The sequence below is a fragment of the Ranitomeya imitator genome, chromosome 5 (genome assembly GCF_032444005.1).
Source record: "Ranitomeya imitator isolate aRanImi1 chromosome 5, aRanImi1.pri, whole genome shotgun sequence".
NCBI classification, from domain to species: domain Eukaryota; kingdom Metazoa; phylum Chordata; class Amphibia; order Anura; family Dendrobatidae; genus Ranitomeya; species Ranitomeya imitator.
The window spans coordinates 235,925,799-235,997,887 of NC_091286.1; the positions used below are offsets into that span (position 1 = coordinate 235,925,799).

The following is a 72,089-nucleotide window of genomic DNA, read 5'->3' on the forward strand; positions in this document are numbered from 1 at the left end:
AAAGACTTACCACAAGTCTTACAATTGCCGACAGATCTATTTTTCTTGCACTTTTCTTTGATCTGGCAAAATTTTGTTTGAACCATCACTTCTGAACATGTAGAAACTTGGGACGTGGAACCCTTTTCCCTATCTGTGACATAAGGACCACTCAACTCTCTCACAAGCGTTTGCAAAAATGCCTTGCGTGACATTTTTTGGTGGGTAATCTCCTTGAATATTATACATGCATTTATACCCGCAAAGTCTAAGGCATTTTCAAATGCATGAACAGGCCATCTCCTTGTGGATGTTCGTGTGGTATATTTTCGTGCCATCTGATCCACTACATCTACTCCATATTTTGTTTCATTGTAAAACTTTACCTTTTCTGGAGTTTTTTTAGCGGAATCAGACGCAACAACAACATCTGGATGGACGGAACTCAAAATGACAACATTTTTGTTGGGCTTTCCTTGATATACTGTAAGTGTAAAATTGTCTTCATTTCTAAACACTTTACTGTTGTGCAATTCCTCTTTCATGGATTTTATTTCTTTAGGCACTTCTCGCCTTATCTTATTCAGTGTTCCCACAATGGTTGTTCCTTTCCTTTTTAGCTGTTTAGCTAATTTTAATGAAGTAAAATAATTATCGGTTGTAACATTGCGACCTTTTTTCAAAAACGGGTCCAATAACTTCATTACCACATGGTCAGCTAAACTGTCCTCAGCACGGCGTGTGTCATCTTTGCCTAGATAAGGGAAGCCATTTGCCAGATATTTGCTCTCCTTATCAACAGCTAGCCAATATTTGTGGCCATATTTATCTCGTTTGGAAGGCATGTACTGCGTGAATGGACACCTAGTTTTGCTTGGGAAAAGTTGCTCATCCACCGTTATGTATGGGCCAGGTTTGTAACACGCAATACAATTTTCAATAAACCTGTCCCACACAGTAGAAAATAGAGCAAACTTGTCCATTTGCAGTCTCTCCGATCGAGTAGATTTCTCATCAAATCTGAGAAACCTCATAATTTCAACAAAGCGGTCCCTAGACATTGTCGCTTTGCAAAACGGTATTCCCCAGTCATTACACCAAAGACTGCTAATCGAGTGACGGTTCGTGCCAGATATTCCACGAGCATAGAATATCACAATGAATGCATCTAGCTCCTCATCAGATAGAGTAAACTGTAAATTATTGTTCCTGCATGCTTCTGCAAGCGTACAGTTCTTTATATGTAGAACCTGATTCCCATAGGGAAAAATGATGTACTCGTCCATAAAATTACCATAAATCTTTATTTAATACATTAAAATACAAAACAAAAGACATAAACCAGGTGCGTGTCAGTTGACAATAAGAAAACAATAATAAACACCAAGGGCCCCACCCCCACCGGTACCCCACCATAGAGGCGCTAAACTATTGCACCATTTACCAGAGTAATATTGTAATAAACAATGTTCCTATATTTATTATACATCACACAACTATGGTCCGCTGCACACAATCCCTCTAGCAGAACCCGTATAGATTACTCATGTAACCCCTAGTACCGGCCTAAAGTATATATATCTATACCGGCGCAAAGCACACGGTCATGCTGGAATCCCTGGAGAGAATCTCCCTTCAGAGAATAGGGTCCGGTACCAAACATAAAGGATGCCAACCTAACAGGTCTCTCAACCGGGAAAAATTATCTACTACTTACATAGTTGTAAGGTGCACAGCAGGTGGGGAACCAGGGGGGGTGAGTGCCCGCCCCAACGCGCGTTTCGGTCCCGTCCTTCGTCAGGGGGCACTCACCTCCCCGGGTCCCGTGCCTTAAATAGCCCCACACATCCTATCGCTACCAATTCCTGCGCCACAGCGCTATGCCGGATGTACGTCACTACCGGAAGTGACGCGCGCGTCTCCATAGTCATCGCGACGCCACAGAGCATCGGCGTCACACAGCACCGCGCATGCGCGGTACCGCATAGAGACACCGAGTGCCCCGGGGAGCCGTCGGAGACCATGGGACCGCGCGTCAGGCAGAGAAGTATAGCAAATCACTGGCCACCAATATCTATATAATCCCATACACTCATATACGGCCCAGATCATAATACTTGTATCACTTCATCAACCTCCCCTTGCCTTATACATAATGCCGCATGCAACACATCATAATCCATAGCAGATATATAACAGTAAAAATTAGGGAATAATAATAATAAACATATATTTGTGTTATCAAGACTGTTTTTCTTGCCGCTTGACAGATGTGGATATTTTTAGAGAAGGCAGGTACTGAACGTCCATCCATCACTAAGATCTTAAAGGAACAGCGTATTAGAACATATCCAGGGAAACTACACAGAACCGGAAAAATAAAATAAAATTAATTAATAAAGTTCTTTATATGTGTCAATATATATGAATCAAAAAATAAACGCCATGCGCTCAAAGGACTATCGATAATGATATTTCTTCTGGCGTATCCTGTAGGGCCAGGTGCTTCTCGAAGAATATTTTGGCTGTCACGCCTACCAGGCAAGTGTTGATCAATTTCAACAGGTTTCCATTGAATACCATCCGCTGAAACTAGTATTCCTTCAGATTCGCCTTCTCTGGTGTTTGTTGTTGCATTACCTTCGCCGCCATCGTTATCTGTTGTTCTTTCATTTCTGGGACGTTTTGCTGATTTTTTCTGTCCACGACCAGGAGGATGGTCACGAGGCAACATAACTGCATGAGCCCGATCCCCAGTTGATGTGCTTGGAATATCTGGAAAAAAGTTGATGAATATTTAGAATTTTTGTTTTGTAAGGGTCCGTGCACACTGGCTGGATTAGTGGCGGAATATCCGCCCGGATATTCTCACCACAATCCGGCCCGTACCTGCCCGCTCAGGTACAGAGCGGAGTTTCATACCTGAAGCTCCGCTCCGAACCCCGGGCTGGAGCCGCTGTCTGGGACGGAGCCGTGCTCGCGCGTAAGCAAGCGCTGCTCTGTCCCTGACAGTGTCTCCAGCCCGGGGTTCGGAGCGGAGCTTCAGGCATGAGCGGGCAGGTACGGCCTGTATTGCGGCAAGAATATCCAGATGGCTATTCAGCCAGAATTCTGCTAGTGTGCACAGGCCCTAACTCAGTGTGTGGAAGAACAAATAAATACACATAACTACTTACCTTCTGGATTTGTTCCTTCTGAGTCTTCAGATTCACTTGATATGTTCTGAGGAATGAAATCTTCATCACTGTCAGAATCAAATACATGTTCCTGCAATTCGGATTCCGATTCATCCTCCGGTATGGATTGCAAAGTAGCCAGAATATCCTGAGGCTTTATCAAACGTCTTCTTTCCATATTCCTCACAAATTCCATAATTCTGCTGAAAAATAGAAATGAAATGAAAACTAAAAGAAATAATAACTGTTCTGTCACCTTCAAAAGTAGGTGGGCTGAATCAGTTGACAGACAGCTAAACTATTTCATAACAATTCATACCTGTATGAGTCTTCAGAGCTCGTATGTCTACGTCTGTTCTCTTTGTCTCTTCAGCTGAACTGAAAGTAAAGTTACTATCCAGAATACTGTCTCCTGCTAGGACCTTAGAAAAACACCACCCTTCATTAGCATAAGATAAGAGCCTAGAGTAAACAAGCTATTTTGTTCAGCATTACACAGTAATACAAGCAGGTAAAACACAAGGAAAATGTGAAAAGTTGACATGTAAATTGAACTACATCTATATGAACATCAGGGTAAATAAAACAGAGTGAAAAAATTATGCACAAAACTTTATAGCAACATTTAGTGACAAAAGGACCTCAAAATATAGTAGGGAGTCAAAATGACTCACTTCAGTAGTTCTTGGTAAATTTTGAAAAAAACGCGCAAATTTTTTACCAAAATTATTTATTCTCACAAAATCTTTTTTCACATCATATTTGAGGAAAAGTCACCGAGTTTCAAGCCGGAATTCTGAAAAATGTAGTCACAGAAGAGAAATAAAAAACGAAAGGAGTCAAAATGACTCCATCAGTAGTTCTAGTGTTAAAGACAAAAGAAAAATCTCCATATTTCAAAAATTTTAATGCAACTGTCTACGTCACAAAGTGTGCGTGTGTGTGCAAAAATAGAAAATGTTTTTGCTCACTTCCATGTTGTAGTAGTCAAATATTAGATCTTTATCTGCTACTCAACTATAGTGGCCTGTTTCAGATGCTTTTTGTGAAAGGCCCAGGGGTGTTCTTTTATTCTTTAAATCTTTTTTTTTTTTTTTTTTAAAGGACGCAATTTAAGCAAACCAAATCTATAAAAAACACAAAAATAACATCACATCTTTTTTAATAGCCCAATTTAACAAGCATGCAAACCACAACAATACTGGTAGCTTTTGAATGTCAAGCATGTATCTATGTAGTGAAATGGTTATGTAGTGAAATAGTATTTTAAAGCTATGTATGTTTTGTTAAGAAAATGAGAATTTAAACAAACAAACAAAAATATTTTTAAAAAGTTTATTTTTTGCATTACTGTTTTATCAAGCATAAGTACCACAAAACTACTGCTGTCATTTGTGGCAAATTTCTATGCGTGGAATTACCAACCAATCCAGATTTTGTTCTGTTTTTGTGATGGGGTTTGGGGTGTTAATAGTGTTAAAAAAAATTGAAAACAATATACACAAGTTTTATTTTTTGCATACCTGTTTTAGTATCCTAATTTTTCTTTTTGCTGTTATGTTATTCTGTTTAGATAGAGGGAATTAATGTGTCTACGGAAAAAATCTGCATTCAAATTATTACACTTAATTCAGACATTCAGATCACGTGCATATGTTCAATATTTGGTCAGTATTTTACCTCATTATTTGTAAGCCAAAACCAGAAGCAGCTGAAAAATACAGAAATGGTGACGTGTTTCTATTATACTTTTCCTCTGATTGTTCCACTCCTGGTTTTGGCTTACACATACTGATGTAAAATACTGACCAATTACTGATAGTGTGAACTTGGCCTTAGGTTTGCCGTTTTTTTGACACATCTGTTTAAATTGTCAAATTAAGGATACATACCATTACATACCATACCAATATTACAGGCAGGTTAGTGTTGCATTCGCTTATTTAGCCATTAAGTGAACCCGGCCTATCATTTCTGGTTGATTTAATTTTTTTATAGGGTTTGCTGTGTAAAAAAAGTTTGTAAACGTAAACGCGTGTCCAAAAGTATGTTGAACCAAAACTGCCAATGAACGTTGTAGAATCAGAGAAAGGCCGGAGTCACATATGTCAATATGGCCGAGTGTTATGTGATAAAACATCGCACATTACTCGGTCAAGTGTTACTCTATGGGCCAACTCATATCTGCGATTATTTTCTCATGCCGCATGATGCGATTGGCAGCAAAACTCCGCTCACTCGAACTCATATAAGTCTATGGTTTCAAGTGACACAACGCACAGCAGATATCATCCGAGTGCGGTGTGATATACGCCGACGTCGGCGACACAGGAGATGGAGAAATTAACCCCTTCATGACCCAGCCTATTTTGACCTTAAAGACCTTGCCGTTTTTTGCAATTCTGACCAGTGTCCCTTTATGAGGTAATAACTCAGGAACGCTTCAACGGATCCTAGCGGTTCTGAGATTGTTTTTTCGTGACATATTGGGCTTCATGTTAGTGGTAAATTTAGGTCAATAAATTATGCGTTTATTTGTGATAAAAACGGAAATTTGGCGAAAATTTCGCAATTTTCACATTTTGAATTTTTATTCTGTTAAACCAGAGAGATATGTGACACAAAGTAGTTAATAAATAACATTTCCCACATGTTTACTTTACATCAGCACAATTTTGGAAACAAAATTTTTTTTTGTTAGGAAGTTATAAGGGTTAAAATTTGACCAGCGATTTCTCATTTTTACAACGAAATTTACAAATCCATTTTTTTTAGGGACCACCTCACATTTGAAGTCAGTTTGAGGGGTCTATATGGCTGAAAATACCCAAAAGTGACACCATTCTAAAAACTGCACCCCTCAAGGTACTCAAAACCACATTCAAGAAGTTTATTAACCCTTCAGGTGCTTCACAGCAGCAGAAGCAACATGGAAGGAAAAAATGAACATTTAACTTTTTAGTCACAAAAATTATCTTTTAGCAACAATTTTTTTATTTTCCCAATGGTAAAAGGAGAAACTGAACCACGAAAGTTGTTGTCCAATTTGTCCTGAGTATGCTGATACCTCATATGTGGGGGTAAACCACTGTTTGGGCGCACGCAGGGCTTGGAAGAGAAGGAGCGCCATTTGACTTTTTAAATCAAAAATTGGCTCCACTCTTTAGCGGACACCATGTCACGTTTGGAGAGCCCCCGTGTGCCTAAAAATTAGAGCTCCCCCACAAGTGACCCCATTTTGGAAACTAGACGCCCCAAGGAACTTATCTAGATGCATAGTGAACACTTTGAACCCCCAGGTGCTTCACAAATTGATCCGTAAAAATGAAAAAGTACTTTTTTTTCACAAAAAAATTCTTTTAGCCTCAATTTTTTCATTTTCACATGGGCAACAGGATAAAATGGATCCTAAAATGTGTTGGGCAATTTCTCCTGAGTACACCAATACCTCACATGTGGGGGTAAACCACTGTTTGGGCACATGGTAAGGCTCGGAAGGGAAGGAGCGCCATTTGACTTTTTGAATGAAAAATTATTTCCATCGTTAGGGGACACCATGTCGCGTTTGGATAGCTCCTGTGTGCCTAAACATTGGCGCTCCCCCACAAGTGACCCCATTTTGGAAACTAGACCCCCCAAGGAACTTATTTAGATGCCTAGTGAGCACTTTAAACCCTCAGGTGCTTCACAAATTGATCTGTAAAAATGAAAAAGTACTTTTTTTTCACAAAAAAATTCTTTTCGCCTTAATTTTTTCATTTTCACATGGGCAGTAGGATAAAATGGATCATAAAATTTGTTGGGCAATTTCTCCCGAGTACGCCGATACCTCATATGTGGGGGTAAACCACTGTTTGGGCACTCGGCAGGGCTCGGAAGGGAAGGCGCGCCATTTGAGTTTTTGAATGGAAAATTAGCTCCAATTGTTAGCGGACACCATGTCGCGTTTGGAGAGCCCCTGTGTGCCTAAACATTGGAGCTCCCCCACAAATGACCCCATTTTGGAAACTAGACCCCCCAAGGAACTTATCTAGATGCATATTGAGCACTTTAAACCCCCAGGTGCTTCACAGAAGTTTATAACGCAGAGCTATGAAAACAAAAAATAATTTTTCTTTCCTCAAAAATGATTTTTTAGCCTGGAATTTCCTATTTTGCCAAGGATAATAGGAGAAATTGGACCCCAAATATTGTTGTCCAGATTGTCCTGAGTACGCTGATACCCCATATGTGGGGGTAAACCACTGTTTGGGCGCACGGCAGGGCTCGGAAGGGATGGCACGCCATTTGGCTTTTTAAATGGAAAATTAGCTCCAATCATTAGTGGACACCATGTCACGTTTGGAGAGCCCCTGTGTGCCTAAACATTGGAGATCCCCCAGAAATGACACCATTTTGGAAACTAGACCCCCAAAGGAACTAATCTAGATGTGTGGTGAGGACTTTGAACCCCCAAGTGCTTCACAGAAGTTTATAACGCAGAGCCATGAAAATAAAATAAAAAAATTATTTTCTCAAAAATGATCTTTTAGCCTGCAATTTTTTATTTTCCCAAGGGTAACAGGAGAAATTTGACCCCAAAAGTTGTTGTCCAGTTTCTCCTGAGTACGCTGATACCCCATATGTGGGGGTAAATCACTGTTTGGGCACATGCCGGGGCTCGGAAGTGAAGTAGTGACGTTTTGAAATGCAGACTTTGATGGAATGCTCTGTGGGCGTCACGTTGCGTTTGCAGAGCCCCTGATGTGGCTTAACAGTAGAAGCCCCCCACAAGTGACCCCATTTTGGAAACTAGACCCCCAAAGGAACTTATCTAGATGTGTGGTGAGCACTTTGAACCCCCAAGTGCTTCATAGAAGTTTATAATGCAGAGCCGTGAAAATAACCGTGAAAATAATAAATACGTTTTCTTTCCTCAAAAATAATTATTTAGCCCAGAATTTTTTATTTTCCCAAGGGTTACAGAAGAAATTGGACCCCAAAAGTTGTTGTCCAGTTTCTCCTGAGTACGCTGATATCCCATATGTGGGGGTAAACCACTGTTTGGGCACATGCCGAGGCTCGGAAGTGAAGTAGTGACGTTTTGAAATGCAGACTTTGATGGAATGCTCTGTGGGCGTCACGTTCCGTTTGCAGAGCCCCAGATGTGGCTTAACAGTAGAAACCCCCCACAAGTGACCCCATTTTGGAAACTAGACCCCGAAAGGAACTTATCTAGATGTGTGGTGAGCACTTTGAACCGCCAAGCGCTTCATAGAAGTTTATAATGCAGAGCCGTGAAAATAATAAATACGTTTTCTTTCCTCAAAAATAATTATTTAGCCCAGAATTTTTTAATTTTCCCAAGGGTAACAGGAGAAATTTGACCCCAATATTTGTTGTCCAGTTTCTCCTGAGTACGGTGATACCCCATATGTGGGAGTAAACTACTGTTTGGGCACATGCCGGGGCTTGGAATTGAAGTAGTGACGTTTTGAAATGCAGACTTTGATGGAATGCTCTGCGGGCGTCACGTTGCGTTTGCAGAGCCCCTGATGTGCCTAAACAGTAGAAACCCCCCACAAGTGACCCCATTTTGGAAACTAGACCCCGAAAGGAACTTATCTAGATGTGTGGTGAGCACTTTGAACCCCCAAGTGCTTCATAGAAGTTTATAATGCAGAGCCGTGAAAATAATAAATACGTTTTCTTTCCTCAAAAATAATTATTTAGCCCAGAATTTTTTATTTTCCCAAGGGTTACAGGAGAAATTGGACCCCAAAAGTTGTTGTCCAGTTTCTCCTGAGTACGCTGATACCCCATGAGTGGGGGTAAACCACTGTTTGGGCACACGTCGGGGCTCAGAAGGGAAGTAGTGACTTTTGAAATGCAGACTTTGATGGAATGGTCTGCGGGTGTCACGTTGCGTTTGCAGAGCCCCTGGTGTGCCTAAACAGTAGAAACCCCCACAAGTGACCCCATTTTAGAAACTAGACCCCCCAAGGAACTTATCTAGATATGTGGTGAGCACTTTGAACCCCCAAGTGCTTCACAGACGTTTACAACGCAGAGCCGTGAAAATAAAAAATCATTTTTCTTTCCTCAAAAATTATGTTTTAGCAAGCATTTTTTTAGATTCACAAGGGTAACAGGAGAAATTGGACCCCAGTAATTGTTGCGCAGTTTGTCCTGAGTATGCTGGTACCCCATATATGGGGGTAAACTACTGTTTGGGCACACGTCAGGGCTCGGAAGTGAGGGAGCACAATTTGACTTTTTGAATACGAGATTGGCTGGAATCAATGGTGGCGCCATGTTGCGTTTGGAGACCCCTGATGTGCCTAAACAGTGGTAACCCCCCAATTCTAACTCCAACACTAACCCCCCCACACCCCTAACCCTAATCCCAACTGTAGCCATAACCCTAATCACAACCCTAACCACAACCCTAATTCCAACCCTAACCCTAAGGCTATGTGCCCACGTTGCGGATTCGTGTGAGATATTTCCGCACCATTTTTGAAAAATCCGCGGGTAAAAGGCACTGCGGAAATCCGCGGATTTCCAGTGTTTTTTGTGCGGATTCCTATTGAGGAACAGGTGTAAAACGCTGCGGAATCCGCACAAAGAATTGACATGCTGCGGAAAACACAACGCAGCGTTTCCGCGCGGTATTTTCCGCACCATGGGCACAGCGGATTTGGTTTTTCATATGTTTACATGGTACTGTAAACCTGATGGAACACTGCTGCGGATCCGCAGCGGCCAATCCGCACCGTGTGCACATAGCCTAATTCTAAAGGTATGTGCACACGCTGCGGAAAACGCTGCGGATCCGCAGCAGTTTCCCATGAGTTTACAGTTCAATGTAAACCTACGGGAAACAAAAATCGCTGTACACATGCTGCAGAAAAACTGCACGGAAACGCAGCGGTTTACATTCCGCAGCATGTCACTTCTTTGTGCGGATTCCGCAGCGGTTTTACAACTGCTCCAATAGAAAATCGCAGTTGTAAAACCGCAGTGAAATGCGCAGAAAAAAACGCGGTAAATCCGCCATAAATCCGCAGCGGTTTAGCACTGTGGATTTATCAAATCCGCTGCGAAAAAATCCGCAGAGGACCAGAATACGTGTGCACATACCGAAACACTAACCCTAACCCTAGCCCTACCCCTAACCCTACCCCTAACCCTAGCCCTAACCCTACCCCTAACCCTAGCCCTACCCCTAACCCTAGCCCTAACCCTAGCCCTACCCCTAACCCTACCCCTAACCCTACCCCTAACCCTACCCCTACCCCTAACCCTAGCCCTAACCCTACCCCTAACCCTACCCCTAACCCTAACCCTATTCTAACATTAGTGGAAAAAAAAATGTCTTTATTTTTTTTATTGTCCCTACCTATGGGGGTGACAAAGGGGGGGGGGGTCATTTATTATTTTTTTTATTTTGATCACTGAGATATAATCTATCTCAGTGATCAAAATGCACTTTGGAACGAATCTGCCGGCCGGCAGATTCGGCGAGCGCACTGCGCATGCGCCCGCCATTTTGGAAGATGGCGGCGCCCAGGGAGAAGACGGACGGGACCCCGGCTGGATCGGTAAGTATGATGGGGTGGGGGGGGACCACGGGGGGGGGGATCGGAGCACGGGGGGGGAATCGGAGCGCGGGAGGGGTGGAACGGAGCACGGGGGGCGTGGAACGGAGCACGGGGGGGGGGCTGGAATGGAGCACGGGGGGGTGGAACGGAGCACGGGGGGTGGATCGGAGTGCAGGGGGGGTGATTGGAGCACTGGGGGGTGATTGGAGCACGGGGGGAGCGGACAAGAGCACGGGGGGAGCGGAGCATTGGATGGAGGGGAGCCGGAGCAGTGTACCGGCCAGATCGGGGGGCTGGGGGGGCGATCGGTGGGGTGGGGGCACATTAGTATTTCCAGCCATGGCCGATGATATTTCAGCATCGGCCATGGCTGGATTGTAATATTTCACCAGTTATAATAGGTGAAATATTACAAATCGCTCTGATTGGCAGTTTCACTTTCAACAGCCAATCAGAGCGATCGTAGCCACGAGGGGGTGAAGCCACCCCCCCGGGCTAAACTACCACTCCCCCTGTCCCTGCAGATCGGGTGAAATGGGAGTTAACCCTTTCACCCGATCTGCAGGGACGCGATCTTTCCATGACGCCACATAGGCGTCATGGGTCGGATTGGCACCGACTTTCATGACGCCTACTTGGCGTCATGGGTCGGGAAGGGGTTAATTTCTCTGCCACCTCGGCAGCTGTGCTGCGATCCTCTCATGCGAGAGACTCAGAGCACAGTAGCATGACACTCAGCTCCCGCTCGCAGCAGAGCAGGAGCCGAGGTCATTAGCATATCGCATCGATGCTTTGCATCGGATGTGATCTGCTGGTGTGACTCCAGCCCAAAAAAACCATACCACTGACAGTCAGGCTATGTTTCCACGGTCCAGAATGGCAGCGCTTAGGACGGAGCGGACACTCGCCCTGTCCAAAGCTCTGCCGGCTTTTCACTCCAGCCCAAAAAAACCATACCACTGACCGTCAGGCTATGTTTCCATGGCCCAGAATGGCAGCGCTTAGGACGGAGCGGACACTCGCCCTGTCCAAAGCGCTGCCGGCTTTTTCACTAAACACATGGAAAATCACCGCATCCTATACATAGAACGGTGCTATTTATCTCCGCAAGATAAATAGACATGCTGCGGTCTATAAAGACGCGCTGCATGTTCGTATACACAGGTCTGCCACCTGCTTCTTTGCACACATAGTGGAGATAGGATTTCATAAAATCCTCTCCACTATGCTGTAACATCTGGACGCTGCAGCTGTACGCAGCATCCAATCCGCAGCAAATACGCCACGTGGAAACATACCCTAACAGAACCAATCGCAGGTGACACTTGACTCCATTGCTTCCAGAAAGTGTATCAGTGAGGAGGAAGCAGAGGGCATAATGGAATATAATGCACATTACTCATCTCCATCACAGTGGGATCAAGTAGCCTGACAGCAACATCATCATCTAGAGTCAGCGATCTGTTCAGTCCACCTCCATTGCAGCTATAACACTTAGGCCAAGTTCACACTAGCATTGATTCTCTCATGCAAAACAATAGACTTAATTATGTTAATGAGACTCTGCTCAAGCTCTGATCAGAGTGTTGCATGAGAGAATATCACCGTAAGTGCTGAGACGATAGAGAACTTAAAGGGAATCTGTCAGCAGGTTTGGGCTATGTAATCTGAAGACAGCATGCGGTATGGGTTGAAACACAGATTTCAAGGATGACACTCTTATCAAGCTCCATGCTGTTGTTGATTTGCAACAATTGTTTTAGCACCAGGAGCTTATCATTGCCTGGACACAGCAGTGCATCCCTCCTTTTCCGACACGCCCCCTCCTGTGATAATATACACATTGTACATACAGAAACACAATAATGACATGTATGATGAAGTGTTTCCCTCCCATTGGTTAGGTTTTTTTTACTGCTATGTTTATAAGGTAAAATGTATATACAAGGACTGGTGAGGGTGGGGTTAACTTTCTCAGCTCTGCTGCATTTCTAAATCTAAAAACTCTGATTATGTCAGAACGTCTGCACCCAGTAAACTAAGGCCAGGTTCACATTAGCGTTCGGGGGCTCTGCGTAGGGCTACGTACTTCCTCCTTTAAGCCCCGCCTACTTCTGCATGCATCCTGGGTACCTATCTTTAACATTGGGTACGCAGGACATGCGGATGTGTCGTTTTGACGTGCCCTCTGTCTGCACAAAACGCAACTTATGATAGTTCCACTGCTGCTACATTCCCATGTACTCTCCTGTGATTGTCCAATGCCTTGCTTAGCCACACTGTACAGCTGCTGGGATGAATAGTCTCGAGGGTACACAATTAAGAAACGAATTCCAAAATAAAGGAGCACATTCTGCTCCTTAGAAAGGGCTAATTTTTGGATGGTAGTTTGATAGCCTTTGTAATTGTTGAATCATTTTATACATAGCAAACCTATTGGAGATCACAAAAAGGGATATTTTTTTAACTCCTAGTTAAGAAGACATTACTTCTTCACTCTCAAAATAGCACACTTGTTTCTGCTCCCTAAATAACAGGAATATTTTTGGATGACTTATGAAAAAAGCTATTGCTTCTTCATATAGCAAAGAAAATTGCCCTTAATTATCCCTAAACAAAGATAATTTTTGTGACAAAGCAAGGGATTCTTCATTTTGCACACCCTGTGCACAACACCAGCAAGGCAGGCATCTGCACCTGAAAATTGTAAAACTGGTCCAAAAATGAAGTAAAAAAATTGATTCTGCAGTGTGCTATAAATGCGCTATTCCATAAAGAAATTACATTTTAATGAATAGGTCTAAGAATAAAAATAAGTTCCTTTATTGGAAGTGTTAAAAAAATGTTCCTGTGCTGAGATAATCTCATAAATGTGCCCCTATGTACTGTGTAATGGCTGTGTCCGACCATGCACAGCTGCTCCAGTTTATGGTTGCAACATACCACAATTCTTGACCAGGGAAGGAAGCATAAGTTACTTATAAAAAGAGGGTATACAGATGGCACAGTAGGAAATCGCACATGCTGTTTTCTGAGGTAACACATTTCCCTGACAGAGAGTGTTTCTGTGAAGTCTACAGTCCTCTGACCTCATCATATATCAAGGCAGTGACATAGGAGCTCAGCTGGGTGCTGGTTACCGTCCATTTTCCCATAGACACATACCGTATGTACTCGAGTATAAGCTGAGATTTTCAGCCGAAAAAAATGGGCTGAAAGTGCCCCTCTCGGCTTATACTCGAGTCATGGAAGGCGGGGGGGAGCGAAGCCTGTCAAATACTCACCTCCTCCCAGCGCTCCTGAAACAGTCCCTGCATGTTCCACGGTCTTCGGGCGCCTGCAGCTTCTTCCCCTGTTCAGCGGTCACTGGTACCGCTCATTAAAGTTATGAATATGGACTCCACTCCCATAGGGGTGGAGCCACATATTCATTACTGTAATGAGCAGTACCATGTGACCGCTCACTACAGGAAGAAGCTGCAGGCGCCCGAAGACCGTGGGACATACAGGGACCGCGTCAGGAGCAGGTAAGTATGTCATATTCACCTTTCCGCGTTCCACCGACGCTCCGTCTTCCCGTCCTCTTGCTGTGACTGTTCAGGTCAGAGGGCGCGATGACGTATTAGTGTGCGCGCCGCCCTCTGCCTGTACAGTCAGTGTGGAGAGACGGGACGCTGAGGAGCAGCGACGAGAGGTATGTCATTTTTTTTAGTGCAGCAGCAGCATTACATGTGGCACAATGCATGGAAAGAACTGCATGGAGCGTCTATGGGGCCATAACTGCATGGAGCATTATATGGGGCATCTATGGGGCCATAACTGCATGGAGCATTATATGGGGCATCTATGGGGCCATAACTGCATGGAGCATTATATGGGGCCATAACTGCATGGAGCATTATATGGGGCATCTATGGGACCATAACTGCATGGAGCATTATATGGGGCATCTATGGGGCCATAACTGCATGGGCATTATATGGGGCATCTATGGGGCCATAACTGCATGGAGCATTATATGGGGCATCTATGGGGCCATAACTGCATGGAGCATTATATGGGGCAACAATGGGGCCATAAAGAACTGAATGTAGCATTATATGGGGCATCTTATGGGGCCATAAAGAACTGAATGGAGCCTTATATGGGCATATTTTGTATGGAGCATCTTATGGGGCCATAAAGAACAGCATGGAGCATTATATGGGGCATATTTGTATATGGATCATCTTATGGGCCATAATGAACAGTATGGAGCATTATATGGGGCCTATTTTGTATGGAGCATCTTATGGGGCCATAATGAACTTTATGGAGCATTATATGTGGCTCTTGATTCAATATGGATATTCAAAAACACTTAACCTACTGATGTCTCATTAATTTTACTTTTATTGGTATCTATTTTTATTTTTCACATTTACCCGTAGATGCTGCATTTTCCACCCTAGGCTTATAATCGAGTCAATTAGTTTTCCCAGTTTTTTGTTGCAAAATTAGGGGGGTCGGCTTATACTCAGGTCAGCTTATACTCAAGTATATACGGTAGGTCATTTGGACATAAGTCTATATTTGCATTAAATAACTCAAACTAGGTTCAATACAGTCATAAGAGACCCTAGAGTGTTATACACATATCTTCCTGGCAATCAGAGGCTTTGCACTGCAAAAAAAAAAAATCACAATGATTCAAATTTATTGAAGAAAAGCATTAAGCTACTTACTGGTAGCGGCATTTCTCGGAGGCCCATGACAGCACGACGAGAGAGGGGATCCGCCCATTAGGAACAGGAAACCTACAGATACAAAAGGGCGGTACCTCTCCCTTGCCTCAGTTGTATTTCAGAGTCTTGAGAGGACTACCGCGGTTAGTGGTACACAAAAATATACACTATATACAGATTATATACAAAAATAGCAGACATCTATTGGGACTGGTATCATATTGTGAAATATATACATTTATATGGAGTGCAATCCCCACGTGAATAGGGAGGGAACTAAGGGTGCTGTCATGGGCCTCCGAGAAATGCCGCTACCAGTAAGTAGCTTAATGCTTTACTCGGACTCCCATGACAGCACGACGAGAGAATTACAGAGATGTAAGCTTCCTTAGGGAGGGACTATGGCCTGTAGCACCCTTAACCCGAATATGAGATCAGAGGAAGCCCCCAAATCCAACCTATAGTGCTTAAAGAAGGTGGACGGGGATGACCATGTGGCCGCCTTACATATCTGGTCGATTGATACTCCAGACTTTTCCGCCCAGGATGTAGCCATGGTCCTGGTGGAATGCGCCCTCAGATTCTGCGGAGCCGGACCCCCACCTGCAGTGTAAGCCAAAGAGATAGCCTCCCTAATCCACTTTGCTAGTGTGTACTTTGATACCCTAAGTCCCTTTCTAGGGTTTTGGAAAGATAAAAACAACGCATTATCTTTCTTCCAAGTGTCAGTAATAGAGATGTATTCTAGCAGGCATCTCCTAACATCTAATGTATGGAGTAGTTCTTCTTTAGGGTTGGAGGGATTTGGAAGGAAGGATGGTAAAACTATCTCCTGTGTCCTGTGAAACCGTGATGACACTTTCGGTAAATAGGCTGGGTCCGGTCTGAGGATTACTCTGTCTGGTAGAAACTCTGTATAAGGGGATACCCTGGAGAGCGCTTGTATGTCTCCAACTCTACGAGCAGATGTAATTGCCACAAGAAAGGCTGTCTTAAGAGATAGGGCCTTAATTGAAGCTGAATGTAATGGTTCAAACGGCTCTCTAGTCAATGCTGACAGGACTAGGTTGAGATCCCAAGGCATAGATCTATCTTTATGTATGGGTCTAGATCTAATAGAAGCTTTAATGAACCTTGAGATCCAATAATTATTGGCGATGTTACATGAAAATAGAGCCCCTAGGGCCGAGACCTGTACTCTTAGAGTACTAGTGGATAGATCTAGCTCTAGGCCTTTTTGCAGAAATTCTAAGATTTGTTTAATAGGTAATCCCTCCTCTAAATTAAAATCAGAAGAGGCCAGAAATTTCCGCCAGGTCCTAGCGTAGATTGTTGTGGTTATTTGCTTTCTACTTTTCATAAGGGTCTCAATTAGACTCGGGGAGAACCCTTTGCTTTTTAGTAACGCCCTTTCAAAATCCATGCCGTTAAATGGAGATTCTTTACTTGAGGATGGCTGATCGGCCCCTGGTAGAGCAGATCTGGAATGTCCGGAAGTACCCAGGGGTCCTCCACTGACATGATCCTGAGCCAAGTGAACCAGGCCCTTCTGGGCCAGAATGGGGCAATCAATATAACTCTGGCTCGATCTTCTCTTATCTTCCTGACTACTAAGGGTATCAGGCCTAGTGGAGGAAATGCATATGCCAGTTGAAAATCCCATCTGATCAGAAAAGCGTCTACCGACAGAGGATTTTCTCTGGGATTTAGAGAACAAAATTTTGTTGTCTTCTGGTTGTCCCTGGTAGCAAATAAGTCTACTTCTGGATGTCCCCATTTGTGGACGATCTGATCGAACACGTAATTGTTTAGGGACCATTCCCCTTGTCTCAAGGTGTTGCGGCTTAGAAAGTCTGCTTTGATGTTTTCTTTTCCTCTTATGTGTAGAGCAGTTAGGGATAAGAAGTGATTTTCTGCTGTCTGGAACAGACGATCCGCCACTCTCATCAGTGACTCGGAATGAGTTCCACCCTGATGATTTATGTATGCGACCGCCACCTGGTTGTCCGATAGGATCTTGACATGATGACCCTGTAGATATATGAGGAATTTTTTCACTGAAAGCTCTACTGCCATTAACTCTTTCTGGTTGGAGGAGGCTGATGTTAGGGGAGGGGACCATAGACCCTGAACCATCATGTCATCCATGTGTGCTCCCCAACCCGTAGGGCTAGCGTCTGTAGTTACCACACGTGTTACCTGTGACACCCAGGGAACTCCCGCCGATAAGTTTTTACTGTCTAGCCACCACCTAAGAGAAGTGAGTGCTTTTGGACCTAAGGTAATCTGATCCTGCAGGGACCCCTGTAAGATTCTATCATTAACCAGCACCTCGGATTGTAATGGTCTGGTGTGGAACTGGGCCCAACGGACAGCGGGAATGCAAGAGGTTAAAGAACCCAATAGTGACATAGCCTGTCTAAGGGTCATGGATGGCTTATCAATTGCCCTAGACACCTGTTGTTGGATATGTAACAACTTGTCAGGTGGAAGACAACACTGTTGGGATTCTGAGTTTAACAATAGTCCCAAAAATCTTTGTATTTTCTGGGGCTGTAAACGAGATTTTTCGTAATTTACGATCCACCCCAGATGCTCAAGTTCGGATGTGGCTGTCTCTAGCTGAGAACGGCAATGGTCTTCAGAGCTCCCTACTATAAGAAAGTCATCCAAGTAGGGAATAATTAGGATGTCAGACTCTCGTAAGTGTGCCATGACTTCGGCCACTAACTTTGTAAACACCCTAGGAGCTGCTGATAAGCCGAAGGGAAGAGCTCTGAACTGGAAATGGCGAATCTGGCCCCCCATTGACACAGCTACCCTCAGGAATCTCTGGAAGTGTTCATGTATTGGAACATGATAGTATGCATCTTTTAGATCTACCACTACCATGAAACAGTGATTAAACAACATTTTTATTGCTGAATTGATTGTTTCCATTTTAAATGATTCATTGACCAGGAACTCATTAAGACATCTGAGATTAATGATCGTTCTAAAAGATCCGTCTGGTTTCTTAATCAGAAAAAGAGGAGAATAAAATCCCCTTCCTCTTTCTGATTCCGGAATTTCAATCAGCACGTTCTTGGAACATAAGTTGATAACCTCTGCTTCCAGGGCTGCTTGCTCAAGGGGGGAGGAACGTAAAGGGGTTAATTTAAATTTTTCACGAGGCCAGTGATTGAAGTCCAGTTTTAGACCTTCAGTAATGATGCCTCTGACCCATTTACTGTTTGTAATGTCAAGCCAAGCTGAAGAGAATGCTGACAGTCTACCCCCCACAGGGATCGCTAGTCATTGGTCCGTTTTTTTCTGATCCTTTGAGGAACGGCGAAACATATAGCCCGTACCTCTACCGCGTCTGTCTTCCCATCTGAAACTTTCTCTAGTGGGAGAGGACCCGCGTTTTTTCCCGCGACCAAATCTCCTTCGATTGAAGGGCCGGCGGTAAGATGAATATAGACTGGGGAATTTCTTTTTGTCATCCCCTGCTTTTTCCAACAACTCGTCCAGAGTTGGACCGAAGAGATATTGTCCTTCGCACGGAATGGCGCAGAGCTTGGTTCTAGACTGAATGTCACCTGACCAGCATTTCAGCCACAAGGCCCTGCGAGCCGCGTTGGATAGTCCTGCCGCTCTGGCCGCCATTCTGACAGAGTCCACCGATGCGTCCGATAGGAAGGCTGCAGCATTCTGGATGGTCGGTAGAGCCTTCAGAATAGTATCCCTGGATGCACCGTCCTTAAGCTGAGACTCTAACTGATCTAGCCAGACCATTAAAGATCTGGCCGTACATGTTGCCGCTACGGCTGGTCTGAGAGATCCAGCCGCCATCTCCCAGGTACCTTTAAGGAATATATCTGCCTTTCTGTCCAGAGGATCCTTGAGGTTTCCCATATCCTCAAAGGGTAATGAGGCCTTTTTTGACGCCTTTGCAACAGCCGCGTCCAGTTTAGGAGCTTTATCCCATGTATCCACAACCGGATCGTCAAAGGGATACCTGCGTTTTAACGCTGGTGGTAAGGCCCCCTTTTTTTCTGGTTTCTTCCATTCTCTAAAGATTAAGTCCTGAATCTTTTCGTTTACCGGGAAAGATCTATGTTTTTTACGATCAAGTCCGCTAAACATCATCTCCTGTTTCGAGGGCTGTGATTTAGGTTCCTCTATACCCATGGTGCCTCTGACTGACTTGACGACTTTGTCGATTCTATCCAAGGGTAGACAGAATCGTCCTGACTCCTCATCTGATGAAGAGGAGAGAGGACTGGAGAGATAGGAATTCTCCTCTCTTTCTTCCTCTGAAGAATTAGAGTCCAAGAGAGTCCTATGCTTTGAGCCTTCCGCTTGGGATAGGGACCGTAGTGATTCCCTTACTTCCAGCCGGATCATTTCCCTCAGATTTGCCGGAGTTACGGACTCTTCTGCTACCTAGGGGAGGACAATATAGGAGATAACTAATATCTGACCTAAAGTCACTACCACCAACCCGCTCCTGTAGACCTCACCGTCTGCTGTATACAGGGGGCACATAATTTTTTTGAACAAGAGTCAGGTAGAGGGACTCCACAGAGGGCACATTCCTTATGTTTAGACTTCCCCGTACTCTTCTTCCCCTGGAATGATAAAGTATAAAGGGGCCCGCGTCACAGAGTGAACTTTCACGTAGATCACTTACCCGTGCGCCAAAGTACAATACCGGAATCCGAGGGGTCTCTTTAGTCGAAGCTCTGGATCCTTGTTCGGAAGAGCTCTTACGACTGGGCTGGTCGCCTCTATCCTTCTGTTTGGGCTTCTGACGTACCTCGTCTGGCAGCTGCTGCTGCTCACCACCACTCTCCATGACGAAATGCGACCAAAAGCAGGGATCTGACATCTCCACCTGCATAAATACCCCTTGGATCCGGTCAGCAGATGGGCCAGCGCTGTCCCTATTGGCCCAGGATACAGCAGAGGGCAGGAGATCTTGCGGTCAAAAACCGCCACACAGACGCGATGGGCGCCGCCATATTGGAACGACTGCGCATGCGCAGACGTCCGGCGACCCGGAAGCGGCCGCTAACTCCGCCCCCCCACGTCACTGCACCCGGAAATGCTCCAGCACGCGCTGAGAGCTGTGCAGGACGCCGGGGAATGGAGCGCAGCGCTCCGGGAGCTCACCCACACGCCTGAGCCCGGCACCCGCAGCCCCACCATACCGCTGCACCACCAATGGGAATACTTACCTGCGCTGACGCTGATGGAGGCAGGAAATCCTCCGGACTCCGCTCCCTGCTGCGAACGCCACTGCCGTGAAGTCCAGCAAGGACCACCGTGGCGTCTCCAGGGATCTCCGCACCGGCCGAGGTAGGAGACCCCCCCGCTACCGTAATCGGCCGGCCGGCCTGGGCCTTCTGTCTGTAGGCACCCGTCCCCTCAGGAACAGGAAACCAACTGAGGCAAGGGAGAGGTACCGCCCTTTTGTATCTGTAGGTTTCCTGTTCCTAATGGGCGGATCCCCTCTCTCGTCGTGCTGTCATGGGAGTCCGAGTAAATTTGGCATATTTGAATTTTAAAAGATCTGCCAATCTGTACTTTCTTCCTTTGACATTCTGAAATTGGCATAGTTCTGGGTTTGAGTTCTAGAATCCAATATGTCACTTTTCTCTGAATGTTGATATTTCATCATGTAGTTCAAATTTTACATGGAAGCCCTGATTTGTATTCAGGAACTAAAAAAAAGAACCTAACCCATATGTTAAAATGAAAAACATTTCTAGAATAAAACCCTTAAACACAACAAAGCATGGGAATGCAACATGTTACAAAACACTCTTTTATTTTTTACAAAGGCAGTACAAAATAAGTGCAGTTATGCTGCACAATATCATTTAAGGCAGCAAATTCAAAGGTCACAAACAATAAAATCCAATAATACAGTGTTCTCCTCATCAAGTCCAAATAAAAGGCAGTAACTGTACAAAATAATAAAAATGCCTCCTTGGGTAGAAAACCAAGTCTATATGATATAATTCTTATAAAAACAGACAAATTATAATAATAATTAAAAAAACACAACACATAAAATGCAGTCTTCTCCCAAATAAATGAAGGTGCAATTTTATAACAATCTCCCAGTATTTTGTCGTTCATTTTTTTTTTAAGTAAATGTAAAGAATTGTTTTTAAGACATACATTTTTAATGAAATGCTAGTGCATAATAAAGCAGACATCAGCACAGCAGTCTTTATTATTTTGTACATATCCCAATTATGTCATCACATTGCTGGCATGTCTACATGCTACAGTCATAGCAGCAGGGCAAGGGGTAACAATAATATATAAAAACACCAAAAGAATATTGGCAATTTATAAAAAAAAATTAAATTAGTGAATAAAAATATAATTTGCTTTATTAGAAAAAATTCCAGTCAGTAGCCATTTAAAGCAAGCTAAAAAGATGTGTGCATATATATATAAAACAAACCAGAGCAGACACACAAATATTTTTACAAAACTGTAGAAAAAAGTAATGTACAGTTAAGAATAGTAAAAACAATGACTCCCTTTTATACGTTTTTGCATGTGTGATAAATATTGACAATTGTAGTAATGCTTGCTTCTCTTTGAATCAGTAGGCAATTAGGCAGAAATTGGTAGAGTTCCTGTTTAGGACATATTCCATATTTCTTCTATAAACAATACTGGTATTATAAGTTTGATCTTCTAAACATATTCAAATGTGGTGTAAAATACACTAAATATCAGCGCCTCACCTAAACGATATAGGTAGAAATGTCACTTTATGTATATGGAAATATGCATCTGCCAGCATTATTTGCTGACAAGATGAACCTCCAACTATAAGATCAGTGACAAGAACAAAATGCACTTGGTGCTTCTCCCAACTGTTGTACCACAACAAAAATCTCCCAATTAAGAACATTCCCAAAGCTTCACGTAGAGGAATTTTACAACAAAATCCCACATTTTATGAAGTGTTTCTATGATAATGCTTCTTTTGACCCCACTGTCATCACATGACAAGTGTTGATACATTTTTCATACATTTGTGATACATTTCTGAATACATCTTCTGTTCCTCAACTTTTCCACAAGATATTGCATCCCATGCACTGCTGAACTGCTGTTGAGAGAAAAAACATTTATTTTAGCACAAGAATGGAATGACATTTATTCGTTTTCATAATTGTGTCTAGTATTGCTGTTCCTACTGGTCAGAGTCTAAGTCAAATTGTCAGTAAACAGTTTTACAATACCCTTGATTTCTTTGAAAAATAAGTTAAACTACAATTCTCTTAATAGTAAGATTCTTGTGTAAATGTAATGCCTGGCTATTATAGAAACTTCATATGGGCATTAATTGAATCAGATTAACAATGCTTCACACATTTTGTCAGGAACAGCTAGTAAAGTGTATATATCCTCATATTTTTAACAAACGTGTTTACAGAAAAACTAAATCTGACAGTTTTCTATTATTATACCAATCAATATGTAACATGTAAAATCTGTTAATTTGCTGTTCTTTCTCCAGAATAACGGTTTCTTTATTAAAGGATAGCCACTTTTGGGTGCACAGCACTGAGCTTGGTACAAAATGAAAAACACATAGATTTGCATTTAAGAAAGCCATGGAAAGCATATCATGGCAGTCAGTGCTGGGTAATTGAATGACTAGATGAAGATGAGAGTAATCACTTACATGTAATGGGCTTGCCAGCGATCTGTTCCTGGGTGCTGTAATACATTTCACTCTGTGGTCCTCTTTATCAGACATAGGTTTCATTAACAATGAACTGGTAAGAAGATTCTGAAAATACAAAAGACACTAACTCATCTTGACTGTTCAATAAAGGGGTTGTTATTCAGCAACTGAAGTTTCTACTGCAAAATCATGGAGGCGAATAGGGGAAAAAAAAAAAAAAAGACGAAACATGTTTTGCTCTAACTCCTTGAAGAGACTGGTGCAACAGCTAATGTGCTGAATAAGTGAACGATTCTTTTCTGTGGGATTAGTTCCCACATCAGGTTCTTTCTGGCCTTTTTGTACCATCCTATGGCCAGAAAAACAAAGGCAAGGCCTAAGAATTTCTACAGTAGATATTGACTGCTGCCTTAAAGGGGATTTTAGTATCATACATTTTGGCAATTGAATATACAGTACAGACCAAAAGTTTGGACACACCTTCTAATTTAAAGAGGTTTCTGTATTTTCATGACTATGAAAATTGTACATTCACACTGAAGGCATCAAAACTATGAATTAACACATGCGGAGTTATATACTTAACGAAAAAGTGTGAAACAACTGAAATTATGTCTTATATTCTAGGTTCTTCAAAGTAGCCACCTTTTGCTTTGATGACTGCTTTGCACACTCTTGGCATTCTCTTGATGAGCTTCAAGAGGTAGTCACCGGGAATGGTTTTCACTTCACAGGTGTGCCCTGTCAGGTTTAATAAGTGGTATTTCTTGCCTTTAAATGGGGTTGGGACCATCAGTTGTGTTGTGCAGAAGTCTGGTCGATACACAGCTGATAGTCCTACTGAATAGACTGTTAGCTGCTTTTTTCTTACCATAATACAAATTCTAAGTAAAGAAAAACGAGTGGCCATCATTACTTTAAGAAGTGAAGGTCAGTCAGTCAGAAAAATTGGGCAAACTTTGAAAGTGTCCCCAAGTGCAGTGGCAATTAACATCAATTGCTACAAAGAAACTGGCTCACATGAGGACTGCCCCAGGAAAGGAAGACCAAGAGTCACCTCTGCTTCTGAGGATAAGTTTATCCGAGTCACCAGCCTCAGAAATCGCAGGTTAACAGCAGCTCAGATTAGAGACCAGGTCAATACCACAGAGTTCTAGCAGCAGACACATCTCTACAACAACTGTTAAGAGGAGACTTTGTGCAGCAGGCCTTCACGGTAAAATAGCTGCTAGGAAACCACTGCTAAGGACAGGCAACAAGCAGAAGAGACTTGTTTTTGTTAAAGAACACAAGGAATGGACATTTAACCATTGGAAATCTGTGCTTTGATCTGATGAGTCCAAATGTGAGATCTTTGGTTCCAACCACCGTGTCTTTGTGCAATGCAGAAAAGGTGAACGAATGGACTCTACATGCCTGGTTCCCACCGTGAAGCATGGAGGAGGAGGTGTGATGGTTATTTGCTGGTGGCACTGTTGGGGATTTATTCAAAATTGAAGGCATACTGAACCAGCATGGCTACCACAGCATCTTGCAGCGGCATGCTATTCCATCCGGTTTGCGTTTATTTGGACCATTATTTATTTTTCAACAGGAAAATGACCCCAAACACACCTCCAGGCTGTGTAAGGGCTATTTGACCAAGAAGGAGAGTGATGGGGTGCTACGCCAGATGACCTGGCCTCCACAGTCACAAGACCTGAGCCCAATCGAGATGGTGTGGGGTGAGCTGGACCGCAGAGTGAAGGCAAAAGGGCCAACAAGTGCTAAGCATCTCTGGGAACTCCTTCAAAATTGTTGGAATACCATTCCCGGTGACTACCTCTTGAAGCTCATCAAGAGAATGCCAAGACTGTGCAAAGCATCTATCAAAGCAAAAGGTGGCTACTTTGAAGACCAAAAATGAAAGAGACACACATCCGCACTGCTCATATGTCGAACCCAGCGACCGTATTGCACTATAGGTCTGGCACCAAAGAAAGTGGTACCGGCTGTACAGGTCCTTCTAAAAAAATTAGCATATAGTGTTAAATTTCATTATTTACCATAATGTAATGATTACAATTAAACTTTCATATATTATAGATTCATTATCCACCAACTGAAATTTGTCAGGTCTTTTATTGTTTTAATACTGATGATTTTGGCATACAACTCCTGATAACCCAAAAAACCTGTCTCAATAAATTAGCATATTTCACCCATCCAATCAAATAAAAGTGTTTTTTAATAACAAACAAAAAAACCAACAAATAATAATGTTCAGTTATGCACTCAATACTTGGTCGGGAATCCTTTGGCAGAAATGACTGCTTCAATGCGGCGTGGCATGGAGGCAATCAGCCTGTGACACTGCTGAGATGTTATGGAGGCCCAGGATGCTTCAATAGCGGCCTTAAGCTCATCCAGAGTGTTGGGTCTTGCGTCTCTCAACTTTCTCTTCACAATATCCCACAGATTCTCTATGGGGTTCAGGTCAGGAGAGTTGGCAGGCCAATTGAGCACAGTAATACCATGGTCAGTAAACCATTTACCAGTGGTTTTGGCACTGTGAGCAGGTGCCAGGTCGTGCTGTAAAATGAAATCTTCATCTCCATAAAGCATTTCAGCCGATGGAAGCATGAAGTGCTCCAAAATCTCCTGATAGCTAGCTGCATTGACCCTGCCCTTGATGAAACACAGTGGACCAACACCAGCAGCTGACATGGCACCCCACACCATCACTGACTGTGGGTACTTGACACTGGACTTCAGGCATTTTGGCATTTCCTTCTCCCCAGTCTTCCTCCAGACTCTGGCACTTGATTTCCGAATGACATGCAAAATTTGCTTTCATCAGAAAAAAGTACTTGGGACCACTTAGCAACAGTCCAGTGCTGCTTCTCTGTAGCCCAGGTCAGGCGCCTCTGCCGCTGTTTATGGTTCAAAAGTGGCTTTACCTGGGGAATGCGGCACCTGTAGCCCATTTCCTGCACACGCCTGTGCACGGTGGCTCTGGATGTTTCCACACCAGACTCAGTCCACTGCTTCCTCAGGTTCCCCAAGGTCTGGAATCGGTCCTTCTCCACAATCTTCCTCAGGGTCCGGTCTCCTCTTCTCGTTGTACAGCGTTTTCTGCCACATTGTTTCCTTCCAACAGACTTACCATTGAGGTGCCTTGATACAGCACTCTGGGAACAGCCTATTTGTTGAGAAATTTCTTTCTGGGTCTTACCCTCTTGCTTGAGGGTGTCAATGATGGCCTTCTTGACATCTGTCAGGTCGCTAGTCTTACCCATGATGGGGGTTTTGAGTAATGAACCAGGCAGGGAGTTTATAAAAGCCTCAGGTATCTTTTGCATGTGTTTAGAGTTAATTAGTTGATTCAGAAGATTAGTGTAATAGGTCGTTTAGAGAACCTTTTCTTGATATGCTAATTTATTGAGACAGGTTTTTTGGGTTATCAGGAGTTGTATGCCAAAATCATCAGTATTAAAACAATAAAAGACCTGACAAATTTCAGTTGGTGGATAATGAATCTATAATATATGAAAGTTTAATTGTAATCATTACATTATGGTAAATAATGAAATTTAACACTATATGCTAATTTTTTGAGAAGGACCTGTATATATCCTCCACTCCTTAATCAACGGGGTGCTGCTGCCAGAAAAATGTATATAGAGACCAATATCCAAATAGAAAAAAGTAGGCGCGCACTTACCCTGTTGCGGTGAATATCACTTTATTTGGACATAATAACAAACGAGTAGCAGGGAGGGATAGAGTCAGCTACGGACGGTCCGTAGCTGACTCTATCCCTCCCTGCTACTCGTTTGTTATTATGTCCAAATAAAGTGATATTCACCGCAACAGGGTAAGTGCGCGCCTACTTTTTTCTATTTGGCTACTTTGAAGAACCTAGAATATAAGACATAATTTCAGTTGTTTCACACTTTTTTGTTAAGTATATAATTCCACATGTGTTAATTCATAGTTTTGATGCCTTTAGTGTGAATGTACAATTTACATAGTCATGAAAATACAGAAAAATCTTTAAGGGAGAAGGTGTGTCCAAACTTTTGTTCTGTACTGTAGTTTCTGGAGAAGTATCTCTACAATGAGATAAATACATGGAAACAAGCAGCTACAAATTTTATTAACTTATTAACTACAGATATAGGAATTTTACAAAAGGGCATATGATTAAAAAAAATCTATATTTATTTATTAGTACATAATGTAGTCAGTGTCTATGAGGATGGCATAAATTGATTTTCTATTTATTTTGAGTATTGCACTTACAGGAGTATCTTCCAGAAAATGTTGTTGTGTGAACAACTGAGCAGTCAAGTTCTCTTGTTCCCACAGACTGGAGAAAAAATGGCTAAATTTATGATTCGGAGACGGTGACTCCACCTCAAGAGAAAAAAAATAAAATTGTAACTAAAATTGTAAACATTGAAAATGCTATTAAAAGAAATAATTATTCATACCCTTCTAGATGCAAATTGTAAAATGTTTATTTTGGAATTATAGATGTCTTAAATGACAAGGTTAAAAATTATTAAATTAAAAAAATATTTTACCAGTAACAGTGCTATCTTATACAAATTTTCCCCCTTATATATTGTACATTTTATTGGAGCTTGATAAGTCTCTTAATAACCATTGTACTGCCTTTCTAAATTTAGGTTTACAAATTAGGTAGCTGCCAGCCTTCACTTTGCTAGCTATAGGGAAAAGAAATTATGGTTGGTCTGAGATAGACTTTAATGGGGAAAACTGGATTGGTGAAAATTAGGATAAAGTTGATCGCAGAAGCAGTTCTATCAACATTTTCATGCAGTAACCATAATTGTGACAAAAGCTGTATGTATTGGTAGTGCATGGTAGCACTACTGGCACATGGTGAGGTACTTTATTATATATAGCAGTGGAGTTCAAAAATCATCACAATTATGCCAAACAATTGTTGAAGTCAAAGAAAGTTATGCCCCTTCTGACTACTTTACTTAAACTGAAGGCCTTGCACATTTGATATGAAGCTGTTGAACAAAACCTCTGAAATGTGCAACATAATTAAACATGCAGGTACTGGTCTTGCTCACAGAAAAAAAAAGTGATTTTCTTTTTAAAAAAAAAAACAAAACAAAAAAACATAGAGCAATGAATCCTATTTAAAAATGTTATTCAACTGAATGCCACTTTACATACCATGGCAATTTGTGCTGGCAATATGATCCTAATTCATCATGACCTGTGTTGATCACACCAGTCTTGATGAGGTAGCGCAGTGAAGTCAGAGGTGCTTGATTCATAAAGAGGTGCACAATCTTAAAGAATCAGGTGCATCATAAAAGTGCTGTGCACCTTGTCACTCATTTACTCTGGTCAGGAACTGGAGTAAGATTTGTGGTGTTAGGCATGCCACAATTCCTCAAGAATTAGACGAGCATGTGTTGGCACGCTCAATCCTAGCTCAGCAAATTTTGGCAGACGTCGTTGAAACCTTTTCAAAGTGTTTTATGCCAAAGTTCTGCCATAAACATTTTGATGAATCAGGGCCTGTGTGTTTTGTTTGTAGCACAAAATATCACAATTCTTTACAGAATTCTTATTTTTTTTACCTCTTGCTTAATTTTCTTTAACATTGGCTCCTCTATTTCTTGGAGATCAGGTACAATGCCAGACTCCTCAGCCTCCTGCTTAATTACTTCCTGTAGGTCTTCGGCAAGGTGTGAAGGGGTGTGATGCTAAAAATACAAGGTAAAAATATTGAATGGTAAAACACATTGGTACATATTTTTTAATACTATAGAGACGTGTAACAAAGCTTTTGTACAAAGGCTACATAGTGTTTTCCAGAGGAGTCTGGAAAATTGGTAGTGGATTTGATAAATCATCACAATTATGCCAAACAATTGTTAATGTCAAAGAAAGTTATGCACCTTCTGACTACTTCATAAAATTAGCCACAATTTACATATCAACTTACCGAAAGTTTAAGTGGTCCATATTTGAATTCTTGTGCTGCTAAGGCATTTTTAAATGGTGTAGGAGTTCTTGGAGAACTGTCCAAAATTGACCTTTTTATAGCTGGCGTTCGAAGACTAAATTAAAAAAACAAACAAAATATAACACAAATTAACCAAAATAATAAGAGGTCTAAACAATGAAGACACACATACCACAATGCTAAATACATATCTGGGAAAAACACTCAGCAAAAAACTATTTATATAGACAGCGGGCACAGACACTATAAATACTCTTTTAGTTTCTCTCTCTTGAAATTATATTTTTATTTCATAATTTTATCATGCTTGCAAATTAAAGCCTACAGGTGATAACCAATATATTTAACGGATATATTATAGAAAAATCAGTAAAAGAAACAAAACAACATACATGGTATTTTCTTTTTGAAGTCGTGGTGTGTGGTCGCGGTGAAGAGGTGTTACTATAGTAGTTTTATGAGAGGCACAAAGTGGAGTAGATGTTAGGCTCGGGTGCTCCATATCCAAACTTTCATGTGCTGTGGTGTTTAAAAACTGGAAATAAGAGGCAACCTGGTTAATCAGTGATATTAGTTAAATTTAAAAAATACTGAAAAATTCTATATATTTTCACACAAACAATTAAGAGGGTTACAGCGTTAAATGAAGAAAACAAGCAGTTGTTAACAGCCATGTTATTAAATACCATCACCAAACAAATGACAGGCAGAAGCAAAGACTGACAAAAACACCAACACCATTACACCCCTTCCCAGTGCAAAACTAAATACCAGCACAAGAGATACTGGTAACATTTAGACCATGATGTGAAATCAATGAGTGTGATAGGAATTAGTCATTGTTTCCAAACAATTAGTTTCTATATTGTTAATTCTTTGGTGACTCTTTAGAATTAGTGAGAACTTTGCAGAAGTTTTATTCTACCTGAGAGGGAGAGAAAGACAGGCTTTTGATAGGGGACTGCTTTGATGTAGAACTGACGATGTCAGACGGGTTTAAGGGACTGCTGTCTCCACTGGCTAAGCAAGTCAGACGCCCTTTCTTTTTGCACAAGATGATCAGCGGCGATGAGGTACTTTTTAATGAATTTAGGGAGTTGGGCGATACGAACGAATACCGATACAACATACTTTTGTTTGTATCAGGTGCATATCTTGGGCTGCACAGGCCCATGCCCTCTGTAGGCTCTGAGTCTCGAGTTGAGGGAGATTTGCTGGGTGAGGAACCTCTTTGCTCATTGGTTTGAAAACTGTTGACTTCACCCCATGATGAAGAATCCTGAAAACAATGTAGGAGGCACGAAACGTTTAACATTATGTATTGTGCCACCTCAAACAGTAGTCCCAAAACATTTCAAAGCACAGATCTATTTATTACAACTTCCTAATTTATAAGGAGGTAGGTTCACAATATGGATGACTTGTGTTATAGTGCAAGGACTACCATATTCATGTTCTCAGAATCTTTAAGTTTGCATTGCAATACAGTAAAAAAAGAACTGTGGGCAGCACCACAGAATGTAATGCTAAACTCTTCTAAACCAAAGAAGCACATGCAGACTTGTTAAGCTTGAAAAAGACAGACAAGCTTTTTATGCAGTTAATCAACATAATGTTATAAACAAGTAATTTATGCCATATAAGAAACAAGACAAGACATACCAATTTACAGCCATACCCATTAGATAACTCACAACATGTTCTCTAGTTATTTCAACAGTGCTACGCACCCTCATCTTACCACTGACAGCATGCATTAAGTACATTCCATAAGTAAATTTATAGAAAACTACATTTGATTATCTGTGTCTAAAATGCATTTATAAATGTAAGAAGGCAATAAATAAACCAACATTTTGGGACAGCAACAGTAAAGATCACTGGGCTTAGCTAACAAGGCAATGCTTTACTCTTAATATTTAATCAGTGTAGACACTTTTATATCACATCTAACAGTCAAAGTCTAATGTACCACTTACAGAATCAATAAGCTGAAGAGTCTCTGAGTATTCAGGCACGTTTTTCATCTGTATTAATAAATTAACACCAAAGCATCGAGCAGGTGAGGCACTTTCTTCGGGGAGACATCCATGGTCCATGGGGGGAGAAGGAGTACAGTTATGTGGCTCACCAAGACAGGACACAGGAGCACTATCGCCTTGAGGCCGAGAGTTATCAGCAATTGTTGTACTGTGCCATACAGGATATTCTTCTGCATGATTCTGTTTTGCAAAGAAAGGGTGAAAATTGAAAAATATAGTAAAAAGAAGGAACTTACAATGAAATTGCTCAAGGTGTCTCACACACAGCTAGAGTCCCGATAAAAGCTCTTGCATCATCTAAAGACCTTACACTTCTGAAACAGTTGTCAAGATGTTTCCTTTCATCAATGCAGTGCTGTGCCTAAAATGTTGCTATATGTTGTGTCATCTTGCAATTACTACTTCATATTACAACTATATTGAAGTGGCAAAGTCAAATACTGTGGGTATCTAAACCGTTTGAAGACTAACAGCATCTAAACTAGAATAATGCTATACAAAATTGAACTCCTGCATCTTTACTCCTGGATCAATGTGTAAACCACGGACATGTAAATTTCACTAATAATTTTGTTAAAACCGTTAGAGGTAAAAGTACACTTTGAACTTCCAAGGGAGGAGAAAAATAAGTTGGTATTTTACTAAAAGTATTGTTAACAAGTGAAAGTTTACTATTATAGTACTAAATTACATGCGTCTTACTGGTAATGCATGATGTCCCTTTAGTTCATTCTCTGTTGACATGAGTAATAATTCTAATTCTTTTATCCTCTTTTCTTTTTCTGGATCTTCATCATTATAGTGTCTCTACAAGAAGGAAATTAATTTACTATCAAGAGAAGAGATGGCCCTGCGAATCAATTCAGAAGATCAGATCCAGTGACTATGTCAGTAACCTGTGGCCATCTTTTCCTGTGAACTGCCCCTTGCCTGATGGCGTCCCTGACACCTCTTTTGATTAGCCAGCTCGCATCAACATCATTGTTGCGGAGCGACACGTAACAACGTGCTAGGCAGGCTAATCAATATAAGCGCAGCATATGTTGGCAGTTTACATGGATTCCGTCCAAAAGCAATAGATTACAGACATGGCCTCTAGACTGGAATCTGCAAATCGATTTGCATAATTTTTAATCAAGGATTCAAGTCAGAAACATCTTATACGGATTCAGCTGTCTACTACTAAACTATAGTAGGTGTTAAAACATAACGACTACTCTAACAAAACATTTTATCCAGATCTGAATAGTGTAGTACTGATTCCCCTTTCATGCCAAGTCATTGCTTCCTCTTTTCCATACTTTCTTTACACTGTAAATTAACTCTTGTAATGTGGTCCTAAACAGAAACGTAATATAACTATTCCAAGGCTTTCTTTCTTGACAACATTTGAAAATGTATATAGATTAAATGAAATATTTTAATTATACATGTGTTCGTTTATAAAATGGGAAATAATTAAATTGCACCAACTGCATAAAAAAAGAACACAAATACATACCTGAACAACTGCTGTGGCTGGCTGAGGGACATTGACTATATTAACATGCAATGCAACAGGATAAGGCGTCTGCAAATATAGAAAAATAAAATAATTTCACATTGATTTGTACTAATATTTTATTATATCTTCCCGATTGTGATGGGTTTTTATCATTTCTAGACTCGTACTGTTTTTAATAAGCAAACTGAGGGACAAAAAGATTCAATTTACATAATACCCCTAAGGAATCAAAAGATAAAGGCTTGATCATACGTTAAATGAAAAGTTTGCATGAATGTTTGTACTATCATTTCAAGTATTCAAATCAGGTAGGATTCTGCCCAGGACTCTTTAAAAGGCCTTTATTATTCTGATAATCTAAGCTAGATTTGCATTTCCTTGCCTTACTAAACTTCTAAACTAAAATATATCATGTATATATTCAAGTGTAAAATTGAGAAAGTATATGGAGTGCAGACTTTCTAATTTAAAAATACTATGATGAAAATTGGAAAAACAAATAATTTTTGTTTTAACCCCTTTCTGAAATGCGAAGTACTTCTATGTCACGCACCGGATATGGGCACACACCATATCCAGCGAATCCCGGCTGTACAACACAGCCAGCATCCACCACTAACAGTAGCGACTGGATAGAGCTCAGATTGCTGCTGCTGCTGCTAAAAAATGAAAATGTTGCTGTCAGAGATTTAGGGCGTGTGATCAGCATTGCCTCCCCCCTGCTGGAGGTTGGGCTTCATAGGAGATCACCATTTTACCTACATACTGCAATGGTGGAGTATTGAATTTACATAGAACACATTTTTAAATGACATGCTCATGTCCCTCACAAAGGAGAAAAAAATATATAAATAATCCCATATGCATTCATGCTTCCGTAAAGGTTTGATCTATCAAGATCCACTTACTCTATTTGGTAAATGCCATAAAGAAAGAAATGCCATAATTGTAGTTTTTTTTGTTGCCATGCCTTCCCCCAAAAATACAATAGAAAGTGACTAAAATACCCAAATTAGTACCAATAAAAACTTAATCTTGCCAAAAAAACACTCTGAACTCTATTGCACATTTCTATTTTTTTCACTTCATAAGAAAAATGCTTTACAAGTTTGGTATTGTTAGAATCGTTAGTTACCTGAACAATCAAGTTCCCAGGTCATTTTTAATGTACAATGCATGCCAAAAGCAAACACAAAATTAAATATAATTTAAAAAAAAATAAAAACAATGGCAGAATTGTCCTGTAGGTTTTTTTTTCTGCCGTTTCAATGCACACTTGTTCTCCATTTTGAAGTGTACTGGGAGGTAAAATGATTGGTGACATTAAAAACTACTTGTTTGCAAAAAATAAACCCTCACATGGCTATACAATAGAAGAAGGGGTGGAATAGCTTAACATGCAAAAAAAAAAAAAATCACCTGAAGTTAAAATTTAGATCGTTATACCCACATGATATATTCTCCTATAAAAAGGCACAGTTGTATTTCACCAATGAAGATGAAAATAAAATAGAACTTTAAACAGATATTCCTACTTAAAAATCCTTACATTTTGAGGATCAGTCATATGGTAGTAGAAGTTGTTCACTGGAGTATGGCTACTTTGAGGGATGTGCGAAGAAGGTGGGGTGTGAGTGGTGAAGCCCAACAAGTGGTTGCTTTTTGGGAAATTTGTGGCGCCTGAAGGTTGATTGGTTTTGGATGATTCTTGCAGATAACCTTCCTGTTCGACCTTACGTCGCATAGTAGAATTCCAGTGGTTCTTGATAGCATTATCCGTTCTAAAAAAAAAAAAAAATTAGAATTGCAAAAATGCTTTAATAATTTACTTTGTTAGTGCAGCTTTCCTCATAAACTGACCAGCATTTCTCATAAAATGTTTGCTTGTGGAGCATCATGTGACCAGTCCAGTCCATCACCTTCCAACAATTGTAAAACACCTCACATAGGAAAGCTGCTTTTGTATTCGACAAGGCTGATGCACTGGTCTAGTCTCATGCACCTCCATCAGCAGCAGTTATATAGCTGTAACGTATTTTTTTGTTATAGGCAACACTGACACCTCTTAGAAAACATTACCGTATATACTTGAGTATAAGCTGAGATTTTCAGCCCATTTTTTGGGGCTGAAAGACCCCCTCTCGGCTTATACTCGAGTCACACCCAGGGGTCGGCAGGGGAGGGGAGTCTAATAATACTCACCTGCTCCCGGCGCGGTCCCTGGTTCTCCCGACACCGCAGCTTCTTCCTCTAGTGAGCGGTCACATGGTACCGCTTATCACAGTAATGAATGTGGACCTGACTCCACTCCGAGAGGAGCCACATATTCATTACTGTAATAAACGGTAACGGTGACCGCTCAGTACAGGAAGTAGCTGCGGCTCCGGAGAACCAGGGACCGCCCCAGGAGCAGGTGAGTATAATGGGGAGGGGGAGCGCTGCGCGATATTCACCTCTCCTTGTTTCGGGCGCCGCTCCGTCTTCAGTGTCTTCTGCAATGACGCTCAGGTCAGAGGGCACGGTGACGTGGTTAGTTCGCACCCTCTGCCTGAACGTCACTGCAGAAGACTCTGAAGACGGAGCGGCGCCCGGAACGAGGAGAGGTGAATATTGAAAGTGCAGGGGGCCTAAGCGATGAGAGGTATGTGATTTTTTTTTTTAATCGCAGCAACAGCATATTGGGCAAATATCTCTATGGAGCATTTTATGGGGCCATAATCAACATTTCTGCAGCATTATATGGGGCAAATATCTTTATGGAGCATCTTATGGGGCCATAATTAACGTTTGTGCAGCATTATATGGTGCAAGTGTCTGTATGGAGCATCTTATGGGGCCATAATCAACGTCTGTGCAGCACTGTATGGGGCACATATCTTTATGGAGCATCTTATGGGGCCATAATTAACGTTTGTGCAGCACTATATGGGGCAAGGGTCTGCATGGAGCATCTTATGGGGCCATAATCAACGTTTGTGCAGCACTGTATGGGGCAAATATCTTTACGGAGCATCTTATGGGGCCATAATCAACATTTGTGCAGCATTATATGGGGCAAATGTGTCTATGGAGCATCTTATGGGGCCATTATTAACCTTTATGATTATTTTAATATGCAGCATCTTATGGGGCCCATCATAAACTTTATGGAGCATTATATGGGGCATATTTTGTATGGAGCATCTTATGGGGCCCATCATGAACTGTATGGAGCATTATATGGGGCTCCTGATTCAATATGGATATTCAAAAACACTTAACCTATTGAATGTCTCAATTAATTTTACTTTTATTGGTATCTATTTTTACTTTTGAAATTTACCAGAAGCTGCTGCATTTCCCACCCTAGGCTTATACTTGAGTCATTAAGTTTTCCCAGTTTTTTGTGGCAAAATTAGGGGGGTCGGCTTATACTCGGGTCAGCTTATGCTCGAGTATATACGGTATATTGTCAGTCTGAACTCTTTTTGATGAGCCATGAAAACATCTACTACTTTATGAAATTTGGTAATTTGATAAAATAAAGCATTTTCAAAAATTATTGATCTGCCAATAGTCTATAACATGCTTGAAAATCTCAACAAATTCCATGTTATAATACCTCCCAGGCAGAAGCTTTGCAATTTCAGCCCATCTATTTCCTAAACGTTTGTGAGCATCATATATTATCTTGTCTTCTTCTTCTGTCCAAGAGGTCTTCTTCACTTCTGGATTGAGATGATTGTGCCATCTCTCTCTGCACTGTTTGCCAATTCTTCCTTTCAAGTGCTTTGCAATGACAGACCAGCGTTTCGGACCATATTTTTGAACTAGTTCAATAACCTTAAAAAAAAAATAGATAAATGTGTAATTGCTTGCATGTATGTTTACGCAGATATCAGCTAGTTACATTTTTTAATGAAAAGCTCTAAACTTCCAGTTAAACTTAACTGGAAATCAAATGAAAACAAAATGAAAAGGAAAGAACTGGAAATTGCAATACAGAAGATTGCAATACAGAAGATTAAAATGGGCTAAAGCTTACTCTTTGATCTTCTTCTTTAGTCCATGGACCTTTTATAAGTTCAGGGTTTAACACTTTCTGCCATCTATGTTGGCACTGAACATCTGTCCGGTTCTTAGGAAAAAAAAACCCAAGAAATTAATATGTTCCCTTATTCAGGAGTACTAATATTTTTACAGACTGATATCTAATGATTCATTTAGTGGTGCACACCTCTTAATGATTTAGGAGCATCTGAAAAGTGGCATGAACCCCTGTTTGCACCTCGGCACAAATCTTACTTCAGCCAGGGACTGGAGCAAGATTTGTGGCACAGCGAACGCCGTTGCTATTCATGAATTTGATGAGCTGGAGTTGCCATGCCCGTCCCAGCTCTGCCAACATTGTCAGAGTTGGGTGAAAATGGAGTAAAAATGCCAAAAGTCACACAATTTTAGCGCAGTCTCATGTTGCGCCAGAACTTTGCTGCTTTTCAAAGTTTTTACACCATAATTCTGACGGTCAAAGTGAAAAATAATGCGACTTACAGGAAGAAAACTAGCTATAACTTTCCAGTCTTCTGTTCCATTCTGTTCCACTAGCTTCTTAAGTTTTTCATCCTGAAATAAAAGAAATTGTAAATAAGAGGAGCCATGCTATCGGCACATTTTATTTACATCCCACGAAGTCGATATTCCTTAAAGGAGTTGTCTACTATTTGAACAACTCCTTCTCTTTCCCCATGTTTGATCTTGTTAAAATGAAAAAGGTTATACTCACCTCCCGTGGCGGAACTCACTCTCCTGTGGCTCATGTGAGATTGTTACATTACGCAAGCCCTGTGCCCAATCAGCGACAGCTATACTGGCCTCACCTTCAGAAGTATAAGTATTTAACAGGGTGTGAGTGGCCAGCCGCAGCTCTCACTTCCGATTATTACTTGTACATTCGAATGCAGGGACAGTGAAGCCGGAGCTAATTGGGCACAGGGCTCACATGACGTAACAACCTCACGTGAGCCGTGAGAGCGAGTGCTCAGGGCGCTGGAACAGTGCCAGGAGGCAAGTACTAGCTTTTTTATTTTAATGGGGCCAAGCATGGGGAATGAGAAGAGTTGTGCAAGTAGTGGACAACCCCATTAATTTAAGTGAATTTTTTTTTAACTTTACTATATATTTAAACGTAAGGAATATATTGATAAATTTATGCAGAAACGTATGAAACAATGTGCACAAAGGCTACATGGATTAAATTTAGTTTCTAAAAATTGAAAATCCTTTATATTTTCCATATCTAAAGATATGATTTTATCAAATCAGCTAACAGTATAATTGATTTGTTGCCAGTTAACACAAAGAAACAGGTCACTCCCTGTCACTCTCCAAGCAACCACTTTACAACAAAACTAGGACCTGGAATGCCAGAGTGAGATTCAATGAGACATAATTGTGTACAAGATATATCACTGAGGAAACAATGTGATATTTAGAACTCTTATAAAGACATATTAGCACCAGCCATTCATGTTTATACATACCTCTTCACGGGTCCACCGTGTTTTGCCCAAATGCCGTTTTCCTTTGGACAACAGGCCATCATAATCATGCTCATACATTTCAATGTCATCTTCTTCTTCCTCTGAGCTGTATATACTGTAGAAAGAAAAATTCATGACAAAAATGGCAAGACTTGGTTCTCACATTAAAAAAAATCACAATAACACAGAAAGGGACGAGGATGTCCGTCAAGTAGATTTTGCACGCTATTCTACTGCACTGATACTCTGAACAGGTTCTACTGTTTTTGGTATCCACAGATACAAGAGTACCGTCCTGGCAGACTGCTCATTGCTCTACAAGTTCAGACCTGCTTCTGCTGTCAGATGAGTGGCAAATTGCACATTTGGCAACCTTTCTATTAATAAAGTAAAAATAAACCTGAATGTGGATAGTAAAAGAATATGATATTACGTGTCATTTACACAAGCAGGTCCTAAGACTCTTTATCTGCTTTATAAAATACTCAAACATTTATGCTTGTCTGGAAACAGTCCAAACTGTTGTCTTCACTTTCACAAAAAAAAAAAAAAAAAAAAACTAGAATAAAAGAAAGTAAGTTTACTTTGACCTTCTGCTATGGTATATATGTAAAGAGGGGTTGTCAGTATTATTATTTTTTTTTTACTCCGAAAGCTTTCTATATATACATCGAACAAAGTGAGAATTACTCATAGCCGGCCCTGTGCTGCTGCCAATGGTCTTTGTTAATATGGCTAGAGCATTGACACCAAGTCAAAATCACGTGACCGCTGCAGCCAATCACTGTACTAAGCAGGAATGCTGAAGTAGACGGCACTAGAAGGATGAGTCCATTGATTAACTCCAGTGATCATGTGCTATTAATGTGACGTCAACTCTGCAGGGGTATCAACTAAGACAGCAATAGAGACCTGGTGCTGGAGTGTCAGGTAGCAAGTACTGCTGACCATTTTATTTTTGTGTATAGGAAGCCTCCAGAGTAAAATAAGTTAAGAAAGACAAACCCCTTATGGTACAGCTTTCTAGCATTTTATTATCATGTTCGAGAAAACAATTTGAAGGCCTTGCTACAATTGCCCTAAACAAATATGTAAAAAAAAACAATTATAAACACGTAAATGCATATTTACGCAATTCAATATTTATTCTTTATTGACATTTTGCTAAAATGTAATCAAGAAAAGTCATCTACACGGCACAAGATGCCTTTGTGAATCTTCTTAGGAGCCTTAGCTATCCTGCTGTTTTGTACACAAACACAAAAACCAACACGCCTGCAGTTCATGGTCATAGAAGACAAAGACAGTTTTACAAGAGCACTGCTGAGCTACCAAGTTAAAAGTCAATAATGCATTCCTTATCTGACACACCAAGGTTCATTAAGTAGACTCTTATTTAGCATGCGATGTGATCTATTCGAGACCCTCTCCAATCAAATACCTTCTAATGTTTTACTATTACTATGCAGCTTAATTTGTCACCAAGGGATTTCCCCGTCAGCTATATTTAAGTGAAAGGAAAATGATGAAGTTCTCACAAAGTTCTCACAATAACTCCCTATGCTTTTGCTTATAAAACAATATCCTAAAACTGTCAGGCTACAAGTGCACTAGAATAAGATGTGGGTACAGGTTTCATTAAGGGCAGCGGGCAAGTCTCAAAGAGGAAAAGCTTTCTTTCAAAAGGTGCCCTCTTGTCGCATGTAGATTGACGGTGTTTTATACCAGATGTATCACTATGGAAAGAGATGATGTTAAATGAAACTGCCTGATGAGAGTGAGAGATGATCATCTGCCGTGATAGATGGCATTTATAAAGAGCTCACATTTGTAGAGATAGAGTTTGCAGATAGTTGGAGGCAGTTGGACTTGTTTTATCATCGTTTCTTCATGACATCCAAGCATGGGCGAGGGGGGTGGGTTAATGAAAAGGGACGGTTTCATCACACTGTGTGGTTAGAGTAAGGTAAGCAGCAACTTAGCTTTGGAAGGAACTCCGTTATGCAATGGTCGAAGAGGTGAAGATATATGGGCAGATGGGTGGGGGCTGTTATTTTGCCGCTTTTACAAATAGGACAAGACAAATGTACTCTTTGGATGGTCCCATGGGGGTGCTTATCCCCTTCTATGCAGGACACAACCTGTCATACATAAAATTAGCAGTGTACATGCAATAAAGCAACATAGCTTACACCAGGCAATAACGTTTTAACATTTAGAACGGCCCACCATTGGTGGCACAAGAAATGGACTACACTATCACAGTGCACATTCATTGTTATAGAGCATAAATGATGCCAACGCTCTATCAATGCCCAGCACGCACATGTAGCTGGCAGATAACAACCATTGCCTTTAACCACAGCTGCTAATGCGCATGAAGCATGATGGAAGCTCCATATAGTGATCAGCAGTCCAGTATAGAGTATTAGGATCTAGATGCATGCCCCATGCTGTGGCAGCATTCCCTACAACGATCCCATATATTAATGTGACAGATGCTTCTGGCAGATCGCTGAGTGTTTACTTTCCCAGCTCTGTGCTGCATAGATCAGTATTAAATATGCCTCCTGGATGTGTCCCCTGCACACAAGCCCGGAGCCTGTGCACACAGCAGCCTCACTGACATCTGCCTGCTGCTACACATGGGCACGAAAGCAGAACTCCAGCTGGGGGGGCATCACCCTGAGCATCCACCTGCCTGCCAGGGGCGATCACGGGAACAGGTGGCACATGAGGAATAAGGTCCAGGAAAAGTGCCCGAAAGGAAACCAAAAGCATCCATGTTGTAGAATCCACGTGTGCTGGACAGTGCGTGGGACATGTGGAGCCGGGCACCTCCCGTGCACCTGCCGCACTATCACACTGCCCTGCAAGGGTGCTGCACACAAGTGCCATCACATAGCTCACACAGCAGGTGCCTGCCATGTACACGAGCAATGCCACCTGCAGTGCCAATGTCACCCACGGACACCAGCAGCCTCACAGCTTGCCATTCTCTCAGGAACTTTGCCAGAGCAGTGCACTGCAGGTCAGGTCCGGCCATGTCCTCTCATGTATCTATTACCTGTTCCTCGGTCTCCTCGCCATCCTTACAGCAAGGTCAGGGGAGGCTGAGCAAGAAGGTGAATGTACTTCTCGCAAGTGGCTGGAGCTCTATGAAACTTTCACAGGAGGTGTATACGAGGAGGGGAGAGGGCGGGCAGCGGCCGGGAGGAGGGCGCAGCTCCACATGAAAGACGGCGCAGAAAAAAAAGATTCCCCCAGACAAAAGCGCACTCGGCACTCCCCCTCCCGCCAAATCTGCCGCCGTGCGCAGGCGCCTTCGCCTCAGGGTAGCAGTGCGATAGCGGGGAGGGGAGCTGAGGGCAGCGCCAAAGTATAGGCGCCTTTTTACGCACAAACCCCGCTCTGAGAGGTGGGAGCTGGAGAGTGTAAATAACACGAAGTACATTGTCACGTTATCACTCGTGTCCTGTGACAAGTGGCCCCTATTCATTAGTGTTGGAGGCTCGTGTGACACTTCCGAGAATACTCATATTGTCCCTGCAAGACGGGTTTACCTCAGGAAATGTCTGCTCTTGCCAAGGGTTTAGTGCCAATGTTCGACAGCAGGTGCCACCACACACCATGCTGCTGCCCTCGCACCAAGTTGGCCACTAATGTGTTAGGAAAGTTAAAAAAAAGTCATGGGGTAAAAAAGTCATGAGGTAGAAATTACTGCAATATATTTCTATCTACTGGCTACGGTACCAAGTTATATTTCTTTCCAGTATTGAAATCCTCACCACATTTTCAAGGGGTTTTGTGAAAAAATAGGCAAGGGCTACATGGCGACTTTGGACAGCGTTCTCTAGGTGTTGCTGCTTCATCTCCGTGCAATACAAGTGAATGGGGTCACGTGACGTCGCAAGCAAGTCGGGAAAAAATTTGACACCTTTGGACATTTTGAGACTTGCTTGTCAAGATCGCAGGACCGTCAAGGTCGCAATGTGACCCCATTCACTTGCATTGCGCTATGGTGTTACAACAACACCTAGCGAACGTCGGCCGCACGACAGGTGTCATAGCTAAGGTCGTGTAGCCCCAGTCTATACATTTTATAAAAACTTAAATAGATTAACTGGAATATAAGCTTGTGTGAATGAAGCATGTTCACACAGGCACTAAAAAGACAAAAAAACCTAAGATATAAAACAAAGTGAGCATCTACCCTGCAGTACATAAATAAATTACAATAGTGCATGGAAACAATATGGGTTAACATGATTTTGCTTAAAAAAAAAAAAACACCATAAAAAGCCATCCCACCACATCAAGGTGACCCTACTCGGGACGTTCCTAACCCCTAGTATTAAAACCATACCATATGTTTAATGACGTAAATGTGAATAAGGGCCGAGAAGGAACAAAACATTCATGTTAGGTTCTGCTAACATTTTTGTATTATCTCTCTTGTTGCACTGATGGACTAAGCCAAATTCATAAAAATGGGTGCACAATATTTGAAGACTTGGCTTATTTTTCTGTTCTTTTTCTCTTTCTTTGTAATGCCCTGCATTCCCACAATGAGTATTTGGTGAGTTTTTAATTTCTGCGCCTATTAGGTAAATTAGGTTATTTGCGTTTTTTTACGTGTTTTATAGCGTTTTTCACGCTGCGGTTTTTGTCTCTTTGGTATTTTTATTTTAGTGAAGCTGTTCTGTTTTTGACGCTTCTTGGTATATGGTGTTGACAAAACATCGATGCAGTCGTGCAAATTTTATGAATTTAATGTGTTTCTGTGACGGAAACGCACTTAAAACGCCTGTGTTTTTTACCTTTTGATTTTTCACATTCTGTGGAGAAAATCTGCGTACCCGCAAAAGAAATATACATGTTGCGGATTTCAAACACACACCGCAGGACAGTTTACACAGCGACAAGGAGAGCACAGTGCATGAAAATCACATCCACTTTGCTGAAACCGTAGGATGCTGTGATTTTAGTTCAGGGAAAATACATAGCATTAAAAAGTCATTGTGGAAACAAGCTTTAAAATGTTGCTTGCTCATCTTTGAGTGTACAATAAAAAATAAAATTTTGTACTCCCCAAAAACAAATAAAAAAGGAAAAAGACACAAATCAAATAAGTCGCAAATAAAAAAAGTCACTATTGGAAACATTTTTTTCCAGAAGAAAGGTGCAAAATGAATAATGTATTGGTCCCAAGATAGTGATGGGTAGTCCGGCTCTTTTTAGTGATGATCTGGTCACTTGGCTCCGCTCACCAAAAAGGTTCGGCTCTTTTGGATCCTATTTGGAACCATATTAAATGACAATTTAGATGAAATTAGCTCTGCCAAACCTCTCTTACTTGCAGACAGCCAATTACATTGATGGGTGGGCATGGTTTGCTTCAGGTGGGTGGGGTTTCGGCCTCCGTACACCGTCATTTTACACCCAGTGAGAGCCATTCAGAGAATATAGTGGCACAGCAGATCTCTAATGATGTGGAAAATAAGAATAGAGCAGCTGAATACACTATTCTTGTCATCAAAAATGCTGGAATTCCAGATGGAAATGGAAAAACTGTAAAGTCAACAGAACCCTAAAATAAAATGTTCAGTTACACTTTTTTTCCCCAAGTCTTATTATTTTCAAGATCTCTGGTTACACCCTGGTGAATAGAATAGGCTATGTACAGTATATGTATTTTGTTATGTCCACCCGTGCTGATCATCCCTTCAGTTCATGTGTGCGGACCCCGTCGCAATTTTGACTTACCTGAGTCTTCATCTCTGATTTTATCAATATACTTGCTCTTGACTATTTTTGTAATACTTACCTTAATAAAGTATATTTTTTATTTTTATAATGGATCTTTGACTCCATCCCCCTTTGTAGGATACATTGTATTACAGGAGTATTGTCCTGTCCTTCATAGTGGTAGGCTATTTTTTTCATCCATGGTCCTACAATTTTCTACTTGGTTAAGGGGCAACGTTTCTCCTTATGGAGAGTGACATATCAGCTCTGGCTTGTCAAGGTAAGGAGGCTTATTCGCTGTGCAATGCTCCTCTGGGAAATATAATATGCAAATTGCCTCTTCAGAGAAAAAGAGGACTTAAACTCTATAGCGCACCTGTTGGAAGTAGAGATCCTACAAGTCACAATCAACCCTTTAACGAGTCGTGCAATATGACTTAGGATAAAAGCCAAATCAGTATCTGAATTCGCAGACACGGTGTTTCGGGCTGTTGGCCCTCATCAGTGCAAAGCATGAGAACTAACTTAGCTAGATGAGCGGCTCTGGAGTGGGGTCTAAGGGGCAACGCTTCTCCTTATGGAGAGTGACATACCAGCTCTGGCTTGTCAAGGTAAGGAGGGTTATTCGCAGTGCAATGCTCCTCTGGGAAGTATAATATGCAAATGGCCTCTTCATAGAAAAAGATGTCACTCTCCATAAGGAGACCCCAGTCCAGATTTAGGGGAAACGGGACTTTTGTCGCCCTCACTTCAGTGTACCCCCTCAGTACAGGCTCAGTTCTGATTAGTCCCAACAGAGGGTCATGGATTTTTCCCAGGCTCCTGGCCTGGTGGTGGCCAATGTGACAGTCGAAGTGGATCAGTGTCCTGTATAAAGTCCTGAGTGGTCGTACTGCTCAACCAGTCCAACCACCTTGTCCAGAGTGCCCGGGTCCCCTTGCCCCACCCAACGCTGTATGGCTGCTGGCAACACCCTCACCAGCCGGTCGATCACCACCCTCTCTAAAATCTGGATCTGGTTCCCCTTCATGACCCCAGCTTTTTTCGGTTTTGCGTTTTCACTTTTCGCTCCCCTCCTTCCCAGAGCCATAACTTTTTAATTTGTCCGTCAATATGGCCATGTGAGCGCTTATTTTTTTGCGGGTTTTAGCATGTCATGTACTAGAAAACGGGAAAAAAATTCCAAGTGCGGTGAAATTGCAAAAAAAAGTGCAGTCCCACATTTGTTTTTTGTTTGGCTTTTTTGCTAGGTTCACTAAATGCTAAAAGTGACCTGCCATTTTGATTCTCCAGGTCGAGTACGAGTTCATAGACACCAAACATACCTAGGTTATTTTTTATCTAAGTGGTAAAGAAAAAAAAATTGCACAGTTTTCTAATACCCGTAGCGCCTCCATTTTTCATGATCTGGGGTTGGGTGAGGGCTTATTTTTGTGTGCCGAGCTGACGTTTTTATTGATACCATTTTGGTGCAGATACATTCTTTTGATCACCACTTATTGCATTTTAATGCAATGTCACGGCGACCAAAAAAATGTTATTCTAGCGTTTCAAAATTATTTTCTGGCTATGCCGTTTAGCTATCAGGTTAATCCTTTTTTTATTGATAGATCGAGCGATTCTGAATGCGGCGATACCAAATATGTGTAGGTTTGATTTTTTTTTTATTGTTTTATTTTGAATGGGGCGAAAGGGGGGTGATTTAAAATTTTATATTTTTTTTATTTTTTTCATATTTTTTAAAACATTTTTTTTAACTTTTGCCATGCTTCAATAGCCTCCATGGGAGGCTAGAAGTTGGCACAGCCTGATCGGCTCTGCTACATAAGAGCGATGCTCAGATCGCTCCTATGTAGTAGATTTACCGCATTGCTATGAGCGCTGACCACAGGGTGGCGCTCACAGCAATCCGGCATCAACCACCATAGAGTTCTTCAATAGACCTCTGGTTGTCATGCCGATGCATCGCTGACCTCTGATCACTTGACGGGGGTCAGCGATGCGCGCATTTCCCGCCCAATGGCCGGAAGCGGTAGTTAAATGCCTCTGTAAGCTTTTGACAGCGTCATTTAACTAGTTAATAGCGGCGGGTGGATTGCGGGCACATGTGAACTGTACAAAACAGCTGACATGTCCCGGCTTTGATGCGGGCTCACTGCCGGACCCCGCATCAAAGCGGGCGTTCTGACCTTGGACGTACTATCCTATCCGAGGTCAGAAAGGGGTTAAGGTCTCAGGCTTAAGCCGTTTTTTTGCCGGCTGCAACAAGTCATATACCTGATACTTGGCGGGTCGAGTTTCCACAAAAGACCATTGGAATACCCGTTGTGCACGTACATATGTGTTAACCCCCTGTCGGGCAAGGATCTCACCTTTCAGTTTCCCATAGTCCAGGGCAACATCCTGACAGAGGTCCAAGTAGGCTTTCTGGGCATCTCCCGCCAGGAAGAGGGCCACTACTTCATACAACTGAGAAAACACCAAGCTCTCCCGCTCTGCAGTGCGCTCGAAGACGATGAGGAAGGCCTCCATGTCGTCCTCAGGACCCATCTTCCTCAGCGCTGACCAGACTTTGTACCAGGCCACTGAAGGAATTAAGGTTGCTGGTGGGGTGGCCTCTCGCACAGCCACAATCTGCTGCATCAACAGGCTATTTGCTGCTGTTGCTGTTGCTGATACTCCTGCTACAGTTGTTGTTGCCGCCGAAACTGCATCTGCTGCTGCGTGAGGACCAACTGCTTCATAAGCTCCGCCATCTTGCTGGCAGGCTTGGGTTGCAGCATTGCAGGCCTATCGACCAACATGCAGTGGGATTTCGGTATGCACACTGCCTGCAGTCTCCACCTTATGTAGTGCAGCCGGGTAGGTGCAGTGTGACAGACATTGACCCAGGAAAGTTCAAGACAAACCTTTATTAATTATCTTTTAGACACCTCTCCATTACTAAGTCATTGGCTTGATGTCAACGGACAATACAAAGGAGACATCAACCCCAGAAATATGAACCCTATTTGCCACTGTCACAGGGCAAATGGGAAACAGCTGGGCAAAGCGCCAGAATAGGCTTATCTAATAGATGAGCCTTTTTTGGGCAGCTGTGGGCTGCTGTTTTTAGGCTGAGGATGGGGGGGCAATATCCATGACCCATTATCAGTCTGAGAATACCGGCCCCAAGCTGGCTGCTTTAGCTTGGCTTGTCAAAAGTGGGGGACCCCATGCCGTTTTTTTAAATTACTTATTTCATAACCAGCCTTGCTAACGCTGAGAGTTGCTGCACACAGCTATCTTTTTTGCCTGGCTGGTTGTTAAAAATACAAGGGAACCCATGCCGTTTTTTTAAAATTATTTATTCAAAGTGCCAGTCCCATCAGCCGTGCCTGCATTCGCTGTTATTAGCGGCAGCAGGCATAGGCTGATGGGAGTAGTAGTCCCATCAGCCTATGCCAGTGAACGGAGGTAAACTTTTTCCCTTCGATCACAGCTGCGGGCTCACACTGTCATTTATGTCATTTAACAGCGTGAGAACCGTATCTGTCTAAGCGGCGGTATAATCAGAGGCAGTGTTTGCCACGCTTTCATGCACATGACAGCGCGAGAAACACCCAGTGTTTGGGGTGCCAAATCCAAACAGTAACACAACCATCCTGGTGAAGTCCGTGTTTGGGGTCTGTGCATGAACAGTAGGTGTTTGGTACGATCCCCGAACTTTACTGTTTGGATTTGCCCATCTCTAGTAACAATTGATAATTTCACCAGTCAATGATCATTGTTTATGGTTGGGTAATTTCATTAAAGTTTTATCTTACACTGACCATAGTTTAGATTGATTGAATGTCAACGAAAACTTATTAATTTTGTAATGGTTAAAATCAGGTTTCATTATGTTGCAAAACAAAAATTGACAAAAGATTCATGACATCATTCTTGAGGTTAAAAATGCCACCTGAGGCACGGTTTAATTTTAAGGGAGCATGGCAGAGGAGTGGCAGTCATTTACTGTGGCGTTTCAGATCGATATACCATTTAGTTTTGTTTTGGGAAAACCCCTTTGAGATAATTACCCTAGTCTGCTTATTTTGCTGCAGATGTTAACAAATATTGCCAATTCGTGTAGCACCTCTTCCCTTATTAGACTTTATTATAGTCACAAAAATTCTTCTACATTATTAAGAAACAGTCTCTCATTGTTGTTATAGCAGACATCTTTTCTATAATAAATTAATAATGTGGATTTTCCCATAGTAAGTGTTTACCACTTGTTCCTTGATTGCTTGTTTGATTGCTATCCCAGCAGTTACTGTGGTAACCTCATGTGGTGTACGGAAGAGGGTTGTGCGCTTGGCAGTCTATAATGTGCCTCACGGTGGCTAAGCTTTCTGTCGCAATGAGCCTCCTTCCCTCCCCAATTACATGCTCACAAGGTTCCACGGTGTAGAAAAGGAAAAGGGATAACAGAGGGAGATAGTTTGTTGCTGCACCAGATGGGTATCAGACCATTTGAGACGGGGTCCTGGACATAAGGATCACGGTGAATCCCAAATCTGCACACAGAACGAATAATGTGGAGAATGATGATTTAGGCCAGTCTCACACGTCCAGATAATTCCAGTACCGGAAAAATCGGTACCGGAATTATCCATGTCCGTGTGTCGGTACGTTTATGTGGCACATCAGTGTGGCACACGAGCAGCACACGTGTGCCGCCCGTGTGCCCACTAGGTAGCACACGGAGCGTGCAGGAGACAGCGCTAGAGATAAGCGCTGTCCCCTGCATCTGGTGCTGAAGCCGCCATTCATATCTTCTCTCCAGCAGCGTTTGCTGTAGAGAAGATATGAAAATCCTTTTTTTTAATGTTTTTTCGTGTTTAAAATAAAGATCCCTGTCCCCACCCCCCTCCCACCCCCTGTGCGCCCCCCCGCTGTTAATTAAATACTCACCCAACTCCCTCGCAGCGTCCTGTCCTGGCCGCAGCTTCTCCTGTATGAACGGTCACGTGGTGCCGCCCATTACAGTGATGAATATACGGCTCCACCCTTATGGGATCTTTATTTTAAACACGAAAAAATATATAAAAAAAGGATTTTTCATATCTTCTCTACAGCAAACGCTGCTGGAGAGAAGATATGAATGGCGGTTTCAGCACCACGTGGGGGGGACAGCGCTTACTGTAGCGCTGTCTCCTGCACGGCACACGGACTGCACACGGACAGCGTCCGTGTGCGGTACGTGTTTTACACAGACCCAGTGACTTTAATGGGTCCGTGTAATCCGTGCACTCCCACGAACACTGACATGTCTCCGTGTTTTGCACATGGACACACGGTCCGTGAAAACAAGCTGACATATGCAGAGACACATTGATTTTAATGTGCCTACGTGAGTCAGTGTCTCCGGTACGTGAGGAAACTGTCACCTCACGTACTGGAGCCACTGACGTGTGAAACCGGCCTTATACAGTAGCTGCCCCTTTAAGTAGAGGAAGATGATGATGATGGTGTTTGTGCAACTAATCCTCTATCATGAAGAAACAGTGTTAACTTGAGATTGAGAAGAACAGTCTCTTTACTAATGATAATGGGGCAAGTAATTATATACAAACAGTAGGTAATTGGTGTGCAGATTTAGCCCCTTAGTGACAATTTTGTCCTTAAAGGGAGGGTGCCGTGATTTTAGTTTTTGTATTAATAATTATTGATTATATAATCAATTATTTTTAATACAAAAGTAAATGTAGTACTTTAATACTTTTTTATTTATTCATTTTTACTTTTGCCACTGGAGGCCGCCATTTTCATTAGTGTGGGTGTAAGTGTCTGGGCACGACACTTGCACTCCTCACTTACGGCAGCCATGGGCATAGGAGCCAACAGTCGGGCTCCGACCGCATCTTTCATTGAGGCTGCTTCTCCTGCCTCTCAGCTGTGACTTGGGCACGCCCACTGGGCTGCTACGTCACAGCTGTGAGAGGAGATCGCGGCCATTTTGTTTTTTTCCTCCGTCATCGCACACACAGCTCAGTGTGTGCGATCATAGCAGGAGCTGCCAGGGAGAAGCTGCTGCTGGGAGCGAGGTCCGGGGTGAGTATCTGCAGCCAGGAGCTGTGATTGCAGCCTGTACTTAGTATTACAGCACAGGCTGCAATAACTGCTCACTGCCGACCTGTTCAGAGCAGAGCAGGGAGATCGTCACACTGCTCTGCCCTGAACATGATTCAGCACTTCCTGGAAGAGGACTGAAGGTAAGTACAGAGTTTTTATTTTCTTATGCATCTACCACTGCTACCTGTCCCTATATACCACTGCTACCAGCCCTTATATACCACTGCTACCTGTCCCTATATACCACTGCTACCTGCTCCTATATACCACTGCTACCTGCTCCTATATACCACTGCTACCTGCCCCTATATACCACTGCTACCTGCCCCTATATACCACTGCTACCAGCCCCTATATACCACTGCTACCAGCCTCTATATACCACTGTTACCTGCCCCTATATACCACTGCTACCTGCTCCTATATACCACTGCTACCTGCTCCTATATACCACTGCTACCTGCTCCTATATACCACTGCTACCTGCCCCTATATACCACTGCTACCTGCCCCTATATACCACTGCTACCTGCTCCTATAAACCACTGCTACCTGCTCCTATATACCACTGCTACCTGCCCCTATATACCACTGCTACCTGCCCCTATATACCACTGCTACCTGCTCCTATATACCACTGCTACCTGCCCCTATATACCACTGCTACCAGCCCCTATATACCACTGCTACCTGCCCCTATATACCACTGCTACCTGCCTCTGCATACCACCGCTACCTGCCTCTGCATACCACCGCTACCTGCCTCTGCATACCACCGCTACCTGCCTCTATATACCACCGCTACCTGTCTCTATATACCACCTCTACCTGCCTCTGTATACCACCGCTACCTGCCTCTATATACCACCGCTACCTGCCTCTGCATACCACCGCTACCTGCCTCTGTATACCACCGCTACCTGCCTCTGTATACCACCTACCACTGCTGCCTGCCTCTATATACCATCTACTACTGCTGCCTGCCTCTGTATACCACTGCTACCTGCCTCTGTATACCACCTAACAGTGCTGCCTGCCTCTATATACCATCTACCACTGCTGCCTGCCTCTGTATAGCACCGTTACCTGCCTCTGTATAGCACCGCTACCTGCCTCTGTATAGCACCGCTACCTGCCTCTGTATACCACCTACCACTGCTGCCTGCCTCTATATACCATCTACCACTGCTGCCTGCCTCTATATACCATCTACCACTGCTGCCTGTCTCTATATACCATCTACCACTGCTGCCTGCCTCTATATACCATCTACCACTGCTGCCTGCCTCTATATACCATCTACCACTGCTACCTCTGTCCTGTGTAGCTAATCTAGTCTTGTGTAGCTAATCCTGTTCTGTGTACAGTATCACACAAGATAGGATTAGATACACGGCGCAGCACAGTATCACACAGGACAGGATTAGATACACGGCTCAGCAGTCAGTATCTAATCGTCTCCTATGCACTCCTCTCCCCCCTGCGTGTCTTTCCCCATTGTGGTTTATTATTTTTGTTGTGGGAGATGAGGGAGTCGAGGATTATGCGTTCGGTATGGTATAAAAAAGATTAATAAAGGACTTTATTCTGGCCGATTCTTTATTTACAATACATGTGAGATCTATGTGGCGGCATGTGAGAAGCATATGGTGGTATGTGAGAACACTGGCGGTATTATGTGTGATCTATATGGCGGTATGTGAGAACACTGGCGGTATTATGTGTGATCTATATGGCGGTATGTGAGAACACTGGCGGTATTATGTGTGATCTATATGGTGGTATTATGTGAGAACTGTATGACAGTATTGTGTGATCTATTTGATAGTATTGTGTGTGATCTATATGGCGGTATTATGTGAGAACACTATGGCAGTATTATCTTCAGAAAGCGGACCCATTCTATGGTGGTTCTGGCTGAGCACCTGCACGCGGGTCTGGGGTAATAGAGGGGGCAGCGTGACCTCCAGTTAGGTGCAGTCAGGGGAAGGCTGGTGAGGCAGCTGAAGAGAGGGGTCTCATTTTTATCATTACTATATGGCTACATTTCCTTCCCAGCGTCACCCCAGACTTCGCCTGTCACCTCGCTTTCACACATTGCTAGGACAGGATGGAGAAGACAGGATCTGAGGAGGGGAATGGGGTCTGCATGCAAAGTCTGGATCAGAACAGGCCATCAATCCGCAGAAATGTTTCCTGGATTTCTGTGAAGCAGACGGTCCATCCATGTGTATAAAAAACAGCTCTGTATGTACAATCCCTGGCTGCTCCGCGCACCAAACAGGGGACCCCTATAGACCAGCACACTGCTCTCCTGAAATACTTTGTGCTGCTGTCACCCTACTCCCTCCACCACATATCTCCCAGAATCCTTTTGCTGCCTGCCATCCTTGGTGACTGTCTACTTGTCAGTATAAGGCTGCCTTCACACTATCATTATTTGGTCAGTATTTTACATCAGTATTTATAAGCCAAAACCAGGAGTGGGTGATAAATGCAGAAGTGGTGCAGATGTTTCTATTATACTTTTCCTCTATTTGTTCCACTCCTGGTTTTGGCTTACAAATACTGAGGTAAAATACTGACCAAATACTGATAGTGTGACGGCAGCCATACTCTGCAGTCACCAACAAAATGGCTGCTCACTGGGTTCCTGAATATCATCCTCTCTAATCCCTTAGCAAACACCCAGAAGGGGAGGAGAGGAGACATCACACACGTCAGCAGACTCCGCCCATAATTACTGCAGTGCAGTAATGTGAGCTATTTGTACACAAGGTTTTTCTGAAATTTCAGCAGCTGCTCCCCCTAGTGTTGAAAAGTGGAAATTCCAAAACTTTTCAAATAATTTTTCATATTTTACTAAATTATAAACAAATGATAATATTTTTTAAGAAAATTTAATCATTAATTCTTTACATTTTTACAATTTCTGAAAAAAAATTTTTTTGGATGGCACCTTCCCTTTAATGACCAAGCCACTTTTTACAATTCTGACCGCTGTCACTTTAGGAAGTTATAGCTTTGGAACACTTCAAGGGATCCCACTGATTCTGAGATTCTTTTTTCATTACATATTGAACTTCATGTTAAAATTTCTTTGATATGACTTGCGTTTACTTATGAAAAAACAGAAAGTTTGGCAAAAATTTTGAAAATTTTGCAATTTTCAAACTTTTAATTTTTGTGCCCTTAAATAAGAGAGTCATAGCGCACAAAATAATTAATAAATACCATTTCCCACATGTCTACTTTATATCAGCACAATTTTGGAAACATATTTTTTTTGTTAGGAAGTTATAAGGGATAAAATTTGACCAGCAATTTCTCATTTTTCAAACAAAATTTACAAAAATATTTTTTTAGGGACCACCTCACATTTGAAATGATTTTGGGAGATCAATATGACAGAAAATACCCCAAAGTTACACCATTTTAAAAACTGCACCCTCAAGGTGCTCAAAACTGCATTGAAAATGTTTATTAACCCTTCTGGTGCTTCACAAGAACTAAACCAATGTGGAGGGAAAAAATGAACATTTTACTTTTTCACAAAAAATTTACGTTAGACCCAAACTTTTTTATTTTTACAAGGGTATCAGGAGAAAATGGACTACAAAATTTGTTGTGCAATTTCTCCAGAGTACGTCCATACCCCATATATGGGAGAAAGCCACTATTTGGCTGCATGGCAGGGATCAGAAGGGAGGGAGCACCGTTTGACTTTTTGAACACAAAATTGTCTGGTATCAATGGCGGGGGCCATGTCGCGTTTGGAGAGCCCCGATGTACCTACACAGTGGAAACCCCCCAATTCTAACTCCAGCCCTTACACAATCCTACCCCTGACCCTAATCCCAACCCTAACCCAAATCCCAACTCCAACACCACCCTAACCCCAACACCCCAATCGTAACCCCAATACAACCATAACCCCAACACAACCATATCCCCAACACGACCCTAACCCCAACACAACATTAACCACAACACCACAACCGTAACCCGAACAAACCACAACTGTAACCCCAACTGTAACCTCAACACAACCCTAACCCCAACACAACCCTAACCCTAGCCCCAACCCTAACTTTAACCCCAACCTTACCACTAACTCTAGCCCCAACACTAGCTCCAACCCTAACCCTAGCTCTAGCCCCAATCCTAACCCTAGTTCTAGCCCCAACCCTAACCCTAACTACAAAGAATGGAAAAAATACATTATTTTATTTTATTAATTTTACCTAAGTAAGAGGGTTTGATTTACTATTTTTTTTATTTTGATCACTGTGGTAGGGTCTATCACTGTTAGGACTGGCGGAACGCACCAAGACAGATGATATAGATGCGTTCGCAGTCCGGGGTCCACCGTGCAGGTGAAAACCTGCTGCTAGCAATTTGCAGACTATATGGCGGTACACTAAAGTATACACGCGTGGGTTAACCTCACCCAGCGTGAAAGAAGCAATCCTGTTGAGTCACAGGACCGCGGTACCACACCTAAAGCGCGAGCAAGTAGTCAGCGAACTCAACCCCAACTAGGATTGAAGTCCGATTAGACCCTTGCTGGCACAACACCGCAACTGGGTGTGTAAGGAAACTGAACAACAATATTAAGGCACAAGAGTGCATGCGGTGCCGCACTGACGAACGCCACTAACCACCCAGGCTTGGGTAAGGAAAGCACAGAGGAAGTGCACGGCGCGGTACTGGCGGTCACAGCAACTGGACGCTGTAATGTGTGATTAGTGCTGTAGGATAAGTCGGGCGCTAGATAGCAACCATACACCTTCCGCGAACAGACATTCAATAGGGTAGGGGTATCCAAGGACGACTTGCACTCACAACATACACACATTAACAATTGTAAGACAATACTAGCGCATGGCCGTGTGGTCATGCGCAGTTTATATAGCTGCAGCACAGGAAGTGGCCACAGCACCTTTGCCCTTCCAAAACCTGCCAAGAGGACCAATGGAATGTGCTGCAGAGCCTGAGCACATGACCCTCGATCTCCAACGGGAGATCTTACCCTGGGCATGCTCAGTACGTGCAGACAAGGACTTAGTCCCAGAGAAGTCCGCTCGCTGCTGACCAGCACTGACTTTAATGGCAGAGACTGGAGAAGCAGCAGTAACTCTCAGAACAGAGTGAGAATGAGCAAGACGCTGGGACCGACATCTTTGCTGAGCAGACTCCACTGCGGCTAGACAAGAATGGGAGACCGCAGCGGAGTTGGCTCGAGATTCCCCCTGTGCAGAAGCGGGAACTCGACCCCTAACAATCACAGTGATCAAAATGAACCAATAGGAAAAATCTATTGTTGCCAAGTGCTTGCCGGCAGATCTCGGCAGTCCCACTGTGCATGCGCCAGCCATTTTCTTACAGGAAGAAGACGCCGAGGGCCGGGGGACAGAGCTGGAGGGCCCAGGGATACCAGGGGGTGCTCGAGGAACCCCATTTCTCTCTCCTCTGGTATGCTAAATCATATCAGAGAAGAGAGAAATGAATGGGAAATTGTTTTTTTTTTGCAATTGCCATTATTCCGTGAATAACGGTGATCATGAGACTGTGGATAATAAAATCTGACCCGAATCATGTTCTCCGGGGTTTCAGCTACCCCTGGAGATTTTCTGACACTGGGGGCGCTATAATCTTATTTCTCAGTGCCGTCAAAAAGCAGCTGAGAATAACTACCCTTAACTGCCACCGTTAAAAGGCATATCGGCGGTCATTAAGGGGTTAAACTCACAGTTGAAGATTGACTGTTACATGCAGACAAAATACTTGTTTCATCAAATCAGAGTATTCCTTCCTTATAGCTGAGCTATGCTTTTGCTCTGAGGCAGCTTTTCCTCCTTGAGGTGCAATAGGAATCTTGCTCTTAATATGAAAACTGTCAGCTCTCCTTTTATTTGACCCCTCTAGACCCAGCAGTCAGGGGGAGAAAACGCCTTCTGAAATCTGCCTTCCTTTTCTCTTTCCTCTCACATAATGGCTGACCCCTTAGACATAACTCAGTTATTACTATCTTAAAGGAGTTAGCTCCTCCCACCCTCATGTGACTCTTACAGCTGCAGCCATTGGCTGACTGCCCAGGAGAGTTTTTGACATAAGCGTTCCAGAAGCTACTGCATACCAAGCAGAGCTGGGTCACATGAGCAAGCCTTTATGGGGAAGATTGAACCTTTTAGTGCTGTCCCTCAACAGTTCCCACAATATGTTATAACATACAGTTTACATAGAAATCACAGTATACAAAGAACACACTATACATCTGGTGTCCCAAGGAGAGAGACACTTTGTGGAATAACACAATTAATAATTTGGGGTTCCGAGCCCCTGTTTTGCTATAACGGCAGGGTTTGAAAAGGCGGAGTTTGTAAAGCTTGTGAACTACATATCCATCAATCTAATTGAAGAAGTTTCCAGCAAGAAGAGACCCCAGTGATTAAACATTTATCCTATACAGGAATCAGAATCCACTATATTTGCACACAGCTGAGTAGGCTGTGATATGTCACCATCTTGAGTCCTATGGTTAGAGACATTGTTGTCATCCACTCTTTACACAGCAAATGATTAGGCTGAAATGGGCCTTGAAATGCAGTGAAGGGAGAAACATGGTGAATTTTGCCTAGAGAACCATTCTTTGTTTTACTCCTTTTTTCATTTGTATCACAGCTACTTTACAATTAAGCTACTCGACTTGATCAATTCTTTCTGCAAACAATTATTTTAACCATTAAAACTATTAGATACTTTAGGGTCATTAGAGCAATTATTAAAACTAAGTTGTTCATTAAATTTGGATGAATGTTGAACGTGCACACGTTGAGTATTTGGTGAGTATTTTTACCTCAGTATCTGTAAGCCAAAAGCAGGAGTGGGTGATTAATGCAGAAGTGGTGACGTGTTTCTATTATACTTTTCCTCTGATTGTTCCACTCCTGGTTTTGGTTTACAAACACTGATGTAAAATACTCAACAAATACTCAACGTATGAGCGTGGTCTAAGGATAATAGAAAGAGAAATTGCCTCTAAAAGTTCCCATTATTGTAATTGACTTCCTCACCAGTCCTATAGGCAATGAATGAAGTGAAGGTGTGCATGTTGTACCTCACATATATTCTCATTTTTCTACATGACTAATTACTGGGAGATAATATATTAAAACTTAACTTTTCTTAGTTATATTTATTATATTTCTTAAAACCTATATTAATTAAAAATAGTAACAAAATTGGATGCAACACCTGTTTTCTCTAGTGAAAATCTACCTTCAAATCAAGTGGATGTTAATATACTGTAGCTAGTAAGGGTTTTCGGAGAAATGAAATTTATTAGATCACGATAGTCAGTTTAACCCCTTTCTGACATGTGACGTACTATCCCGTCGAGGTGGGGTGGGCCCGTATGCCCACCGACGGGATAGTACGTTATAGCGATCGGCCGCGCTCACGGGGGAGCGCAGCCGATCGCGGCCGGGTGTCAGCTGACATCTGGCACTATGTGCCAGGAGCGGTCACGGACCAATCCTGGCACATTAACCCCCGAAACACTGCTCCCTGCGGGCTTTCCTGAGACCCTCGGTACAACGCGATGTTGTACCGAGCATCTCCTCCCTTCAGGCCCCGGATCCAAAATGGCAGCGGGCTGCATCCGGGTCCTGCAGGGAGGTGGCTTACCAGCGCCTGCTCAGAGTAAGCGCTAGTAAGCCTGCAGCCATGCCTGCCCATACAGCATCAGTAGCAAAAAAATAAAAAAGTTATAGTCTTCAGAATAAAGCGATGCAAAAATAAATATTTTTTTTCTATAAATAGCGCCAAAACATAAAAAAATGATATAAATGAGATGTCGCTGTAATTGTACTGACCCGAAGAATAACACTGCTTTATCCATTTTACCAAACGCGGAATGGTATAAACGCCCCCTCCCCAAAAGAAATTCATGAATAGCTGGTTTTTGGTCATTGCCTCACAGAAATCGGAATAAAAAGCTATCAAAAAATGTCACGTGCCTGAAAATGTTACCAATAAAAATGTCAACTCGTCCCGCAAAAAACATGACTCTGTGAACCAAAATATGGAAAAATTATAGCTCTCAAAATGTGGCAACGCAAAAAATATTTTTTGAAATAAAAAGCGTCTTTTAGTGTGTGACGGCTGCCAATCATAAAAATCAGCTAGAAAACCCGCTAGAAATAGTAAATCAAACCCCCCTTCATTACCCCCTTAGTTAGGGAAAAATTAAAAAATTTTAAAAAATGTATTTCCATTTTCCCTTTAGGGTAAGGGCTAGAGTTAGGTTTGGAGCTAGGGTTAGGGCTAGGGTTAGGGCTAGGGTTAGGGCTAGGGCTAGGGTTAGGGTTTGGATTACATTTACGGTTGGGATTAGGGTTAGGGGTGTCAGGGTTAGGGGTGTGGTTAGGGTTACTGTTGGGATTAGGGTTAGGGATGTGTTTGGATTAGGGTTTCAGTTATAATTGGGGGGTTTCCACTGTTTAGGCACATCAGGGGCTATCCAAACGCGACATGGCGCCCGATCTCAATTTCAGCCAATTCTGCGTTGAAAAAGTAAAACAGTGCTCCTTCCCTTCCGAGCTCTGCCATGCGCCCAAACAGTGGTTTACCCCCACATATGGGGTATCGGCGTACTCAGGACAATTTGTACAACAGCTTTTGGGGTCCAATTTCTCCTGTTACCCTTGGTAAAATAAAACAAATTGGAGCTGAAGTAAATTTTTAGTGAAAAAAAGTTAAATGTTCATTTTTTTTTAAACATTCCAAAAATTCCTGTAAAACACCTGAAGGGTTAATAAACTTCTTGAATGTGGTTTTGAGCACCTTGAGGGGTGCAGTTTTTAGAATGGTGTCACACTTGGTTATTTCTATCATATAGACCCCTCAAAATGACTTTAAATGTTATGTGGTCCCTAAAAAAAATGGTGTTGTAATAATGAGAAATTGCTGGTCAAATTTTAACCCTTATAAATCCATAACAAAAAAGAATTTTGGTTCCAAAAAATGTGCTGATGTAAAGTAGACATGTGGGAAATGTTACTTATTAAGTATTTTGTGTGACATATCTCTGTGATTTCAGGGCATAAAAATTCAAATTTGGAAAATTGCTAAATTTTCGCCAAATTTCCTTTTTTTTCACAAATAAACGCAGGTAATATCAAAGAAATTTTACCACTATCATGAAGTACAATATGTCACGAGAAAGCAATGTCAGAATTTCCGGGATCCGTTCAAGCGTTCAAGAGTTATAACCTCATAAAGGGACAGTGGTCAGAAATGTAAAAATTGGCCCGGTCATTAACATGCAAACCACCCTTGGGGGTAAAGGGGTTAAAGACTTATTTACAAAACACATTTGTTTATAATGGTTTGTGGTTTCAGTTAATTCCTAATTTACATTACAAGGATCCTGAATTTACAAAGGGTTGGCAACACTTACAGATAATGCACTATACAGAATATGCTGAATTGTCTTCTAGAATATGAAAAATAATGTATTCTTTAAGACAAGTACTACTAGAAAAATAAATAACAGAGATTCACACATTTAAACACATTATCTAACTTCAGTAATTTAGAACAAAAAAAAGCAGTGACATTTTGACATTTTTCAGTCAGAGAATAGCCCCTTCTCTCCGCAGCCAATTTTTTTTATGCTTTTACCCTTCCCTTCTTTAGGGAGAGTTACCTTTTTTCATCCACATTTTAGTTTTTAATTAAACTATTTTACCTTTCAATGTACTGAAAAATGTGATAAAAATTCCAAGTGTGGTGAAATTGGGAAAAGATGCAATTCTGCTATTGTTTTATGAGCTTTGTTTTTAAGGTGTACATACGATTATGGTAATACCACACCAAAATAAAATTTGGGAGGTTTGTGTTGAAATTTTCTAAAACCCTTAGTTTTTTTTTGTTTTTTCATCGATTCAGCTGGGTGAGAGCTTGTTTTTTGCTTGACAAACTGATAGTTTTATTGATACCATTTTTGGCTACATACATTTTAATCAGTTATATTTTTTATACAGTATTATTCACAATAAAAGACATTTCCCGCATTTTTTTTTTTTCTCACTACAGAGTTTAACAATAGAATTACCGTAATTGTTTTTATACTTTGATAGATTACTTTTATGAAGTTGGCGATACGAAATATGTTTCTTTTGTTTTTTTTTTATTTCTTCATTTTCAATGGGAAAAAAGAGGGTTGATTTGAACTTTTATATTTTTTAATTTTTATTTATATCTTTAAAACATTTTTATTTTTTACTTTACTTTTTTAGTCCTCTAAGGCCTCTTTCACACTTTCGTTTTTTACAATCAGTCACAATCCGTCAAAATATTGAAAAGACGGATCCTGTGCAGATTGTGAAAAATGGATGCACTGGGTCCATTTTTTTGATGGATCCATCGAGGCTATGTGCACACGTTGTGTATGCCTCTTCGCCACGTTTTTCCCCTGCGAAAACACATACACAACACAACCCAGGTTAAAAAAAATAAAAAATCGTGATATTCTTACCATCCGGTGTTCCCCGCAGCATTCCCGCGGCCTGCCATATGCTCACGATGCTGCCAGCAGCTTCCGTTCCCAGTAATGATGTTAAGAATATCACGATTTTTTTATTTTTTTTAAATTATTTTTAACATATCTTTTTACTATTGATGCTGCATAGGCAGCATCAATAGTAAATAGAGAGCGAGAGAGAATTTCCCTGACGGAAAATTCTTCCACGCATGCTCAGTTTCAAAAGACAGCATCCATCGCTGGATTCCTGCTTTTGACAGTTAGCCAACGATGGACAGCGCAGGATCCGTCTCTGAGCGATTTTCCGACGTACAGATAAAACGCTCCTCTGTGCTTTGTCTCCGCCTGACGGACAGCAATTTTACGACAGATCCAGCACATGACGGATGAAACGGAAGGCCATCCCTTACAATCCGTCGCTAATACAAATCTATGAGAAGCAAAACGACGCATTGTGACGAAAAAAGAAAGACGAAAGTGTGAAAGAGGCATTAGCGGACTTTAAACTGTGATAGTGCAATTGCTTATACTATATATTGCATTGCAGTACCACATAATTGCAGTATATTATGTAAATCTCGGTCTCCTTTGCAACTCAGCACAAAAGCTGAGCATCAAGGAGTACCAAGATGGCAGTGACTGAACCCATCAGCATATGAGCTGGAATATCAGGAATGTTCTTCAAAGGCTTTTTCAACTACTAAAGTTTTGTGTAAAGATGCCAGCAATCACCCAACGAACAAGCAAAATCCTTGGTTGCTCATAGCAGCATTAATTCCTTCAGACATTGGGTGTAATAGTACACCGAGGTTGGACTCCCCCTGTTTGGTGCGGGCTCTGGCGCACCTTTCTGGGCACATGACAGTTGATATATACAGCTGACATGTGCCCGCAACAACCGCCGGTGGAATCCACCAGCAATTGTTAACTAGTTAAATACCACTGTCAATTTCTGACATTGGCATATAACTCATGACTCCCAGAAGTGCGCCACTAATCCCGCCCATCGGTCACCCTATCGCATGATTGTGGGTCACCGATGGGTCAGCATGACAACCAGAGTTCTCCATCAAAACTCTATGGTTGTCATAGCCGGATTGCTATGAGCAGTGCCCGGTGGTCGACACTCATAGCACGTGAGCATTTCTGCTTCAAAGAGGTGATCTGATCATCGCTTGTGCATATCAGAGGCGATGAGACAATTGCAGCTTCTAGTCTCCCATGGAGATTATTGAAGCATGCAAAAAGTAAAAAAAAAGTTTTAAAAAATATAAAAAGAATATGAAAGTTTGAATCACCCCCCATTCGCCCCATTCAAAATAATAAAAAAAAAAATCTAATATCCACATATTTGGTATCACCACGTTTAGAATCGCCCGATCTATCAATATAAAAAAGGAATTAACCGATCGCTAAATGGCATAACAAGGAAAAATTAAAAAATGTCAGAATTACGTTTTTTTGGTCACCGCTCCATTGCAATAAAATGCAATAATGGGCGATCAAAAGATGATTTCTATGCCAACATGGTATCAATAAAAATATCAGCTTGTCAGACAAAAATAAGCCCTCACTCAACCCCAGATCATGAAAAATGGAGATGCTACAGGTCTCAGAAAATGGCGCCTTTTTTTTTTTACCAAACTTTTGATTTTTTTTCACCACTTAAATAAAGTAGAACCTAGAAATGTTTGGTGTCTATGAACTCGTAATGACCTGGAGAATCATTATAGCTAGTCAGTTTTTGCATTTAATGAACATGGTGAAAAAAAATATGGAATTGCACTTTTTTTTAGCAATTTCACTGCTCTTGGAATTTTGTTCCCATTTTCCAATTCACGATATGTTAACACCAATGGTTTCGTTCAAAAGTACAACTATTCCCCCAAAAAGTAAGCCCTCACATGGCCATATTGACTGAAAAATAAAAAGTTATGGCTCTGGGAAAAAGGGGAGCAAAAAACGAAAATACCTCTGGTCGTGAAGGGGTTAAAATCATCAATATTGGCGGAATATTGGAATAGTGATTGAAGGAAAGGAACTAAAATGTGGCTATGAAAAGTGAAGTGATTCCATATTAGATCTCTTTTAGTTTTAATACAACAGTGAACAAAGAGAATGTATTCATAAAATATATGAGAGATAATAAGACATCTTTCTGAGAAGCCATAAAAGGCAATTATCATTCTTTTTTGAAGTCTATAAAATGTCTTATCTAGCACTATCAGGTGTTATCCATTTTCTTGGCTAGAAAGCATTGTATTTCTGAAAATTTAGCCTCTTCTACCTACTTTAGAGAGATGATAATAAAATACTAACAATTGTTAAGTAACTACATTTGGTTTTATTAAGTCTTGTTTTTTTCTTGTGCAATCCAATGCTACATAACATGCCTCATTACAAAGATATTCTCCCCAGAAACATAGTATAGAACCATAGCAACTTTTGAAAAGCAGTGTGTGCATATGTCCTATGCCCAAAATATTTTAAGACAGTGCTTGGAAATTTTCCAAAGTTGGCTTTACATTCTATGGGCTAGATTCATCAAAGCTTTCAAGCCAGAATTATGTAAAAGCTTTGAAAAGTTATAATATTTAGGCGCAACTCAGACTTGCAACTTTTGGTGTCTTCACGTAGGTTTCTCACAACTGTACCACAATGATTGGAGCTCGGACAGGGAGCTGCACAGGTGTGATGCCACAGCCCATCAAATTCACAATGAGCTGTGGCATTCCATATGTTGGAAATCTCACTCTAGTACCTAACTGGAGTGAGATTTCTGACTTAGCCCATGGAAGAGCACTGCACTGGTCAGAAGCTCATGAGTTATGAAGAGGTGTGTACCTTTTCATTAATCAGGAGCACCTGACTGCAGTAGCCCTCATCCAGAATGGCATGAACAATGCGGGTCTTGATGAATCGGGCTCATAGTTTATATATGGCATATAAATAATGAGTTTCACTGTCATGAATAAGCATAAGCTGCCTTTTCAGATTTCAGTAAATACCTGATTATTTAACAAAGCGCTTAAAGAGAAAGATGGGTATAAACGGCACCGAATGCTGTACTTTATGTAGAGATATATAGGTATACTAGATCCTTTGAAGATCAGGACGTTCCGAGGCTAGCTACTAACATGGATGGTGCACCACTTATGAAATTGAAAGTCCATGAAGTAAATGAGAGAAGAAAAAGTGGCACTCACCCTTCTGTGCAGTATAAGTGTTGTCCTTTATTTGCGATTAGCAGGTTGCAGACATTTTTTCTGCAGCGGCTGGTGAGGAGAGGGGTGCGGGGAGTGAACGACTGGATGACGGCCATTTCGCCCACTTGCGCTTCTACGGGTCCATGTGACCTATAGAAGCGCAAGTGCGCGAAACGGCCGTCGTCCAGTCGTTCACTCCCCGCACCCCTCTCCTCACCAGCCGCCGCAGAAGAATGTCTGTAACCTGCTAATCGCAAATAAAGGACAACACTTATACTGCACAGAAGGGTGAGTGCCACTTTTTCTTCTCTCATATACCTGATTATTTATTATGTACCTTCTTATCTAACTATACAGATGTTCACCGGAGTTGCTAAAAAATTTTAAGATGTTGTTTTGCATTTGTTCGGTGATGTTATTCAAATCTTCAGATCTTTTGGCTTTTGTTACATGAGAAAAAGTTACTGTTGTAAGTCTTTTTTTGTTCTTTTCTCTAATTCTACTCACTCCAGTGCTTACAGTGAATATCTATTTAAAATATTATAGCATTTTATAATGCTTTTACATTCATTTTTACTCATTGATTGGATTGTTTGACTACAAGCATTGAAATATATTTTAACCAGTATCATTCATAATCTACTCCAATAATGTGTCAATAAGAAGCAAGATAAAGTATACAGTGGGGCAAAAAAGTATTTAGTCAGTCAGCAATAGTGCAAGTTCCACTACTTAAAAAGATGAGAGGCGTCTGTAATTTACATCATAGGTAGACCTCAACTATGGGAGACAAACTGAGAAAAAAAAATCCAGAAAATCACATTGTCTGTTTTTTTATCATTTTTTTTGCATATTATGGTGGAAAATAAGTATTTGGTCAGAAACAAACAATCAAGATTTCTGGCTCTCACAGACCTGTAACTTCTTCTTTAAGAGCCTCCTTTTTCCTCCACTCATTACCTGTAGTAATGGCACCTGTTTAAACTTGTTATCAGTATAAAAAGACACCTGTGCACACCCTCAAACAGTCTGACTCCAAACTCCACTATGGTGAAGACCAAAGAGCTGTCAAAGGACACCAGAAACAAAATTGTAGCCCTGCACCAGGCTGGGAAGACTGAATCTGCAATAGCCAACCAGCTTGGAGTGAAGAAATCAACAGTGGGAGCAATAATTAGAAAATGGAAGACATACAAGACCACTGATAATCTCCCTCGATCTGGGGCTCCACGCAAAATCCCACCCCGTGGGGTCAGAATGATCACAAGAACGGTAAGCAAAAATCCCAGAACCACGCGGGGGGACCTAGTGAATGAACTGCAGAGAGCTGGGACCAATGTAACAAGGCCTACCATAAGTAACACACTACGCCACCATGGACTCAGATCCTGCAGTGCCAGACGTGTCCCACTGCTTAAGCCAGTACATGTCCGGGCCCGTCTGAAGTTTGCTAGAGAGCATTTGGATGATCCAGAGGAGTTTTGGGAGAATGTCCTATGGTCTGATGAAACCAAACTGGAACTGTTCGGTAGAAACACAACTTGTCGTGTTTGGAGGAAAAAGAATACTGAGTTGCATCCATCAAACACCATACCTACTGTAAAGCATGGTGGTGGAAACATCATGCTTTGGGGCTGTTTCTCTGCAAAGGGGCCAGGACGACTGATCCGGGTACATGAAAGAATGAATGGGGCCATGTAGCGTGAGATTTTGAGTGCAAACCTCCTTCCATCAGCAAGGGCATTGAAGATGAAACGTGGCTGGGTCTTTCAACATGACAATGATCCAAAGCACACCGCCAGGGCAATGAAGGAGTGGCTTCGTAAGAAGCATTTCAAGATCCTGGAGTGGCCTAGCCAGTCTCCAGATCTCAACCCTATAGAAAACCTTTGGAGGGAGTTGAAAGTCCGTGTTGCCAAGCGAAAAGCCAAAAACATCACTGCTCTAGAGGAGATCTGCATGGAGGAATGGGCCAACATACCAACAACAGTGTGTGGCAACCTTGTGAAGACTTACAGAAAACGTTTGACCTCTGTCATTGCCAACAAAGGATATATTACAAAGTATTGAGATGAAATTTTGTTTCTGACCAAATACTTATTTTCCACCATAATATGCAAATAAAATGTTAAAAAAAACAGACAATGTGATTTTCTGGATTTTTTTTTTCTCAGTTTGTCTCCCATAGTTGAGGTCTACCTATGATGTAAATTACAGACGCCTCTCATCTTTTTAAGTGGTGGAACTTGCACTATTGCTGACTGACTAAATACTTTTTTGCCCCACTGTATAAAGAAATGTTGTTGTTGTAATAATAACATTGAGCAAATAATACACAACACACTTTTTCAACTTCATGACTATTGATCCTGAATTACTTTTACATTTGTTATTTCTTTTGTGATTGGGAAGTATTTCAGCTTCATGGTGTTTTTGTACTTGTTTGACACTGACTGCACTTGAGAGTTTTTGTTCTTCTAATTCCTCGTTATGATAACAATTAGGAGTTGTGCCTAATGTACAAACACAAGATTGTGTTTCATTGTAATTTTACCTCATTGTAAAGGTCTTTTTTATGTACACAATGACATTTGCACATTAGGGAAAATTTGTAGTGTGTTCCTATATATTAAACACCTCTGCTTATTGTGATGGGGAAAGGGTTAGTGTGGAAACAAAAACATCACTTATCAAACACAGTCTATGCAAATTAAGTAATCTGCATGGTCTGTGCACCTACCAAAACCTGTCTGGAAGGCATAACTTGAATGAAAACATAGCCTCTGCATTTGCATAACCAGATGTCTTTTTAAATTATGGATCAGTTATAAAAAATGTTTTCTGTAGTATGTATGACACATTCAGCTGTACAGCTGTGCATATATTTTATCTTAAAGACTTTGCAAATTTACTTTTATAAGAAAAATACAGTACCGGTAATTTAGAATTGAAAAAAACATGAATATAGTTGTTTTATTGCTTTCATTCTAGGAAGAGAAGTTATCCTAAGAAACTAAGTAATTAATTGTAGATTACATTGAGTATAATAAAAAAAGTATCTGCTTGAAAATATATCTATTCTCAATATAGGGCTGCCTTTTTTAATAAATAAAAGAGTGGGCAGCTCCAGACTGAAAATATACGTCAAAACCGCTCATAATTGCACCTAATGGCCCATGAAGGGACCTGTCTCACTACCAAAGTCAAATAAGAAGAATACTTGGCACTCAACTTTGAAAGATTTTTTTGTATTTTAATGCAGTCAGAAATCAAAAATGTTTCGGCCTGGTTTGGCCTTCATCAGTTACAGACTGCATTGTATGTGCGTAGTCTTGTCCAATTTAGTGAGTCGGACAGTGGTAAAAGGATCACTTTAAATGAGAGCTGTGGTAAATAAGACTATCAGTTTCATAAGGATAAACACTACCGGCCTGGCCTGTGATCAGAGACAGTGCACGCGTGTGTCCTGTAGCAACGCGGTATCCCCCGCTGACAGCTGACTGTCTTGAAGCTAATCAAGAGAATGCCAAGAGTGTGCAAAGCAGTCATCAAAGCAAAAGGTAGCTACTTTGAAGAACCTAGAATATAAGACATATTTTCAGTAGTTTCACACTTTTTTGTTAAGTATATAATTCTACATGTGTTAATTCATAGTTTTGATGCCTTCAGTCTGAATTTACAATTTTCATAGTCATGAAAATACAGAAAAATCTTTAAATGAGGTGTGTCCAAACTTTTGCTCTGTACTGTAGTGCTGAATACGCAAATGCAAGTGCAAGTAAAAGTTGCCTAAAAATCCATGGATATAACAGGAGCCTAAAGAGTTAAAGGCAATGAAATGCTCTCAATTTGGAGCTATAACTGCTATAATGGATAGTTGCTAAATGGCACATACACTAGTGAATCACAGTAAATAGGCAGGTATATTAAGTACATAAATTAATAGAGAGGTTCAAAATCCTCAGTACAATACTTGCTGAGAGACTGCTGCTGCGAAAATATTCCGTGAGAGCAGCTGCTGCTAGGGGTCCCCTCGCCCTGTGCTATTACAAGTATATCATCTACACTAGCTACAACATCCACTTTATGCGTTGGTGGGGTAGCAAATTGTGAATATGTACTCTTGTATGCATACTATATCTTTATATTGGCATCAGAATCAGACTTTATTTTCTATATTTTCTGACATTTATTCTATCTGCATTAGCCGGTAGTGAACATACATCTTTAAACCTAATATAATAATTGGTTGCTTTACATTCAACACAAAATGACACTTCTAATCACTACTGAAGTCTCAGAATTACACTTGGAAGTTCGGGTTCAGTCGAACAGTTACAAAAAGTTGGGGGTCAGGTTCCAGAACAGAACCTGGACCAAACATCCAGTGTTTACCACGCTGTCATGTGCATGACAGCGTAGCAAACACCGCTTCTGATCGGAGGTGAAATCATCCCTGCCAGTCAGAGAGATGTGGTTCCCACGCTGTTAAAAGACAGCGTGAGCACGTAGCTGTGATCAGAGGTATAATGTTCACCTCCGGTCACTGGTAACAACTGATGGGACTACTGCTCCCATCAGCCGATGCCTGCTGCCGCTAATAATGTCAAGGTGAAAATATATGTCTTTATACTCTTTTGTACTTTATGTATTCTTATGCTGTGAAACAATAAGTTTTTCCCTTCATATTTGCCAATGCAAATTTAACTGTATTTAAGATGGCTGCCAGTGTTCACCTTTGCCTTAGTTTTTGTACTTGCCAAGAATCTACTTTCGTTTCTGAAGCTAAAGTATCATTTCTCTGGAAATCGAAACTTAACAAGATGTGGACAAAGGAAGATTCATCAGATGACGTCAGGCCAACCAGAGGGACTGAATACTAGATACATTGCTTAAACCCCGCCTAACCCTGCCCTCTGCACACCTTCCCCCAATAGGTCATATAATGTTGTGTATATGAAATAAAGAGTTCAGTTGCTGTGACGTTACCACTACGTGTGGAAGCATAAGCAGGCACTGAGTTTGAACCAGCTTTTGTCTGACTCATTCTTCACTCCGGTACCACTGCTTTTAATCTGATTTGGAATGACTGGTGGATGAAGGGTATTGTCGTGACGACCCCGACAATTTGGCGCAACCAACATGGGGCGTGGCCCGCGATCCGAGACCCCCTGGACCCATGCCTGGACGTCCGTGGAGTACACCCGTAGTGGCTGACCTCGAGGACTGATCACCCTCTAAACACGGTAAGTGGAGAACGCATACTATGTATGTGTCACACTTGCTAGTGTTTCAGCCGTTATTGGTTAGTCTGTGGTCTCCTTGGGTCTGGGGAGTGACCGGTCGAGTGGTGAGACCGAGCGCGATCCCGTGCCACGCTTCGAACCAGCAACTGAGAGACGTCGCACTCTGCGTGTCCTCGTGTACACCACACCTCCTCCACCGGTCATTGTACTCCATTCAACCACCCTACCCGTGACTGTTGCCTAGTAGTGATAGAGTGAAAGATTGAGAAGTTTGTGGATTGGGGGCGGCTTAGAGGAAGGGATAGGAGACGTAGCCTCTGTGATATTGCACGCACATACATCGGTAATTAAGACGTCCCAAGAGGGGGACCACCAGAAACACTTGCACACACTTGCACATATCGGTAATTAAGACGTCCCAAGAGGGGGACCACCAGAAACACTTGCACACACTTGCACATATCGGTAATTAAGACGTCCCAAGAGGGGGACCACCAGAAACACAGTGGAGGGGTCTCACTAGGAGACAGCCTCCCAACGTTTAGAATATCGTGACAGGGCAGACTGTAATCACTGGTGTTCAGGTTAGGGAAAAATATTGAGCGCGAGGCTCTTTATTCATAGCACGTCGAGCGCGAGGCTCCGTGTTAGGACACAAGTGTTGCTGTCGCTGTCAGCGGCCTACTGCAGAAGGGCGTAGAATTCTGTGAGTCATGTTGCGTCTCTTATGGCAGAAGAATTTCGTGCCCCATGAGTTAAGTGAGGATGCTGTGGAAGTCAAGACAATAGTAGAGTTACGGGAGGGCAAGAAGGCAGTCAAGAATGTTGAAAGAGAAAGGATTGTTAGAACAAGTGCAAGCTCATCTGCGAGTTGCGCGAGGTTTAAAGAAAGAGGTTGATGGAGAGGGAGGATGAGAGGATGCAGAGCCCGTGTTTGGTTATAAAATATCTCAATCATTGGTTTTTCTAAGGTGTTTTGGTATATGAATTGTGTGAAGGTTTTGTAGAAATTAATTGAGTCTGAGAATTGCTGTATTCCGTTACTGTGGTTTTCCAAAACACCCCATGGGAGGGGGGAGTCAAATAGCTGCGTTGTTGTTTTTCTTCTTTTGTGTTGAGGAATGCTGTAAATTCTTATTTCTGTGTTCGTAGCTGATGGGAAAGGTGAACCCCTGCGCGAATTGTTTTTTTGATTTTTTCTCTTTGTGCTGCGGGCCAGAGAAAGGGGGGCCAAAGTTTTCAGAAGAACTTAACACATTCTGTATCAGCAGCTGCAGCGATCTTTACTCGCTCTCTAGTCCCCCTCCCCCCGCCACAGCTTCAAGGACACAGCTCGCAACTCGCTTCCTTATCAGTGGCCCAAGAGAAAGACTCCAGCCCCCCTCCCTTACACAAATCCAGTCTCATATTCCAATATTCATTTTAACCCTGTGTCTGGAAATCTCCCTCGCTATGTTAATTCTCAGACCAAGACAAGACAGATGGATTTGTAAATATTGCGGTCAGACAAACCTAGACTGGAGAAATACTTGTATAATCTGTGTTGCAACCCAACCTAAGTGAATTACACTGATTCCTGTCCAGATAAGATCACATGTAGTGATATAAGAAGCTGACACAGGATTGTGGTTAGTGGAGACATTAACTTTTGGGAGTAGGCTGACAGTAATCCTTTTGGGAAGGAGCTGTAGACCAGCATGTCATGTCACCCCCAACCGGTCATCTAGTCAACCCCCCCACAAGAGAACCAACCACATCAGGTAGTGTAAGACAGATACAGGAGTATTATCCCTGGAAGCCCTCTGACTAGCTAGCTACGCTAAAATAATTGGCTGACCCTGAGAACAAACCTTTCCCATTTTACAGACAAAGATAATATGATGGACGTATAAGTGCATCTGAGCAGACCTAGAGAGTTGGTGAGCCAAGATGATGGTCAGATGGTCCTTACGTTATATAACCCCTATGTAGATGAGTATAATGAGATGTGTATCTTACATGCCCTTTCCCAATCAGTTTGAAAAAAAAAAAAAAAGGGGGGGATAGTGTGTTTAACCCTGTCAGTTAGAATATGCCTATGTCACGTTACTTCAGTATGTGGGTAATTTTTTTGTTTTTTGTTGTATACACAGACAGAGCAGGAAGCCATTGTTGCCACTGTTAGTTTTCGCAAGTATCTGGCAGATCTGAACTGTCAGGTTTCGGCCTCGAGACTTCGGTTCTGCCTTGGTCAAGTGATATTTTTGGGTCACTGTCTCCTTCAGGGTGCCAGACACCTCACAGAAGAAAGGAAAAATAGCCGTCAGCTCCCTTCCATTCCCAAAAGATGAGACTGAGCTCCAGCATTTCCTTGGACTATGTACTTATTGTTGTCAGTGGATACCGGACGCATCCCGCATAATTCAACCTCTCTACAAGGCCCTGAAAGACTGTTCAAGATATGGTGATGATTTTGGCAGATTTCACACCGGATACGCTGTTACTATGGAAGACACTATAGTGCACGGAGCTGCACTCCCTCCCTCCCTGTCAGCACAAGAAGCAGAATTTTGGGATCTGTCTACTGCATGTGTTCTGGCCAAAGACAGGCGGGCTAATATATACACGGACTCACAGTATGCATTTGGTATTGCTCATGATTTTGGAGCCCTATGGGCCAATCGAGGGTTTGTTACTACCGCCGGGACTCCAGTGAAGAATGCTGAAGCTGTTAAAGCCCTCATGGACTCAATCAAATTACCTACCCAGGTGGCCATTATCAAAGTGGTACTATGGAACAGTCCACAGACTGGTGGTAATGCCTTTGCGGATATGCAAGCAAAAGCCGCTGCTCTTCTACCCGTTGAACTGACCATACCAGCTATGGTGACCACACGCTCAGCATAAACAGTTACAAGAAACACTGACTCTACAGGAACCTGATGATCTATGCCAGACTGAGGTTTTCTACCGGACCCCGCGAGACCGCTTAATGACGATGCAGAGAATGTCTCCAAAGGAAGAAGTGAAGC

General features: G+C 42.0%; 1 protein-coding gene across 2 annotated transcripts; it reads right to left on the reverse strand.

Annotated features, from left to right (window-relative positions):
* Positions 1–21,256: 21,256 nt before the first annotated feature.
* Positions 21,257–41,408, reverse strand: MYB (MYB proto-oncogene, transcription factor). Of its 2 annotated transcripts, XM_069725986.1 has the most exons (16): positions 41,298–41,406; positions 38,231–38,345; positions 37,242–37,313; positions 36,736–36,828; positions 36,313–36,533; positions 34,261–34,492; positions 32,709–32,777; positions 31,910–32,014; positions 31,145–31,387; positions 30,091–30,444; positions 29,558–29,700; positions 29,145–29,259; positions 28,777–28,902; positions 27,452–27,565; positions 23,165–23,272; positions 21,263–22,585 (listed from the first exon to the last, which is right to left on the reverse strand). In XM_069725986.1, the coding sequence occupies exons 1-16, from the start codon at positions 41,318–41,320 to the stop codon at positions 22,475–22,477; spliced, it is 2,244 nt and encodes a 747-aa protein (XP_069582087.1). In that variant the 5' UTR covers positions 41,321–41,406; the 3' UTR covers positions 21,263–22,474. The 2 variants fall into 2 exon arrangements, with proteins under 2 accessions (XP_069582088.1, XP_069582087.1); XM_069725987.1 differs by lacking the exon at positions 30,091–30,444 and having other exon boundaries at positions 21,257–22,585; positions 41,298–41,408.
* Positions 41,409–72,089: the final 30,681 nt, after the last annotated feature.

Bases quoted from the DNA above. Each gene is read 5' to 3' on its own strand.
- MYB (XM_069725986.1), bottom strand. From the start codon at position 41,320: ATGGCGAGGAGACCGAGGAACAG. The intron at 37,314-38,230 runs GTATGTATAAAC...CTTTTATTTCAG, and splicing joins CACGGTGGACCCGTGAAGAG to GATGAAAAACTTAAGAAGCT. The intron at 31,388-31,909 runs GTAAGACGCATG...TTTGCAAAACAG, and splicing joins AGGGACATCATGCATTACCA to AATCATGCAGAAGAATATCC.